This window comes from Ylistrum balloti, unplaced genomic scaffold, assembly GCF_031769215.1.
Source record: "Ylistrum balloti isolate Yb309-2 unplaced genomic scaffold, AGI_CSIRO_Ybal_v1 Utg370198, whole genome shotgun sequence".
Classification (NCBI taxonomy): Eukaryota; Metazoa; Mollusca; class Bivalvia; order Pectinida; family Pectinidae; genus Ylistrum; species Ylistrum balloti.
The window spans coordinates 67,360-139,448 of record NW_026782174.1 but is presented as its reverse complement, the minus strand read 5'-3'; the positions used below and the strand labels follow the sequence as shown (position 1 = coordinate 139,448).

Sequence of the window (72,089 nt, the reverse complement as noted above, 5' to 3'; positions counted from 1 at the left end):
CAGTAGTTAAAACAACTAAATATAACAATAAATGGTGTGAAAGTATGAATATAAAGTATGATGCAGTCGCTGTATTTATACAGAGTGCAGTTGGCTTGGAGTGTTCAGTGTGATAAGTAATAATGTTTTTTTTCTATTGTTAAATAATATAATTTTCAAATAATTCTTTTGTTTTTATTGAACAATATAAATTTCAAATAATTCTTTTGTTTTTATTGAACAATATAAATTTCAAATAATTCTTTTTTTTATTGAACAATATAAATTTCAAATAATTCTTTTTTCTCCTCAAATTTAAATAATATACCATTCAAAAAAATCTTTTTTCCTAACATTTCAATTTAATTCTCAATTCAAAATCTGAAAATATCCCCATTTATGGCTAAATATTATTAAGTCACAGGTAACTACTCCATAGTAGCTGTTCCCCAGAGCCCCCATGAGGTGCCCCAATTTTGTTGACTTAAATGGTAAAAACAACACCAACTGCCATATGTGTTTTTAAGAAAGTTGGCGTAAAGGGAACACATATACTTATATATATATATATATAATATATATATATATATATATATGATGTTGTTTGACTGAACAAGGAATCCTGATGTCAACAATTATAGTACTGTCCAAGCACTGATAATGTGTTAATAACAATATAAATGTACAATTACAATGAGTGAAAATTACATAAAGATATAACTCAACAAAGTTTACATGTAGTTACATACTTCATAAACTAGCACACTAAGAAATTGAGTACATTGTTATTTCGTAGATAAGTACATTGTAAATACATAGGTATGTATGGGTAAACCTAGTAAAGGTTAGTGCGTTGTAACTATGTAGGTATGAACAGGTAAATCTAGTACAGGTAAGAACTTTGTATCTAAATAAGTATGGACGGGTACATTGTAACTACATAGGTATGAACAAGTCAACCTAGTTAAGTACTGTGCACTATATAAATTTATCCTTCAACTGTGTTTTCAAATACACCTGCCAATATAGTGAAAAATAACCGTATTTCAGCACGTGCGGTAATTCGACAGAATTATTATCTGAATTTACTTAAATATTACGTTTAGAAATATGAAAAGTTGTTGAAATAAGCGATTTTACACGTTGTAATGAAAAGTTTATTTATGAAAATTCATAAAATCGCTGTTATATCCGATGAAGGTTGGAATTATGTTTCCACGCGGAGCAATTACTTCGGCGTCCGTCATCAGGCAAAATTCAGCGTAACGTCAATGTCAGGTAAACACAGATTGAACAACAAGTCTGTTTAAGTTTCAGTAGTCTGATTTTCAATCAGCATTGCAGGATTAACAAAAACAAAACAAAAAAACCAGAAAGACAAAATAAAGCTTATATTTCAAGATACTGACCATGTATTCTTTATATAAAGGATTAAGTACCTTATTGTAATAACACAGGCCTAGTGACATAGTATAAGTATGTACACTGTAATCATATGAATATGTGGCTTAGTAAAGTTGAGAACGTTGTATCATCATACAAGTATGAACAGGTATGTATAGCAAAAGGTAAGTCATTGTAATTACATCAGTATCAACAGCTCTCCTAAGTAAAGTTATGTAGCCATGAACGGGTATTACAAGTTCATTGTGACTACGTAGGTGTATATACACAAGTACTCCTAGTGGCGTGAAGTTCATTACTTTGAAATACTACACAAAAATAAATAAAAATTTACTGTTCAATATAAATCCTTGGTTTATTATTACGCTAAGAAATACGGGTATCATGTTTCAGGATGAAAGCAGAAGCTTTGGCGTGCGAGGAGAAAACCAAGAGATGTTCCGAACAAATGTCGTCCTACCTGTGCCTATTTCAGTCATTGATGCACCACGTGTGTGGCAAAGGTACTGATTTTATTGTGTTGATAAAGTGACATTTAAAATGTGAAAGTATTTATCATTGATGAATATTTAGATTTGGTGACATGCGCATATTGTATGAACGGTTAAACTAGACTCCCTTACAGAGTTGTCGTTCTTCACTTATCGCATTGAACTCTGGGAGACATTCTCCCGTTCAGTTGTTCGCAGACGCGTATACGTATCATATAAGAAAAGAAAGATACCCAAGAACCTTGACGGTAACCTGAGTTACAACGCTTCTAACAACATGTCATAAAAAGTGTTAAAAAAGGTATATACCTTTCACTATATCGTACACACAATACAAGTGTAAATTGTGTATACATTAACTGCTGTCCCATGCTAAGGCTTCTAATAATCTTTCATCCAGGAACAGTAGAACATCTTTGAAATATCGGTAAATTTGTCCCACTTTTGTCCATGCCCAAAAGCCCATGGGAGTCAGTCAAGGTCAATATGTGCATCTCATCAAACTGTCGGGTTTTAGAATTAAAAAAAGTTCTAAACAAGTTCGAATTATTTCTTAAAGATAAACGAACTAGGCTCAAAAATGTAATATTCCGAAGTATACTATAGCAAAACTGTACCCCTCCTCAGTGGGAAATGTGAGATCCTGGGGTCATGGAATTTACAATTTTGGTAAAGCATCTGAAAGCTTTGCCATCCATGAAGAGTACTTGATTCTTAAAAACCTGGGATTTGAGAAAAAAAATTAATTCAATTTTACCCATTTGTGGCACCACCCAACAGCCCCTGGGGTCAGTCAAGGTCAATAAGTGCATCTCATGAAACTGTCATCATAAATTAATAATTTTAACAAGGTTTGAACTATTTCCAATAGAAAATAAACAAATAATGTTCAAAAATGTGATTTTCCTTTATAAACTACATTAAACTTTACCCCCTCCCCAGGGGGATATGTGAGACCCCAGGGTCATGAAATTATAATTTTGATGCACCTTTAACCATGGAATATTTTTGTAAAATGTCATCGAAATCAGTTCCGGAGTTTTCCAGAAGAAGTTTAAAATGTTAAAATTTTACGACGCACGCCATAGAACAAAAGGGGATTGCAATAGGTCGGTTGCCTCAAGGTGACCTAAAAATATTAGATATTCCCTTATAACTTTTTTCTGAAGAACCAAAAAACCAAGTTTCCTTTGATAAAATGTGTGTATGATGACTAACATGTTGAAACGATAAAAAGAGAAACTACCTAGACCCATATCCATTACAATAGCTATAAGGGACGGTTCATTGGCAAGTTCACATATAAGAACAAGAACAAGCAGGTACCTATAACGGAACCATCAAATCTAGGGATTGTTAGTATTAGTCGTTGACATTTTGCATGACAATCATGACGTTGCTGTCCAGAAATAGAAACTTCACTACAGAGAAATTGATATCATCATGTTTGATGCAGCTTGGTGGAAATTAAAAATGTCCATGAGATTCCTGATAGGAATATGTTGAGGTATATGTACCATGTACATGTTCAAGTAGTCTGTTGGAAGATCAAATCACCTTACAGTGAACCAGAAACCAGAAATCGGATTATTTTTTATGATTTTGTCCACCATTTATAGTTTTTTTTTAATTTGGACATATTTTCACAAAATGTGTCCCAGTGTTGTTTACACACAGATCAAACACAATCTGGGTCCAAAAGAGTATATGCGAATTTCCAACCTACAGTATTTTTTCCTTAAGATTTTGTGTGTTGATCTGGCACTGATATGATGGGTCAAATATCCTAGCGGTAACTTTATTATCATGAAAATTGTTCATAATTTTGTACACATTCATGAAATCTCCCCTGAGTCTCCTAGTATTGGAATGTTACCTACATCAGAAGTCCTGTATGTCCAATAAGCACATACATAATTTACCTCTTCTGTGATCAACACTTCATATTGGACATAGAATGCCAGAATGGTGTTATTTGGCCTTGTACCCATGACAACAGTCTAATAATTGATCTGTTTGTATGGTTTTTAGTTATGTTAGAGATGTCTATAAGCTTAATTGATATTGTTAATGAAATCTTTTCTAGCAAATGAAGGAAGTTTTGGGAGTGGTGAAATCCGCAACAGTGAAGAGGATTTTGGCAGCTTTGACTTAGATGATGTTGATTGGACAGCGAACAGTGATAGTGGACGCAGATCAGGTGAAAGAGGCAGCAGATCACATGAAAGTGGACGCAGATCAGGTGAAAGAGGCAGCAGATCACATGAAAGTGGACGCAGATCAGGTGAAAGAGGCAGCAGATCACATGAAAGTGGACGCAGATCAGATGAAAGTGGAAGCAAATCAGATGAAAGTGGAAGCAGATCAGATGAAACTGGAAGCAAATCAGATGAAAGTGGAAGCAGATCAGATGAAAGTGGAAGCAGATCAGTTGAAACTGGAAGCAAATCAGATGAAAGTGGAAGCAGATCAGATGAAACTGGAAGCAAATCAGATGAAAGTGGAAGCAGATCAGATGAAAGTGGAAGCAAATCACATGGAAGTGGAAGCAGATCAGATGAAAGTGGAAGCAGATCACATGAAAGTGGAAGCAAATCAGATGAAAGTGGAAGCAAATCACATGGAAGTGGAAGCAGATCACATGAAACTGGAAGCAGATCAGATGATAAAGGAAGCAGATCAGATGAAAGTGGAAGCAAATCACATGGAAGTGGAAGCAGATCAGATGAAAGTGGAAGCAGATCAGATGAAACTGGAAGCAGATCAGATGAAAGTGGAAGCAAATCACATGGAAGTGGAAGCAGATCAGATGAAAGTGGAAGCAGATCAGATGCAAGTGGAAGCAAATCACATGGAAGTGGAAGCAAATCAGATGAAAGCGGAAGCAGATCAGATGAAAGTGGAAGCAAATCACATGGAAGTGGAAGCAGATCAGATGAAAGTGGAGGCAGATCAGATGAAACTGGAAGCAGATCAGATGAAAGTGGAAGCAAATCAGATGAAAGTGGAAGCAAATCACATGGAAGTGGAAGCAGATCAGATGCAAGTGGAAGCAGATCAGATGAAAGTGGAAGCAGATCAGATGATAGTGACAGGAGATCCTCGGAAATGGACAGCAGTTCCAATGAAGAAGAAGAGGATGGCAGTTGTTCTCCAACATGTGACCTCCAGGCCTCAGCAGTATGCTTCCTACAGTTCATGGATGTTTTGTCTCAACAATCCATTACTAGAATCTGTAGGTAAGTTAAAAACACATTGTAATATTTATCTTGTGAATTATCAAAATCAAAAGTATAATAAAAAAAAAAAAGCTCATTTCCCTTAAGTCAAAATATTCCTTTGACAAGATTAACAAAATGTTTTGCCATTTTCTTTTTTTTCATGAGTAAACAGTGGTTTTCACTTTTGATAAGTCAGTAAGAGGTTTATTTTTAGACTGATTTTGCACTTAGAAATAAGGACACATGTATGTATATTCTGTAATTGTGTCTTCTTTGACCTGTAACATTTAACCCTTAGTGCTGAAAGGCTATGGTACTGGTCTTTCAAAACTTTATATCAATTTTATTGTTTCTGTGGAGTCTTATTTCACCATTTTTTTTAATTTCTATATTTTAAGGCATTTTGGTACAGTAGTACAAAATATCATTTTAAAATGGAGCTGTACTGAGCATCTAAAGACAGTCTCTTTACAGACAGTTGCTGTTGTCAGCCTTACACATACATCCTTATGCAAGGTCAGCCTTGGAGATTTTACAATAATTGTATCTGCTATTCTTTCTCTTAACAGACAGTCAGTGTGGTCAGCAAAGTGTATGTCCTCAGCTGTGGTAGGATGCCGAGCTGCTCAAAAGCACGCTGTCATGGCGCTGGTGAACAAGATCCTCTTAACTCGTGATGAATATTGTGGGTCAAGGTCATGTGAACTGGAAAAAGCTGCAGCTTGTCTTGAGGAGGCGGGTACAACAATAAGAATACTACTTAAAGAGCTGACTCTGGCACCATTGCTGTGTGGGTAAGGACATTGATCGGTAGATTTTAGCTCACCTGAGCTGAAGGCTCAAGTAAGTTTTTGCTATGGGGCTCCTTCCTTCATCCATTGTGCGATGTATATAAACTTTTCTTGGCAGGTTTAAATGAAATGTCACGTGAATGATCAGTACAAGGTGCTGGTCAATTTCTATCAAGTTTTAAGTGAAAGTGATTTTCAAGATGGCCACCATTTTTCCCACATTTAGAATCTGTTTTGAACTAATGATTCAAATACTATTTGAATGATATTGATGAAATTAAGTAGGAATAGTCAGCAGATAATTTTGTATAAATTGTTGATTTCATATTCATAGAAGTGCAAATATGGCCACCAGAGCAATTTTCTTTTAATAAGCCATGGAATAATGATGCATATGCACTGTAGACTGACCTATCTTTTTTGGAGGGATTTCTTGGCAGTTCATTGTAAGTACACATTATGGAGGTGATGAGGTGGATAAAATGAGTGGTGGAATTTTAATTCATTTGTATTTTTTGTCTCTCTAAGCTACAACCAGGATATGATGTTAGTTGCCATTCCAAGTGGACTTCTGTTAATAACATCTGTGTCATTGAAACTGTTCTTATCAGACTAACTGTTAGAACTTGTTGTGAGGGAAAATTGATAACTGTTTATAACTTTATATATATTAAAATAACTTCAAAATACATGTCAAATTAAGCATTATCACTTTCATTTCTGAGTCTTCATGATACTTAAAAAATTGGTGTGTCATTTGTTGTTGTTTTAAGAAATTTCAATCTTTACATATAAATATAAATATATATATATGTACATCTGTTCTGTGACTTTTAGGTCAGAAACTGACAAGCCAGTGTTGTGTATTGTCAGAATTGGAAGAATCATAACTTGATTTGAAATTGTTTATTGATCAGTATGTGTAGTACCAAATATTGATCGAAACTGGTGACTTATTTGACATGTGACCTTTGGTGACTTATGTATTAACCTTTTACTTGACTTAGTATTGTACTTTCGCAATATTGATTGACATTGATATTTGACCTGTGACATTTAGTGACCTATGTTTTAACCTTTAACCTTGTACTTAACTTTATATTATACTTTTGCAACACTGATATTGATAATTGACCTGACATTTGGTGACCTGTGTATTAACCTTTAACCTTTTACTTGACTTAATGTTGTACTTTTGCAATATTGATTGATATTGATAATTGACCTGTTACATTTGGTGACTATAACTTGACCTTTGACATAGGTTTACATTGTAATCAGACATGCAAATGAAAACTTATACAGTATTGATTGATAGTGATGACTTTATCCTTTGGTGAACTCTTATGTTGACCTTTTGATATTGGTGTATGACTTTCAATAACTGAAATTTTAATTGGTAATGGGAATGTATGGTCAGGGTGACTTTGGGCCAATTGACTATTGTCATTAAATTGAAAAATATTCCATATTGATTACTATAAATGACCAAAAAGACAGATGGATGGACAGACAGACAGATGGACTGACAGTGACCACTTGCTGATTCGAGTTGACTGCAGTCATTTTTGTTTTCTTCTGACATGATTGTATTCATTTATAACCTTCCCCCTCCTCATTGTCATATCCTCATATTCATCTGCCCATCATCATTTATATCTGATTAATCATCTTCAATTTGACTTACCATTTTAATCTTTTGTGATAATATAACCATTTATTTTTTTGTAGCATTTGTCTTTTATGGTTTTGTTTATTTGATGTTAATTCGTTTTGGATCACTGCAAGTTTCACCAGTTGATGACCCTAATGACCTTTTATGTGTTGACAGGTCATTAAGATTGCATAATAATTTTTTCCCCATTTGACAAACCTTTCCTGAAGGCCATGACTTGTCATAACTTTGTTATAAGATATGGAAATGAAAAAGCATTTTAATATTGATAAGAATTTATGGCCATGGGTCATTGATTAACATACATCTGTAGTATAATCATATGTAGAGGGGTGGTATAACTTTGCAAGTTTAACACCCTTGCAATAGCCACAGCCAAGACCAAAATACCAAGGTGATAGGGGTTGAGTTTTAATGAGATATTAACAGAAATAAAGAGTAGTCAAGAAAGAAAGATATAATTTACCAGAAGTATCTGTATTACCAGGTACTATGAAAATGTATTGAAATAGCATATTAAGTTGATTAAAGGAAATTTTAAATATTTACCAGTATGTGTAAAGTGTTTCACTTTAGGTGTAGGGTGGATTAACTGGTCCTTTGGTCAGGTGTGTGTTTAGACCCCTAGGCCTATTGTTATAATTTATTACAACATTTAAATCATTTTGTATCCATTGAAATTCCCAGAGTGACGGCAACATTGTCCAATCCTCTCCATTTCAGGTTTTTATTCGCAGAGTAGGTTGTTTACATGTTTTGAATCCAAGCAATCCGTCATCAGAACAACAATAACATATTATAGTGTGCCACCCTCTTTGCTTTGATATGTATCCGTTGTGTCAAAGTACTTCACAAATATCAAATAGAAATAATCATGATCCATCTGTGCAAAGTAACTCTTATAAAGACTACATCTAAAAAAAATCCCTTGATAGCATTTTGTAAAAAAGAGGGAAGGATGGAACTTTTTGAGGAGTAATCAAATCTCATGATTTTAATCATTTACCCCAGTCTTTTTAATCTGTTATCTTTACAGGAATTTAAAGGGAGCTTTAGCTTGTGTTTACAATCACGCTTCCAATTGTGAGACAAGAGACTTTTCTTTAATGGAAGATAACGATGATGAGCACATGGAAATGGATGACAACATAGGACGAGAGAACAACTCCTCCACAGAAGTTACTTCAGCAGAATCAAGAGGAGATAACTCTAGCACCACACAGGCACAGGTCAATGTCACCAACGAGTCTGGGGACGATGGAATGGATGAGATATCCTCGCAAGGAAATAATAGCATTAATGCTGAAATGTTGATGGCTCATCTTCATCTGATAGGTGTAACAGCCTATGGTATATGTAGGGAGCAGACTCTTGAAAAGGATATGATGAAAGGGGCATGGTTGGGAGGAGATCTGGCCTTTAGTATTCTACTGGGCTTACCCTACACAAGATCAAGGGATGTATGTGGGTAGGTATAAAGGGTAAAGCACATACAGGAAAAAAGGTCAAATGGCACAAACTTAATGTTGAAGTACCAGGTAATAAGGTAATGGATTAATATATAAACATACACAGGAAACACAGTAAGGTTTGTTTTAGTGTTATTACACAGTGTAGTTTTTATATTTAATAACTGTTCATCTAAAAAGCTCTTAGAACCATTGCATAATTGAATTATATATTAAGACACTGCTACTTATTTACCGGGTAAGACTATTTCTGGTCAACTAAGCATGGAACCAGGAGGAAGACAATTTTTAATACAAAATGTGACTTCTAATCTTTACATTTGACAAGAGGAAAAAATGGGGATAAAGATTGTTCATTAGAACGATGAGAAGTGCTTATGATCAGTATAAAACTCTTATATTAAATGTAGACACTGAATTTACTATATAAGTCTCAGAAATTCCACAAACTCTAATTTCTAATTTAACGAGTTGAACTGATTTCCCTTTTTCAGTCAAGTTTCGATACATGAGGAATCACAAGTCATCATGACAGGAGGGAATTTTGCAAAGTGTAGAAATAGAAACTATGGTCTCTTTGAAGATACTGGTAGAAGGGACTATGATCTCTTTGAAGAAACTGGTAGAAGGGACTATGTTCTCTTTGAAGAAACTGGTAGAAGGGACTATGTTCTCTTTGGAGAAACTGGTAGCAGGGAACAATCTAGTAGCGCAGAAAGTATGGGTAGCAGTGAAAATTCTGCTAATAGCCGAACAAGTGGAAGCTCATTTAGAATGTCAGAAAGTATGGAAAGTAGTCAAGCTTCTGGAAGTAGGGAAAGTCATCAAGATTCTGGAAGTAGGGAAAGTCATCAAGATTCTGGAAGTAGGGAAAGTGGAGAGTCACGAGAGAAAGTTTATTGGGTGAATTATGGATACAGAGAAGACTACTTCAATAAAGTGTCAGATGATTTCCTTCAGGGTCTACATAGAGATCACAAATCCTCTCAACAGATATTTCATCATATCATTAGTGACACATGTGTAAACCCAAGGGCGGTAGATGATTGTCCCTCTGAATCTGACGAAGTGATAGGTGCCATGGATAATGCCACCACAACTGCCACTCCGACCACTGCAAAGTGCGATTTTGAAGCAGGAAAGACGTGTGTTGTAGTTTCGAATGTCCATGGGATGGCACTGGAAGTTTACTTGTCCAACTGGAAGAATGAGGAAGCAGTTCGAGAAATGTGCTTGTGAGTAAATTGATTTGATATATCAAAAGTGACCATTTTGTATATGGTTTCTCAAATAGAGTTGACTGTGGGAAATATGTTGCAGATTTCTGTACCTTGTTTGAAGTTTTAAAGTGAATCACAATTCGATGTCATAAAAGAATATCTTGAAATCTCAGCTAGAAAAGTTATCTTGCCTAAAATTTGTTTCCTGCTGGTCACGCAGCTGTAAATTTTGTAGAATTAGAAGATATTGAATTGAATTAAAATGTTTATGCTGAAGATGTATTCAGTTACTGCAAATAGTAATCTCCTTGATTCTCGCATTAAAGAGTACATGCATGCAGTCTCCGTGTAGGTCATCCTTCACTCTATATGTTGTTATGCACCTATAATAAGTATTTCCTTGTTACAATGTGTTATAAATGATTTTTTACATTTGTTTGGATAGTGAGGTCCATAGAACTCTGACATGTGCTTATAACAATATCATCGGCTGTGACCGTAACCAAAAGAACCTGGTCAATAATGCAATTCACAAACTACTGTACATGGTGGGAAACCAGTGTGATGATCAGTTACCTTCAACCACGATGCCACTGGCTCCGACCTTACCCGCTCCCACTCAAACCCCAAATAGGTGTCCAGAGCCGAAACCTAAGTGTAGGATTGGGGACATTCAAGAAGAATGTTTCACACAGTCAGAAGTGTCTTGTGAGTAAGTATCAGATTGGATGACTGTGTTTAAAATCATGAATGGTAAGTTTCAGGTACAAATACTTGTGTTTATTGTATGATGCAGGTTTTAATGCATAATGATTGTATTATTATTATTATTACAAGATTTTATTGACAAATGGAGGAGTTGATATGAGTGTATAACACTGATGACAAGTCTTCCTATTTTTTTCTGACAGTATCTCGCCATGGCTACGGTAGAAAATGCAGCTGTAATTTCTGTGTATGTATATTTGTATTTTCTTCTTTACTTTGGTAAGTTTATTGTTTTTTCTGATTGTACATGTTTTTATTTATTTTGTTTCAGTTCCTTCAATTCAACATTTCATTGTGTTGGTGATCTTGTAAGACCCTGTCAAGAGATGCAGACCTCAGTGGCTACATTCATGTTAGATAACCTGAACCGGCCTCAAGGCTGTCCAGAAAATGACCCAACTGTCCATTTTGACTTTCCCTCTGGTGACTCTTCCATACTTGCTAAATGTTCGCTTCAGGCTGCCAAGGAGTTCCGTTTGGCCATAGGATCATTCAGTGAACCAACTCAGAGGCTGTGTATGACTTTCTGGAGTTTTACTGAATGTCATGCAGATCTGAAACTTCCATTGGCCTCTAAATACTTGCTAGGTCGTTCACAGGCTCTATTTAATGACTTCATTTCCAAACATTGTATGGCTATAAATGATGAAGATGGGATGGATATGGCAGAAGGTAAATTCCATGTATCTGATAAGATACATCTTATTTTACCTAAATATTTGGATCTGTTTTCCAGTCTATTGAGGACAGTTATCAATGTTAGCTCTCAAAAGTGTTTCTGGTTACATGAAGCTTATCTGCTTGAAGAGCTTGAGGTCAGCATGCACTGTACGTCTCTGTTGTCCAATTGGCATAATTTTTCCCATAAAATCACATCTTTTAAATAACCAATATACCTATGGTCATGACTTAGAACAAGCAACATTCTGAGATAAAGGCATTGTAAGTTATACTTATTCTGAATAAAGAAAATGTCCAGGGTTATGATATTGGTGGAAGCATTGGGACAGAGCTATAAAAAGCTGTCAACTTCATTTGAAAATTACTTTGTCCCACTTTCAAGATCCCTTGTGAAGATTTTGTGAAACAATTATTTCTGGTACCTGTCCTCATTTCTTTTTATATCTAATCTATTATATCTATTACTTAATGCTTATTTCTATTACCTAACATTAAATTTTGTCTGGTCCATTACTTAATGCTTATTTCTATTACCTAACATTAAATTTTGTCTGGTCCATTACCTAATGCTAGTTTCTGTTACCTAACATTAAATTTTGTCTGGTCCATTACTTAATGCTAATTTCTATTACCTAACATTAAATTTTGTCTGGTCCATTACTTAATGCTAATTTCTGTGACCTAACATAAAATTTTGTCTGGTCCATTACTTAATGCTAATTTCTGTTACCTAACATTAAATTTTGTCTGGTTTATTTAAAGTCTATTACTTAATGCTAATTTCTGTTACTTCTCAAGGCATAACCAACTCCCTGCTTGAAAGATACCTAGATGACTTTGTCATATTTTGCTTTATTATTCTGAAGGAATTCAAATCAAATAAAAAACTGAAAAAGACAGCAGTTAAAGTAAACAACTTTCTGTTCATGTATAAACAGCGGTCCCATCTTACATTCACACTCTTACTTGACTGTAGAAGGTTCAAAATGATGATAGAGGAGAAGTTTAGATAGAGTGAAGTAAGTGTAAATACAACTAACTACGTTGAACTTTGAACCTTTTTTTAATCCCTATTTGATCTAACTTGACCATAGTGCTGACCATACTGCTAATTAACTTCGGTCAATTAGAGTAAACACCATGTTTAAGTAGGGTCAGTAATGGTGAACTATGGTCAACTACATTCAAACTGCAGTCACCGAAGCACCTTTGTAGAATTGTAGAGATGTTTTGAAGAAGATGAAAACTTTTACTAACCAAGGCAAATTAAAAAGTTTTTTGAAGCTCTATCACATTTATGACTATGTAGAACTATGATTTAACTATATCTGACCATATTTAACACCTTTAACAAAAGTCAAGTACAATAATCCTATAGTATAGTTCTCTACATTCTTGACCATGAGATGTGATCACTGCTTAAAGAGTAATGAAAAATATTCAGCACTTACTGCAACTCAAACTATATACCTGTTACTTGTTTGATGAACAGAGGCTGCTCCAGTATGCGAGCAACCATTAATGATTGGACCCTGCAAGGCTGCTTTTCAACAGTTTTTCTATAATTCCACTTCTCAAATGTGTGAACTGTTCATATATGGTGGATGTGATGGAAATGATAACAGATTTGATAACATCACAGAATGCCAAGAGAAGTGTGTTAAAGGTGAGTTAATGCAAACATCATCATTGTTGTGCCTTTTTAATTTTGGGACTGATTAGGGAAAAAAATTGTCCGATAAGTGACCATCTTGGATTTTGACAATAAAAGTTTGTCATTACTATTTTCTAAGATGTACAAGATGGACCTTTTTCAAAGCTAATATGTAGATTCTTGACCATAAGAGAAATTTTCAAATTTCATAAAAACAAGAACAAAAATTGAGAAAAAAGGCCTTGTGTGAGATAGTTTTAAAGAGCGAATTAAGATCAAACAATGGTGGGCACCAAGATCTCTTTAAGATCTCTTGTCTAGTTTTCAGAATCTAGCATATTTTTTTACCTGTGGTTTTGTTTACCATAATGATTGAATATACATGTATAATTTTTTTTTCAGTTATACAAGTCTCGGGGTAAACAACTTTGCAAATAGAGAAATAATTGTTATTCTAGAGGATAAATGTTACTTCTACTTTAAACAGTTACATCATTTGATACATACCTTGAAGTTTCAATATGGGAAAGTCTAAAATAAGAATGTTATTTTACAGATGAAATGTCGGATGGTGAATGTAATTTGTCAAAAGCATCTATTTGTCTATCCACACACCTACTTAAGCTGTTTACCAAGTTGTTCATGCCTTTCTCCCATCAGTCTGTTATATGTAGGTAAGTTGTCTTTTGTATTTTGTTTCCATTGTCTGCATAAAGTTTATAACTATGATATTTGGACCAACAAATTGCCATATTATTTATACTGTGAAGAAAAACTAAACATATGCAGATAGTAAAAAGCTCATTTTCAGCTTTTTCACTGTCTATGGAGCCCTTAACCTATCTTCAACAAGAGGAAATTTGATGCAGATTTTGAAGATGTAAGTATTTGACACTTTATATTATTCCTGACTGAACTAACCAAATGTTTTTCTCTTCGCAGTGGGTATGATGAAGTGAAAGAGTGTGTTAGGGAGTCAATGATGGGCTGCTCTTCTTCTGCCAAGCTACATCATGTTCGTGCCCTAGAATTGTATGAATCTGTGTACCAGTGGGCATGCCCCTTGATTCGTCCAGAGATTCCCAATATACACAGTTGCCTCCCTCATATAGCCAAGTCCAGTCTGCAGTACTTCAGTGTAATTTTAGCAAACACTGGGAGCTACAATATCAATGAAACCTGCAAGTAAGAGCAAAATACAGATCATCATCATCAGACTGTTTGTCACACACAATGTCACCAAACAAGATGTCAGGGTCACAATGTCAAGTTTATGATACATGTATCAAGGTCACAATATCAGGTTTATGATATGAAGGTCACAATGTCAAGGTCATGGTACATGTATCAAGGACACATTGTCAAATTTATGATACATGTATCAAGGCCACAGGTTTATTATATCAAAGTCATTATACCTGTATTAAGGTCACAATATCAGGTTTATGACATCAAGGTCATAATGTCAAGGTCATGATACTTGTATCAAGGTCACAATATCAGGTTTATGATATGAAGGTCACAATGTCAAGGTCATGATACCATAGTCACAATGTTGCCATCACTGCTTCTCAACTAATACTAAAAAGAGTTAGATAGATGGGATAATTATCAATTGTCATCGATATATGGAAAATGCATTTTGGTTTTAGGTGTGATAAAGTAATCATCATTATTCAATATGGAAATCTGCTTCAAGCTTTGTCATTTTTGGTTAGATTTGCCAGCAAATGATAAGCAATATAAGTTTTGATATTTCTTTGTAATTATTGCAGATACATTGTCATATACAATATACATAATTACCTCTCCAAACCTACAAAGGAAACACAATCTTGCTATACTGGTAATTGATGAACCAACACACAATATCTTTCCATCATGCCTAAAAAGACATTTTGCTGTTTTCTTGGTTTACAGCTTAATCGGCCTATACTAAGCATGTTATGAGATCGATTATGAAATAGGTAAATCCATCTCCATGACAGTATGAAACTATTAGAAAGTAAAAACCAATAGAAAGCATGGCCGATGAGATTTGGTAAATTAATGATTTTTATGCTCCCCAAAAGGAGCGCATATAGTCGCTGCATTGTCTGTCTGTCCATCCATTCATCTGTCATAATTTTGTCCAGAGCATAATACAAAAACATTAAGAGGTATCAACATAAAACTTCATGTTGGTTGATCACAGTGAAGAGAAGTGCAGTGCACAAAAACCATCACTTTCTTTTGCATAAATTAGGAGTTATTGCCCTTTGTTATTTTTCATACAATTTTGTTCCAATCAGGGAGCATAACCCGTCTCTGATGGCCCTTGTAAACTGACTGCTAGCATAGTACTTTTTGTATTAAATTTTTCTTGCTGATTTTCATCAGGTTCTTGGGTTAGAAATGTTTCTTGCATTTACACTGATACTGAAATCTTTTGGGAGCTAAATTCTCCAATTTTTCTATTTTTCAGGGAGCTAAGTTATGCACTTTCTGTCGTACATGCCACAACATTAAACTGCTCAGAATCCCAGAAGGATGAGATTGGTGATTTTCTGAGTGACTTAAGGCCGCTCATCGGTGACATGTGCCCTGCCATTACAAACGTTGTCCATTGTAATGGTAACTCCTCGTACCTGGTGGAGGATCCAGGGGAGAAAAACCTGTCATGTTCTACACTACCAGTTTCCTGTGATACCCATGATTGGGTACAGTGTCTTCCCAGCACATGGAATGAGACCACAATTTGTGGGTGAGCAGAAACTGACTTTACCCTAAAATGTAAAAATATAGTTTATCTGAAAGTAAACACCTTGTGAAAAGTCAAACTCCAGACATTATGATACGTTGTAATTCTAAATCAATGAAAGAGGCTTTATTGAAATAGAAAATGTTGTAAATTGATCGGTGATTTGAAATGTATTTAAGAATTTTGCAATAATTTTCAAAATCTTGTAGAGATCAGTTTTATCTAATTAATCCAATTCATCAATTAAATAGTAAGATTATTCCACAAAATTGAAGAAAACAGTCTTTTTTTCAAATAATAGATTGGTATATTTTCAAATATTGTGGAGGGGAAAAAACAGGACCATTAAGGAGGGTCAAAATCATACATAATGATGTATTATATCTTTTAACAGGTTACATTGATTTTTTTTATTTATCTGACTGCAATTCACAATGATGTACATTCATCTTATCTGGTAACAAACCCACAGGGCCAACACATTACAGGACATGTCCAGAAAGTTAACACATTTTGTCTAACTCAAAGTCTAGGATTGGGGTTATTACAGGACTAGTCCAGAAGGTTGACATATTACTTCTAACTCAAAGTCAGGGGGTGGGGATTATTACAGGACTAGTCCAGAAGGTTGACATATTACTTCTAACTCAAAGTCAGGGGGTGGGGATTATTACAGGACTAGTCCAGAAGGTTAACACATTACTTCTAACTCAAAGTCTGGGGGTGGGGATTATTACAGGACTAGTCCAGAAGGTTAACACATTACTTCTAACTCAAAGTCTGGGGGTGGGGATTATTACAGGACTAGTCCAGAACGTTAACACATTACTTCTAACTCAAAGTCAGGGGGTGGGGATTATTACAGGACTAGTCCAGAAGGTTAACACATTACTTCTAACTCAAAGTCAGAGGGTGGGGATTACTACAGGACTAGTCCAGAAGGCCAATATATCACTTCTAACTCAAAGTCAGGGGGTGGGGATTATTTCAAGACAAGTTCAGAAGGTTAACATATTACTTCTAACTCAAAGTCTAGGATTGGGCTTATTACAGGACAAATTCAGAAGGTTAACACATTACTTCTAACTCAAAGTCAGGGGGTGGGGATTATTACAGGACTAGTCCAGAAGGCCAATATATTACTTCTAACTCAAAGTCAGGGGGTGGGGATTATTACAGGACAAGTTCAGAAGGTTAACACATTACTTCTAACTCAAAGTCAGGGGGTGGGGATTATTTCAAGACAAGTTCAGAAGGTTAACATATTACTTCTAACTCAAAGTCAGGGGGTGGGGATTATTACAGGACAAGTTCAGAAGGTTAACACATTACTTCTAACTCAAAGTCAGGGGGTGGGGATTATTTCAAGACAAGTTCAGAAGGTTAACATATTACTTCTAACTCAAAGTCAGGGGGTGGGGATTATTACAGGACAAGTTCAGAAGGTTAACACATTACTTCTAACTCAAAGTCAGGGGGTGGGGATTATTTCAAGACAAGTTCAGAAGGTTAACATATTACTTCTAACTCAAAGTCAGGGGGTGGGGATTATTACAGGACAAGTTCAGAAGGTTAACACATTACTTCTAACTCAAAGTCAGGGGGTGGGGATTATTACAGGACTAGTCCAGAAGGTTAACACATTACTTCTAACTCAAAATCAGGGGGTGGGGATTATTTAAAGACAAGTTCAGAAGGTTAACACATTACTTCTAACTCAAAGTCAGGGGGTGGGGATTATTACAGGACAAGTTCAGAAGGTTAGTTACTAACTCAAAGTCTAGATTGGGTTAACACATTATTACATTACAGGACAAGTCCAGAAGGTTAACATATTACTTCTAACTCAAAGTCTAGGATTGGGCTTATTACACATTAACACATTACTTCTAACTCAAAGTCTGGGATTGGGCAAATTCAGAAGGTTAACACATTACTTCTACTCAAAGTCTAGGATTGGGCTTATTACAACACATTAACATATTACTTCTAACTCAAAGTCTAGGATTGGGCTTATTACAGGACAAGTCAAGAAGGTTAACACATTACTTCTAACTCAAAGTCTAGGATTGGGCTTATTACAGGACAAGTCCAGAAGGTTAACATATTACTTCTAACTCAAAGTCTAGGATTGGGCTTATTACAGGACAAGTCAAGAAGGTTAACACATTACTTCTAACTCAAAGTCAGGGGGTGGGGATTATTACAGGACAAATTCAGAAGGTTAACACATTACTTCTAACTCAAAGTCTAGGATTGGGCTTATTACAGGACAAGTCCAGAAGGTTAACATATTACTTCTAACTCAAAGTCTAGGATTGGGCTTATTACAGGACAAGTCAAGAAGGTTAACACATTACTTCTAACTCAAAGTCTAGGATTGGGCTTATTACAGGACAAGTCAAGAAGGTTAACACATTACTTCTAACTCAAAGTGAAGGATTTAACTTTTATTCAGAGCAATAAGCCCTAATGGCCAACACATTCACTTTTTTTTTCGCTTATTCATGGATTGAACTATGTACATAAGAAAAGCTCAAACGACCAACACATTCCATTTTATTCAAAGTTTGTCTTATTACAGGACAATAATATATATAGCTTTGGTTTGAATTTTTAAGTAATGGCATACATGTAAGTGGGCTTATCACTGGGGAAAGTTTTTTCTTGTGAGATTACTATGATAATAATGTACAAATGTTATGCTAAGAAATTCAAAAACACATTTTTATTAGGTGTTGCATTTTGGTTTAGAGTCAACCAATAATGTTTTATACAAAAACACTCAAGCATGACTGAAGTTTACGATTTATTGATGATTGTAAACATGTTGTTATATGTACATGGAAAACATTATTTTTTTGGCGCAAACAGGGGCAACTCACTCATAAGCACCTAATAAAATAAGATAACAAGCTTGACTCTGTGACATCAGAGAAGTACAGTGAAGAAGGCAATCGGCTAGACTCCATATAAGAGAAGTACTTGACTCTGAAGAGACTCGGCTCAAAGAGAAGTGACTTGACTCTGACTTACTAGGTATATGGAGTAGCTGCCTTCAAACACGGGACAAACTTGACTTCTAGGGTAACCAATGAGGAGACCCTTGGAGAAGCTTGACTTAACTTCTAAAGCATAACTAAGAATATGTAGTGATCACCTAATAAAACTGAACTAACGAGCTTGACTCTGTGACATCAGAGAAGCACAATGAAGAAGGCAATCGGCTAGACTCCATATAGGAGAAGTGCTTGACTCTGAAGAGACTCTGCTCAAAGAGAAGTGACTTGACTCTGACTTACTAAGTATACGGAGTAGCTGCCTTCAAAAACTAAGTTAACGAGCTTGACCCTGTGACATCAGAGAAGCACAGTGAAGAAGGCAATCGGCTAGACTCCATATAAGAGAAGTACTTGACTCTGAAGAGACTCAGCTCAAAGAGAATTGACTTGACTCTGTGACTGCGTATACGGAGTAGCTGCCATCAAACACGAGACAAACTTGACTGCTAAGGTAACCAATGAAAAGACCCTTGACTCTGTAATGATTCAGAGAAGTGACTTGACTCACATAAGGTCCTTGGAGAAGCTTGACTAAACTTCTAAAGATATTAAGTATATGAAGTGATTGAGGGAAAAAATTCCCCAAGAATTTATAAGCCAAAAATGAGCGAGTAATTCAGTGTTATGAGCGAGTGCCCCCACCAATAATGTATAGATTTTGGGAGATAAAAGACTTTCCTGTAAATCAATATACAACAATGTGAGTAATCTTACATAGAACTGATGTTTAATTGTCGCTCTAATTTGTCTGTCTTCAGAGCAACACAGATGGCCACATGTATATCAAATTTTATCCGCGGATGTCACGACTCGGATATCGCAGTTGTGTATGAGGAATTCACAGCCTTTCTCAGTCAAACCTTTACATTAGGTATTGTCAAACCATGTGATGTTGGTGTCATCTGGCCATCAACATTTGACCCAGAGAGGGGAGCTGGAAACTGCACACAACAGTTTAAGGAAGATCTGGAGGAGAAGTATTTGTTATCACTAAATCTAGACCGCAGTATTCTATGTTCTTTGTTTACTGACTTGATGGAGTGTATGGATGAAGTGTCCTCTACTCAACCTCTTGTCTCACAACGACTTGCACAAGTCCTTGGAAGCAAACTGAACTCCCAACTATCAGAATTGTGTCAAGCTGGTAAGATCTCTAAACAGTCAATCATGACAGTCACCATGAGACTGGCAGGGGCACTCATGTGACTCTTAACACATCTTGTATTTTATAGGCCAAAAAATGGCCGAAACATAGGTCATCAAGTCATCAATATTGTCATGCCATCATAATTTGTTTGGTGATTAAAACTCTTAAACATGTCAAGATTTGTTCAAGCATGGTGGAGTAGTTGCATTATGTTGCTGACAAGAATGCCCTCAAGAACAATCTAGATGGACCTTTTTGGTGTTACTGACTTTTAGAGAAGTGGACTATTGACAACATAGAGGGCCAGGGAGATGAGACTCTGATAATCAACTAAAACGTTGCTTGGAAATGCTTCATCCTTCATACTTCTGAGTGGAATTCTTGCAAAATTGATTTTAAAATATCATTTAGGAGAGAGCAATTATTTCTTGAAAAATGGGACCAGAAGTTTGGGTCATTAGACTTGTAAAACTTTTTACTGATATTTAAGCCTGCTTTTTGTCTTGTTTTATATTATAGCTGAGGTCAGTCCATGTGAAGTGGGAGACCCTCTAAAGGATGAGAATGGGGATGAATACTTCTGTGGACGAGGTTCCTCTGGATTCTGTCCAGAAGGATCTCATTGTGTTATCTCTCCAACTGACAGTTATGCTGTTTGTTGTGCTAAAGGTGAGGACTTGTACAGATTATAATGGAGATGGTCTTCAAATTTTTCCTAGCTGTACTATGACTTGATAATAATTCGTAGATATGCCATAAAATTTTATTGATGATAAATAATGTGTCTGTATACAGATATTGACACACTCTATCTGGTATATATTCTCACATTCAGGTCAAGGTCACTGTACTTGATGTCTTAGATGAAAAAATTGAAAAACTGATAAGATTAAAAATATAGCTTATGTTTTATAATAGGAAAATACCTATTTATAATGAGAAACACATCTTCATCCTAAGTTACTTCTTTGATGGGTATATAATATGGCTGAATAAATTAATACAATGTTTTATAATTTGCTCAATTGTGTGGAAAGAATTTTCAAGTAAAAGTGTAATTAATGATATTAAAATATTGATGTGTTGAGTTAGACGTAAATAAAATTTTACATTCATGAAAAGCAGGTTTAGATATAACTTGTTTATTTTTCACTTCTCATTTCAGGGAAAAACTCCACAGAGAAAGGTAAGGCACTGTTGTAAACATTTATTGATAACTTATTAGAAACATTGATTAAGTTGATCATCATTACACATTAATGATTTACTGTCTCATCACTATCAAAGCTCTTAAAGATCTTGTTGAACATGTTATGCCTAATTTAACAGATTATATATAGACTTAATGCTTTACAACAAAAATAGTACAAATCAATTTCAATTTGTCTTCTGTCATGTCCCCCAAAAGAGAGCCAGGGCATGTTAGGGGACATAGGGATGTTACTTTAAAATCCTTAACCAGAAATTTATTTAAAGATATATTGTAATCATATTTTGAATGTGGATTTACTGGGGCTGGGCACTTAGTTTGGAGCTAAGGCTGGAGGGTTTCCTGGGCACTTAGTTTGGAGCGAGGGCTGTAGAGTTTCCTTGGCACTTAGTTTGGAGCTAAGGCTGGAGGGTTTCCTGGGCACTTAGTTTGGAGCGAGGGCTGTAGAGTTTCCTTGGCACTTAGTTTGGAGCTAAGGCTGGAGGGTTTCCTGGGCACTTAGTTTGGAGCGAGGGCTGTAGAGTTTCCTTGGCACTTAGTTTGGAGCTAAGGCTGGAGGGTTTCCTGGGCACTTAGTTTGGAGCTAGGGCTGTAGAGTTTCCTTGGCACTTAGTTTGGAGCTAAGGCTGGAGGGTTTCCTGGGCACTTAGTGTGGAGCTAGGGCTGGAGGGTTTCATGAAGCCCAAACTGCTTGAAGAGTTTACCTTCTTGTTAAAAAATTTCACATTTCCTGAATTAACACAGTGTGAACCATCTTTGTTCAGAGTTATCTAAGGTTGAATAAAATTATTATGTTAAATTTAGGGACATTTTGACTTTGAAATGGTACAATTTCTTAAGGATTGCATAAATCGAGGTGTACTTGTTCAGATATATCACTTAAAGTGTAAAATTATTTAAGATAATGTTGATTTAAAGGGAAGGGACCAGGGAGAGAAATTCTGGATATTGGTGGATGTTCCGTGATGTTGATTTAAAGGGAAGGGACCAGGGAGAGAAATTCTGGATATTGGTGGATGTTCTGTTGTCAGAGGAACTGCAAATACTTGTTTCATGATCATATATCATATAGTTGATTTATATGTAACCTCTCTGGTTTGAGAGGTGGGGCTAAATATTAGAAAATGATACATCTTCTGCTTTAAAATCCTATTTCTATTATGTTGGGTCAACAAAATATTTAAAATCATATTTTTCAGCCAAGTTACAAGTCTCGGTAGTCTTGAACTTTCATTGTTACATGGAATCTATGTCCAGTTTTATCTACAGAGCACTTCTGAGTACATAATTATATATTTCTAGTTCATATTCTTCAATGGCAAATGACCTCATAATCCCTTTTCTGACCATGTAATCAATTCATGGGCTTGTGATTAATTTATGACCTCATAGTCACTTTCCTCACCTTGACCTTGTAAATGCTTTATGACCTCATCTGACTCTTCTCATATACCAATAACAAATTGTACTCCATTAAACCTATCATCGGTGAATGGTCGCCATGCTATAGAGACAACCACCGAGAGGAAGTTGGCCTTGCCCATCTTCAGATGGGTCATACATACCTTTCACATTCATATATGATGAAAGACGAAGATAATCCTCAGTGCATAGGATGTGATGAGCCATTCACCATTAAACATTTGTTGTTGGACTGCAGTGACCTTCTGTCTACTCAAGAATGTTTTATCATAACATTACATGTCTCAAATCCCTTTTTGAAACTGTTGAGATTTGTAAAATTCTACATTACCTGAAAGATGTTGATCTGTATAATAGACTATGACATATCATTTATATCTTTTATGTTAACATATCCATTTAAGATTTTTAGCACTTGTCTTTTACCTTTTGGTTTGTTTAATGTTATTTCTTTTTGGATCGCTGTGTGTTTTACCGTTTGATGGCCCTAATGACCTTTTATGTGTTAATGAGCCGTCCAGAATGTAATAATGATAATAATAATTCTGACCTTGTAATCATTTTATGACCTTGTAATCATTTTATGACCTTGTAATCATTTTATGACTATGACTTGTAATCCATTTATGACCTTGTAATCACCTCCATGACCTTGTAATCACTTTTGTTTTAGTGACATTTGCTGTAACATTTTTCTTTTGCAGACTGTGGTTCAGCCCCAGCAGATCTTGTGTTCCTTGTTGACGAGTCCAGTAGTATAGGCAGTAGCAATTTCCAGATCCAGAAACAGTTTGTCATAGATCTTCTTCACAATTCTGTCATAGCAACAAATATTGAAACGGGCATAATGCGGGTTGCCTTGGTAACATTTTCTAGAAATCCTACCAAACGATTTGGATTGAATACATATAACACTACAGCTGATATGTCTGCCCTCATCAATAGCATTCCCTATGACAAATCTGGGACCGAGATAGAAAAGGGTCTGAGATATGTGCGAGAAGTCACCCTTTCTGCTGCAGAAGGAGCTCGCTCGGAGGCTCCCAAAATTGTCATACTACTAACAGATGGCTCTTCCTCTGATAATTCGGAAACTGAAGCCAATCTTCTGCGTGATATGGATGTTACCTTGCTTGTCATTGGCATTGGAAATGTTGACATGGATCAGTTGAAAGCTATTGCAGCCAACGATAAGTTCTTGTTTACAGTTGCCGATTTCTCAGAACTAAGTGGAATTGCTGAACAATTTGTGGCGTCCATTCCTTGTCCAGAAGGTTGGTAAAAGCTCAGCATTACTAGGAGTTGAAAGTACAGGTCACCTTTCCACCCTTGGCTAGTGGGAAGTTCACTTTACTCTAAAAGTAGAGTGTCAGGCTGGAGACTGAAGGGTTGCTAGATCAAGTCCTAGCAGTGACACTTTCATTTCCAGAATTTTAATGCGATCATTGCTAATGACCTAACCCAAACTACAATTCAATGCTATTACTTCTTCCTATCTATATGTAGATTGCTGTTTCCTGTCACAACTTCTTTTACAAGTTTAGTTTAACATATTTTTGACCTATTCGACCGTAGAAATGTGATTTTCAGATTTCTTTAAGTAAATCTCTCAGACCCACAATGAAGGATAGAGTAATTACAGTTATTAGAAATTCTTAATGAATGTATTGTATCTGATGAAAATTGATGGTTTACCTGGGACATGTCTAATTACTATTTCTGGGACCTCACTAAATTGCTTCAGGTCACATTTTGAATCATTTTTCAAATCATTATTAATTACTTTACACAATGTAATTCTAAGGTTAAAGGTTGAAATTATTTTTTTATAAATTCAGGGATATAATTATTACGTTCTTTAAACAGAATATCTTGTGACATTGATCTTGTGGAAATGTGTAATTTGGCATCTGACATCAGCTACCAAAAGGTCAAATGCGGAGGTCGAAGTTTAAAAAACACTACATTTGACCTTTATTTTGGATGTTTCGTTGAAGGATGGTATCTTTGAATATTCTACATAAGTGAATATATTGGTATATATTTCTTACTGAAATTTATCAAGGTATGTCTAGCTCCTTGTAGTCATGGTTACCATGATAGAAACCAGAGTTAGGTCAATAACTGTTCTTCCATTTTAGGACTTAATATATATGATAAAATCTTGATTAGAAACTGCCGTTTTTGTTGTAATTTCCATATTAAACTACTCATATTTCATTTGACAATATAGTATTTGTCAGGGACTTACTTAATGTCTTTCATTACAGAGCCACTCACCTGTCATCTGTCTGAAGCTGTACATTGTTACAATGGCCAGGCCAGGTCCCTTCTGTCAGGACTCTACCCTGTCAGGGCAAGGTCTACAGTCTGCAGGTAACAGCGTTTTTTTCTGTTTTGCAGTGCTGAGTTATCAAAATGATATGAAATCATAATGAATCCTTAGAACTGGACGGGGTTGATCATCAGCGACCAGTTAGCTCAGTAGGTAGAACATCTTTTTAGAGATTGGAAGGTCCCAGGTTCGAACCTTGGTCTGGCCACACATTTTTTGCTCCTGTTACATGACTATGAATTTTGAGAAAGTTATTATTTTCATTTAGTAACTTGATAATAATGGGTCTAAGTGTTTCAGTAACATGACACTGGTAGAAAAATTCAGCTTTTGTAAGTGGTCATGTAGTCATTGATAATCGTTGTTTTTGGTTTCTCTTTAATATAAATACTTAATGTAATATATATCATTGATGTGATATCATCAAAATTACTTTGTTTCCAACAGCACCACACAACGGTATGCTGACTGTGTGACTAATATGACAGTCACCTGCTCATCTGAGAAGCACCAGAAGTTCCTACAGGTGTCTGACTGGACACAGAAACTAGTCAGTGCTCAGGGCATTTGTAAGCAACCAGAAGATATCACTCCAAAGTATTGTCACCCAGAGGAAGCAGCTCCTTGTCTAGCTACCATGTCTAAAGTGATCGCCCGCTACCAACACACACCTACACGCACAGCTATCTGCTCGTAAGTTAGTTTTTACACACATTCAAGAACAGCCATCTACATGTACCTAAAATTTTCACTCTCCTTCTCAAACAGCTATCTGCTTGTAAGATTCACTATAGTTTTTCACACACCTACTCAACAGCCATCTGCTTGTAAGTTTCACTATAGTTTTTCACACACCTAACTCAACAGCTATCTGCTTGTAAGTTTCACTATAGTTTTTCACACACCTACTCAACAGCCATCTGCTTGTAAGATTCACTATAGTTTTTCACACACCTACTCAACAGCCATCTGCTTGTAAGATTCACTATAGTTTTTCACACACCTACTCAACAGCTATCTGCTTGTAAGTTTCACTATAGTTTTTCACACACCTACTCAACAGCCATCTGCTTGTAAGATTTACTATAGTTTTTCACACACCTAACTCAACAGCTATCTGCTTGTAAGTTTCACTATAGTTTTTCACACACCTACTCAACAGCCATCTGCTTGTAAGTTTCACTATAGTTTTTCACACACCTACTCAACAGCCATCTGCTTGTAAGTTTCACTATAGTTTTTCACACACCTACTCAACAGCCATCTGCTTGTAAGATTCACTATAGTTTTTCACACACCTACTCAACAGCCATCTGCTTGAAAGTTTCACTATAGTTTTTCACACACCTACTCAACAGCCATCTGCTTGTAAGATTCACTATAGTTTTTCACACACCTACTCAACAGCCATCTGCTTGTAAGATTCACTATAGTTTTTTCACACACCTACTCAACAGCCATCTGCTTGTAAGATTCACTATAGTTTTTCACACACCTACTCAACAGCCATCTGCTTGTAAGTTTCACTATAGTTTTTCACACACCTACTCAACAGCCATCTGCTTGTAAGATTCACTATAGTTTTTCACACACCTACTCAACAGCCATCTGCTTGTAAGATTCACTATAGTTTTTCACACACCTACTCAACAGCCATCTGCTTGTAAGTTTCACTATAGTTTTTCACACACCTACTCAACAGCCATCTGCTTGTAAGTTTCACTATAGTTTTTCACACACCTACTCAACAGCCATCTGCTTGTAAGATTCACTATAGTTTTTCACACACCTACTCAACAGCCATCTGCTTGTAAGATTCACTATAGTTTTTCACACACCTACTCAACAGCCATCTGCTTGTAAGATTCACTATAGTTTTTCACACACCTACTCAACAGCCATCTGCTTGTAAGATTCACTATAGTTTTTCACACACCTACTCAACAGCCATCTGCTTGTAAGATTCACTATAGTTTTTCACACACCTACTCAACAGCCATCTGCTTGTAAGATTCACTATAGTTTTTCACACACCTACTCAACAGCCATCTGCTTGTAAGTTTCACTATAGTTTTTCACACACCTACTCAACAGCCATCTGCTTGTAAGTTTCACTATAGTTTTTCACACACCTACTCAACAGCCATCTGCTTGTAAGATTCACTATAGTTTTTCACACACCTACTCAACAGCCATCTGCTTGTAAGATTCACTATAGTTTTTCACACACCTACTCAACAGCCATCTGCTTGTAAGATTCACTATAGTTTTTCACACACCTACTCAACAGCCATCTGCTTGTAAGATTCACTATAGTTTTTCACACACCTACTCAACAGCCATCTGCTTGTAAGATTCACTATAGTTTTTCACACACCTACTCAACAGCCATCTGCTTGTAAGATTCACTATAGTTTTTCACACACCTACTCAACAGCCATCTGCTTGTAAGATTCACTATAGTTTTTCACACACCTACTCAACAGCCATCTGCTTGTAAGATTCACTATAGTTTTTCACACACCTACTCAACAGCCATCTGCTTGTAAGATTCACTATAGTTTTTCACACACCTACTCAACAGCCATCTGCTTGTAAGATTCACTATAGTTTTTCACACACCTACTCAACAGCCATCTGCTTGTAAGATTCACTATAGTTTTTCACACACCTACTCAACAGCCATCTGCTTGTAAGTTAATTATGTATTGATAACATATAACCTGCTTATTGAAAAATATACGGTTTTCTGTAGGTTAATGGGAATTTAATTTAAGAGGTCACATACATTTAAATGACTGATATTCAAAGCAAAATATACTGGACTACTTTCCTGTAGGCATGTTTGAATATGCCCTCCTAAAATTCATGGATCATATACCTATATTTACGTCCTTATGTCCATTTATTTGTCCATTGTAGCTTAGTTGAAGGTCAAGGTCATGTATTTAAGGTCTGAAACCTGAGGTTAAACTTCACTCAGTTATATTGAAGGCATCCCTTCACAGAGTCCATCTGAGACCTTATACACATACTTTTAGCATACTGGTTCAGATTCAGATTAAATTCACTCCATCTGTCCTTTACAAATAAACTTTGGCAATTCAATTAGTGTTTGTGTTTTGTTGGTTGTTTTGTTCACAAGTTTTCCACTTTGTGAACTTCACTTTTGTTTTGTTACAAGTAAATTTTGCAGATAGGTGGTTGATATGTAAACCGTTTTATTTCATTTATAATCTTACGGTAAACCTTCAGTCAGTTCAAACAAATGTAAATAAATATTGTTGAACTTGTTCAAAAATAAATTCGAGTTTGAAATCTCTAAGTCGACATTGCCCAAAGTCACGACAAAGTGTTTAAAAGGGTCCTAGCAAGGCAGGAAACTATCATTTATTAATGGCATTTGGTCTTGTGATATATTTGAACAAATCAAATTGTTAGAGAGACAAGACTGGAAAGTGTTCTACTAGACAGAATAATTATTAAATTTTCAAGATTGTTATTTGGTATGTTTGTTCTCATACTGTGTTTTTTTTTAACAAAACTGTTAACATAGAAATATTTGCTGTTTTGATTGTCTTATGGAAAGATGATGCTTATGACTCACTAGTATCTGCAAGTAAAATCATACCCTTTGTTGTAGACAAATTCTGACAACAGAAATGTGTGTATTGAAGAGTATAAAGGACTGTGATGAGGGAAAGCGTAGCAGTGTTTTACAGGCCTATCAGGACATGACCACACTTGCCCATCTTGCTTGTATGGCTCCACAGATCCCCAAACCAATGCCACCAGACTGCAAACAGGAAGGACATATGTGTAATGACATTGAAGCACTCAACTGTCTTGTGTCAGCACATACCAGCCTCGTAGCTGCCAAAAGAAACAGAGAAACTGCCTGCAAGTAAGATCAACCATGGTATTTAGGAAGCACTGAAATAAAATGGATGGGAGACATCATGTTTAACCAGTAAAATGCAGGGATGAATTAAGGGCAACCAAGTTTTATAATTTGCATAAATGCACTTAAACTTAACTTCATTGTTACTGAAGTCAGATGTGTTGGTTTCAATAAGCAAGTGAACTTTACTCACGATAGTTTGCCAGTTGCTAGCTGGGATGGAGAACTTTCCAGTTTAGATAATTGAACCACTCAAGGTTAAAATGTGTGGAAAATTTTTTGTAGATTTGCCTGAATTTGGCATGCGACATGTTAGTATGATTTGTATGATACCTTAAACCATATATATTGGAAGTAGATAAGATAAAATTACATAGTAGAAAACCTGTACAGGATTTCTTACCAACTGCTTGGCAGCAACACAGATGAAAAAAGAAGTGAAGTATTCAAATTAATAAAGTGTTAAAATGTTTAAACGGTGACAAAGATGAAAGTTAGTTACAACATATTATTACAGGTAGGGTTAACTTAAACTTTAAACACATGAAAAAGAATCGTACTTATTTCTTCCCCCGTCCAAATATGATTCCGAAAATATAGCAATATTTCACATTTACACTATATGTGCACCTATTTGTGTATGTGAATTACCTTTATGTAATTTTGTGCCAGTCATGACTGACTTTATAACATAAGTATCTAATATCTTGATTAACTCCAGACTATTACAAAACAACAAATCCAATTGTACATAAAAAGACTGAGAAAATCATAAGTGATGTCGATCAGTTTCCTTGACAATGAGGACTTTCACGGCATCACAGATGTGGGATACTATATACACTTTTACCATCTAATACAAGTGTCCAGGAGATGTTATTCATATTAGGATGGACTTTGACATCTAATGCTGATTTCATTGAAATTTTATGAATTACAAAAAGAACGTGGCCACACTGTTTCAAATACATTGAGACTAACTTGAGTCACACATTGTAACTGAATCATTCGGACATTCACTAGGATTATAATGTTGTTAATTTCACTTGATGGTGACACTCTATAATTTGTTCAAAATTGACTTGTTTCAGAGATAATTGATAACTGTGACATACTTGTAAAGCCCAACCTGTACATGCAGACAATTTTGTTTGCTGTAAATCAACTTTTTGTTGCATATTATTTCCTTTCGTGAATTCACCATTCGAACAAAGTTTGTTAAAGGTAGTTAATTTGCATATAAAAAGTGTTTGTAAGGAACTAGTATTTTTACTGTGTAATTTGAATACAACCAAACCACTGAAGTTGTAGATTGATAAAATGTTTTTTCATTGAAAACCATTCATGAATTGGTAATCATGTTATATAAAGTGTTAAATATGTACATGAGTGACAATCTATTGGTCATTGCAGTTCTCTTGTGGTTGCCAAGAATTGTGTAAAACGTCAGATTGCGGGCTGTGAAGCAGGTGAGAAGGCAACCATCCACAGGATGTACGAAAAACTGGTGGGTCGTCGCGGCCACATGTGTCCAGAGATATATTGCGAACGATGTGCAGCTCTTCAATGCGTTGAGGATTTAACTGCTATGCTAAGGAAAGGAGGGAAAGAAATGTGCAAGTATGTTGTTATTTAAAGGGATGGTGTTTAGACTGACTGATACTATTTATAGAAAATCATCGTCCAGTCATGTGTCATTGCTATGTTTACAAACTCAGGTGGGATTATTGGAAAAAAAACTCAATGTATTGTATAAGAATACCTCAGTTTAATTTTTGTTTCTTAGTTATAGATATCACACCTGCTTACAGAAATTTGTCAAACAACAATGTTAATTTGCATATGAGCAATGGTATTGATGATTGACAGACATGTACTAACTATGCATTCTGTGATGTTGAAATTGTTTTGTTATTGTAGTATATCTAGAAATCAGTCAGCCTTATTTATTATAGCATGATTGACAGTACTAAACGATGTGTGAAGAAGAGAGCCAAGCATTGCTCTCACGATGAGCGGAAGAAAATTTATGCCAAGCTGGATTATGTTGTAATGATGACAACATCACAGTGTGAGAAGGTAGCCATGCATTGTATCACAGCTTTTAAATCAGCTTCACTGCAAATACTCCAGCATAATCAACCAACCAAATCAACAGATAGCAGCAGTATGGGCAGCCAATCAAATAGTGCAAGTCAAAGTAACCAATCAAATGTCAGTAATGAAAGCCAATCAGATGCTGGTGAGGAAAGCCAATCAAATTCCAGCAGTGATGGTGGTACAAGTACAGAAACCTCAGCTGGTAGCTCTGGAATGGACTCAGAATCTGGCTCACAAGCTGACTCAGGGTCTGCTTCAAGAAGTAACTCAGGTTCCAGTTCCAAGTGGGATGTTTCTGCAGGCAGTCAACAGGAGACAGCAGAAGAGGACGAGATACTCTGTGATGATCAGCTTGGCAGTGATTTTGTGTTGGATGAAGCCTGGTCAATAGATTTAGACATGTGTTATATAGGAGGTACTTCATCAGGTGAAAGTGGTAGCAAGTCTGAGTATAGCTGTGAGGAACCAGACAAAAGTTCTGCTCGAAGTTCTTCAAGTCATGAATCTTTAAGTGCACAAGCTTCAGAAAGTACATCCACAAGTGGGGAATCCCAATCTGCCAGTGGACAATCTTCAAGAAGTGCATCCACAAATGGGGAATCCCAATCTGCCAGTGGACAATCTTCAGGAAGTGCATCCACAAGTGGGGAATCCCAATCTGCCAGTGGACAATCTTCAGGAAGTGCATCCACAAGTGGGGAATCTTCAGGAAATGCATCCACAAGTGGGGAATCCCAATCTGCCAGTGGACAATCTTCAGGAAGTGCATCCACAAGTGGGGAATCCCAATCTGCCAGTGGACAATCTTCAGGAAGTGCATCCACAAGTGGGGAATCCCAATCTGCCAGTGGACAATCTTCAGGAAGTGCGTCTACAAGTGAGGAATCTTCAGGAAGTGCATCCACAAGTTGGGAATCCCAATCTACAAGTGGACAATCTTCAGGAAGTGGTGAAACCAAGGTCTGTATGAGTCGCTTAGCTTGGATGTGTAAAAAGGCCAGTATGAGCTGGGAGTGCGCCCAGAAAGCCATGCTTATCCTTCCAGAAGACAGGCAGAGAGTGCTCAGACAAGCTTTGACTGGAGTATATGCATCTATCCAGTACAAATGTGCAGGTAAGTGTGAAGTAATATGCATGTTTAAGTATACATGTTGGCGTAAATCAGGCTAAAACAGACAATGATCATTTAACTTGTATTGTCACCTCATATTTCACCAACCCTTGTTCAAGAAATATACACTTTGCTTTACAGTTACATGCTTTCCGGAATATGTTGAAGTTAATCAATTTTCAGATTTTTTACATTTATTTACATGTAAAAGTATATTGTGATTAACTTGTTAGATTTATTTGTAATAGAAAAGGTTTTTATTTTCTTTTTCAGCATCAAAACTACAGTGTTTTAGTTGTAACAAAGAAGATTCCAATGATGCATGCAACACTAGATCTGTAGAAACATGTGCTGCCAATAAACAGGTACCAATGTCAGGTGTCGAGATTTCTTTAAGGATATAATCCTAGGTACTGATGTCAGATTTCTTTTAGAAGATCATCCTAGGCACGAGTGTCAGGTGTTGAAATTTCTTTTAGGACATAATCCTAGGTATTGATTTCAAGTGTCAAGATTTCATTTAGAATATCTCAGGTGAAGGGATTTATAGGTACAGATGTCAGGTGTAGGGATTTATAGGTACAGATGTCAGGTATAGGGATTTGTAGGTACAGATGTCAGGTGTAGGGATTAATAGGTACAGATGTCAGGTGAAGGGATTTATAGGTACAGATGTCAGATGTAGGGATTTATAGGTACAGATGTCAGATGTAGGGATTTATAGGTTCAGATGTAGGGATTTATAGGTACAGATGTCAGATGTAGGGATTTATAGGTACAGATGTCAGGTGTAGGGATATATAGGTACAGATGTCAGGTATAGGGATTTATAGGTACAGATGTGCAGGGATTTATAGGTACAGATGTCAGGTGTAGGGATTTATAGGTACAGATGTCAGGTGAGGGGATTTCTTGAGGAGATAGTTCGAGAAACTTCTGTGATATGTGGGGATGTGTATGGAAATATTATATATATATTTTAAGCTTATTCTTATATGCATTTGTTTGTTCCATTTCTGTAAGAAATGCTGCTTCACCAGAATTCATTAATTTTATTCCTTTATAAGCAATATCAAGGTACAGTTAGTAGGAAAAATGCTGGTGATCTGTTTTTCATTGGAATATGTTGATAAATTTCAATTAAAGAGAATTTCAATTAATTAAAGGTGTAGAATCCATTTGCAATGCTAATTACAATCTGTTTGGTGGCATGCTTAACTGCATGGCCATAATATAAGGAAACTTTCCCAAAGATTTATAACCTACTGTAACCTTTCATCTGTTAAAATGAAATGCTGTTTCATTTTCATCATTATTTGTTATATCAGGCTTGTGAAACAGTCGTCGACTTTGGTGCCAAAGTCATCACTAAGGGATGTGTCAACCCCAGCTCTTGTCGGACACAGTGTACTGGAAACAGCAAGAAGTGTTCCTATTGTTGTCATGACAATCTGTGTAATCAACCATGGGACAGTGTCATCACCGGTAAGCTAGGGCTGACTGACTTTTGTAGACCAGAGTAATATTTCTGAGGAGCAAAACATATGTCTCTGAAAATAACATTTTGTTCCTCTCTGGGACTTGACATCTGAATGGCTACAGATGTTTTAGGGGCACAAATTTTTACACATAAATGTAATTCGTAGGTATTGTGACATGCACTGTAACAGCTTAGGAACCATGTCAACCTATTATTGTCCCAACTCCCGACCTCCATTCTGATTGACTTCCTCATATTTTTTTGAAAATTTTGTTTCTGTTATTAAGAGAAGTATGTTTTGCTGCACCTCATGACCTCTATTTAAAAGGTCAAAGACAAGTATTTCTGATAGGCTGAATGATATCTACGAGGAACTGTTGACCAGTTATAGTGGGTAGCTAGATCAGGGTTTGTGCATAATATAGGGCAAAACAAAGAGATATGAAATACTGTGGTCTTTTGTTGAGGGCAGATTTCTTCAATTATTCCCCGTTTGGCCCCTAAATTTACACCTTGATAAGCACATAAAATTTTCTGCTTAAAAATTGAGAAACATCCAAGAAATGCAGGATTGGCTTTTTGATGTAACAGCCTATATAATTTAGTCAATTCAGATCTTCTTACAAGTGATCATCTTGGTATAAAATGAATCTGTCATACCTTGAGGAGACTTAGGCAAGATAAGTTATATTGAAATGGGAAATGTTATGATAGGACATGGTTAGATAGGATAGACCAAGTTTTGGAAGAGTGAGAATCACCACGCGGATGGAATGGTTGGTTGTTATAGGCTATGTGTTATGAAGGAATAATGTTTTAATGCTAACAGGTTGTATGTCGAGAAGGAATGGAGAGAAATTTATTCTATCAAACATACTAAGACAATCTGTTTTATCCTGAGATTTGAGTAGAAGTAATGTTTGTGATCAGGTGAGAGATGAGGTTGGATCTTGGTCTTGTATGGTGTATGTGTGGCTGGTTCTAAAGAAGTTACTTGAATATCTGACAACTCTATTGACCTTAGATAACTGTGGTGGGTCCAAATAAAACTTTTAAACCCTACCTCAGGTCAGAATGCAGATGCCATTACAGTGTACTCTGTTTGGTTTGGTCACTAGGGAATGGCATCTATGCCACTGACTAGATAAGGCACCATTAGGTGAAGGAGTTGTCTTCTAAAACTGCTCAATTTGTCCTGCATGCTGACAGATGGCTCCACCCCATGAGGGGGATGCAGGTAACCCCCACATGTTATTGGAACACTGACGTTCGTCCGTAAGAAAATGCTTAGAGATAGACATAGTCAAAAAGATTGGAAACTAACTAACCAACCAATATCTTGAGAACCTCAACGAGACATTTTTATGGATTGGGACTAGATGAATTCAGGATATTTTCAAACTTTAAAGTTGTTTTATGTATTTATGAAAAAGTGAATATTCTTGAAACACATTTTTAATTCATGTATACAAGATATTAAAATAGGTACCACCAGATTGAAGTTATATCTCATATTGTTGTATGGTAGCATGAGACATCTGATGGTCAAAAGTACAGAAAGGGATCAGAAGGTATGATATAATTTTATCTCTCCAGAATCTCGAAAATGTGTTGGTGTATCCGCTGTGAAGTGTGCTTTCTCCTTAGTGAAAGCTGTGGCACATACAGAAGAACTGTCATGCAGGTAAATAAATTTTATTTGAGAAGATACCAAATAAAGCATCACAATATTTTTTCTGCTTTATCCTTCGTGCATATCAGAAATTATTTTTGATAACTAATTTTTTCTGAAAGGAATTTTAACCCCATTGAAGTGAAAATGTGCATCTTTTAAGTCAACACTTTGCCATTCTGTCCTTTTATTTATTCACCATTTCCAGTATCTGTCTTTCTTTTGCTTATGGTCATTCAGTTTATATGCTCTCTTGATATTTTCTCCATATTTTCTCTACAGTGAGGTTGAAACCAGTCTGGAGTGTATGAAGAAGAACACGATAAAATGTATTTCTAGTCAGTACATGTCAATCAAAGAACAAGTGCCTCACCTTGAGTCCAGTGCCCTGCTGACCAAATGTCGCATGCGTCAGCTTCACTGTCACTGTGGCCTGTGTGGAAGTCTGGCTCTTGGCATCTCCATACAAAACAACTTCCACACAGATGAAACTGTCTGTTTGTAAGCTAACATAAGTACCATTTACCCTCAGATCTATTGAAAATTATAAAAAGCCCTTCTTACTGATAGAGAGGAGGGAAACATTTGTGAATGCAAATTCAAGTGGTAATTGATTTTTTTCTTCTGAAGAATGGTGGTAGAAAAAATTGCATCTAGTTGCCAATTTGTGGTTGTGTTTATTCATTTTGTCCAGGATATATCATCTATAACATCTTTCTTTCTTGTAAAGCTTCACAGCTGTATATGATTGGGACATACTACAGAAAATTTAAATACATGGTATTAACATTAATTAAGGCTAAGGTAACTTTTATTATTTACATCTATTTTATAGTTGTTCAACAAAGGAGAATTTCATGAATTAATGAATTTTCAATTTTTCCAGACACCTGATGGATACTATACAGGGTACATCCTTGGCCACTATGGAACAGTCCTGCTCTTTCACGGACTTCCAAGCCTCTTTCCTGTCTCTAAATCTAGCTTGGTCTGTCATTGGAGACACCTGTCATTTAATCCCAAAAATGAATGACACCTCAACTAGAGATAATGTAACAAGTGCTGAATCTGGACCTTCCAGTGTGGAATCTCCTACTTCAGGGGAAATTACAGCTAATGCCAGTTCTGAAGCTGGAACTTCCAGTGAAGAATCTTCCAGCTCAAGGGAAATAATCTGTGATCCTAAAGCAGCTATTGAGTGTTTTGATAATGACATGGCACGAAAAGAAGTCATAATGGCATTGATGTATGGATTTGATCGAGTCTGTAGGTATGTACATTATGAAATATCACAACCTCAGTTGATTGATATGTCTATACACTTTCTTTACATTATTACAGTATACCGCACTGTCAATTTATCTGTGATCAGTCCCCAAACAGCTGAACGCCATCATGCAGGAGGCCTCTCATTCAACATACTGACACATTTAGCTATATTATAATAAAGTAATATTCTGGTAAACCTAATATAAATTGACAGACAAACCAATAAAACTACTTACATAAACAACAAAGCTGGGTAAACAAACAAGACAAACATACAAACAGGACAGACAAATGGACAGTGACCAGACAAGAGATAATAAACAGAGAGCCAAGACATAAGACAAACAATGTAACAAAGTACAATGCTGTAAGAAACATGATACTTATCAATTTTATTGGTTGTTCTTTACAGAAGGGACATAAATATTTCTGTTATTATTATTAAGTAAGCAGCTTTTGAAAAAAAAAAAGAAAAAAAAAGAAAGACTCTAATAAAGCTGACTATTCTCTCCAAAGGGTTTCAAATTTCTCAGCTTCTTGTTGATTTTCTGATATGCACTTTTGTACTTTATATGTTTCCCTAATTTCATTAATAAGTGCTAATATAAATAGGCTGTTTTTAAGACATTTTGTTTTATATATATAATATTTAATGCTTAAACTTATCACATTATCGACTGTAGCCTTTGCTTTATCATTGCTTAAAAATCCAAAGATGAAAGATTTCTTATCTAATACAAAGTTAGTATGAAAAATCTGAGACAATCTCTCAAGTTATGTAGCAATCTTCTCACTTCTTGACAATCCCACAAGATGTGTTCAATTGTTTCTCTGTCTGTTTTACATAATGAACAGAATTATCAGTTAATCTTATTTTAGATAACATTGAATTGGTAATCAAAATGTGGTGATTAATTTTATATTGAAGCCATTGAAATTTAGTATTTTTAGTAACTTTGTAAGGAAGGATATAAATTTGTTTCCATGTGTCATCATTGATATTGTATTTAATCCATTTCATTTTATAATATTGCGTCGTTTCTTGTTGTTGTCGATGAAAATTTGTAGTTTTTAATGTTTTCAGGCACTGAAAATCCAAAGCGTTGTAGGGTGTTGATGTTGTTTTATTAATGTAGTGTAGGGTGTATACTGTTGAGTAGACAACCCCAAGTATCGACTGAGAATCACCAAGCTCAAAGTCGAATTTATATATCGGCCCTATATCATTCAATATCTGAACATATAAAGACAATTGACCAGAAGAATTACTTAACGGTATTAAACTCTACATGACTGGTATTAAACTCTACGTGACCGGTATTAAACTCTACTCTACCTGACCGACATGTATTTCTATCATGTATTTCATATAGACACAGGTGTTGACGTTTGAGATATAAGGGTATATTGACCACAGGGTTTATGTAACAATATGATGCAATATTTAAAGGTCCATGCAATACTCAAAGGTCAGCTCAACTCTATAATAGCTCATTTAAAGGTCAGTCCAAGATTAATTCTTATAATGGTTCAAATTTACCAGTTGGTATGACATTATTTTTACATAATACATTATATATGTCTCTAGCTCCCTTCTTGCTTTTTAGAATAACTTCTAAACTTAATGGAATATATGGGTATTTTATTGATACATGTTTATTATTTTGTTGATGTTTGTGTAGTGCTTTTGTTATTAATGATGCTATGCCATGATATTTTAGAAAGTTGCACCTAATGTCATATTTATGCTTGAATTCTTCATAGGAAAGACACTTACCATTATCACCAATTATATCATTAATAATCCTCACCCCTTTTTGATACCAATCGTTTGTAGAAAATAGTTTTACATGCTATTTCTATGTCATTATTGAACCATAATGGTGACTTCAAAAAATATTCATAGTTGTTAATAATGCTAGACTGAATTACTTTCAATCATGATTTTAGTACGTCTTTCCGTAATAAATTGTTAGTTCTCTTCATATTGTCATCAATGAAACCACTTCCACAATTATCAAGTATATTACCATTTAATTTAGCATAAAGAATATTTCTCCACTTGCCTTTTCCGAGATGTAATCTACGAATCCTCATATTTATGTGAGTTTATAAAGGAAATAATATTTATCATTGTTAACCCTCCATCTAAATATTCCTTTATAATGATGTCTCATTTAACCTTATCAACTTTACTATTCCATAGGAAATGGTATAATTCTGTATTAAGAGTCTTGATGAAGGTTTCATCAGGATTTGGAAGTGAGATAAAAAGATAATTTAGTTATGAGATGACCAAAGTCTTAATTACTGTTAGTCTTCCAATAGGAGTAAGTAGTCTTCTACTCCACATTTTAAGTACACTTTTAATTTTCACAAAATCTATTCCTAAAACTGAGAATTTGGTATTTCCCCATTGTAGTTTTCATTCAGGAAAGAAAGTTTCATTACTATATTTTTTGTTTCCTATCCATATAACTTGAGTTTTTGATAAGTTTATTCTTAATCCTGATAGCTTTGCAAAAAAAACCTAACTCATTCATTGTTTCTTTTACTGATATTTCTGTACCATCAAAAATTACTGTGGTATCATTTGCATACTGAAGATAATAAAATTGGTTCTCTATCTATTGATATCCCTTTTATTTTTCTATTATTTCTAAGTCTGTGCCAAAATTTCAATGCATAATATGAGTAAATAAGCAGAGATAGGGTCACCTTGTCGACAGCCTTGTTTCAAGTTGAAAAAAGGAGATAAATTACCGCCTTGATTAATTGCAGATTTAGAATTGTTGCATAAAGTCATTATCCATTTTCTTCTGCTAGGTCCGAAATAAAAAAAAAAGTAGAACTTCATCAATAAATTTCCATGAAACAGAATCAAAGGCTTTCTCGAAATCTACAATAAGTAACAGGGCTTGACAAATAATGATTAAATTCAAAAATTTGATTTGACCGCCCTAAGGACATGCAGGTGGAGCCCCAAAAGGGGAAATTAGAAAATATATTGCTTCAAAAGTCTACTTCTTAATGCCTGGGTAGATTTTAACCAAATTCACAGTGAAATATTATTACAGGTGCTCTTCCTTAAGACTGTATACTAAAAGGATAAAGAAACGCAGGGTGAACTTTAAACCAGAAATTAAGTATGATATCGGGCTTCATTTAAAACGAAATTTTGTATACTTACAGATAAATTAAAACTTAAAAATTTCCAAAGTCTGTATTTTGCATCTGACAATTGGTATAGAGGTACTAATGATTAAATTGAATGGACCCATAGGATTTTGAAATTGAAATTGAACTGAGTCATCAATATCTTGTGTGTCCGCCGTTTGCTATGGTCACGGCCCTTATTCTTCTGGTCATAGAGTTCATGAGAACGTTAATCCGTCTTATGGGGATGTTGTCCCACTCTTCAATCAGAGCTCTGGTCAACTGCTCTCAAGTAGCAGGGGATGGCTGGCGCTTTCGAACATGTCTATCCAACTGGTCCCAAAGATGCTCGATTGGGGACAAATCAGGGCTATATGGCGGCCAATCCAGTGGTTGAATGTTGTTGATGGCCAGAAAGACTAGGCAAATCCTTGCTATGTGGGGCCTAGCATTATTCTGCTGGAGGGTTAGATTATGCTGCTGTAAGAAAGGGATAACATGGGGTCGGAGGATCTCATCTCTATACTTAGCTGCTGTTAAATTGCCATCAATAACAACCAATTGTGATTTTAACCCGTGTGAGATTCCTCCCCACACCATTACTGAACCGCCCCCAAACCTATCCCTCTCTACAACACAAGCGTCAGTAAAACGTTCACGACGACGTCGGTAGACACGTTGACGGCAGATCGATAAAGACAGAATCGAGACTTGTCCGTGAAGAAAACTTGTCTCCACTGCCTCAGTGGAAACTGTCGTGGAGCATGTGCAGCGACCCAGGCCATACGACGCTGACGTCGAGCAGGAGTAAGGTGTGGACCTACGTAGGGGCGACGTGCTCTTACACCAACTTCTCGTAATCGATTCCTTATAGTTTTTGAACTTAAAGGACGCCCATGATTTCCACGAACATTAAGTGCACTCTCAACGGCAGTAAGGCGCCGATTACGCACATGAGAGACGACGATATAGCGATCCTGACGTCGTGACGTTACGCGCGGACGTCCTGACCTAGGTTGATCGGCCAATCGCCCAGTTTCCCGAAGACGTCTTACAAGACGTTCTATGGTGGAAACATTAACACTAAAGTGCCTAGCAACCTGATTTTGCAGCTGTCCTTGCATCAGCATCTGGATGGCCTGACCCCTCTGAACTTCTGTGAGTCGTGCCATTCTGAAAACGCATCAAATTCTCAATTAATTTTAGGGAAGCAGTTGGTCTGTATAAAGACTAACGAAGAGTGACTTGACCAACGCTGCATGAGACCAGAACAACACGGTGCACGAGATTCTTGTTTTTTCCTTCCTCCATTTACCAGAGCTGCGCACTGTACCATGACAAAATTTTCGATACATGACAAGGTGTAATATGACCTAATCACTCAATCCACAAAGTTTCACTTTATTTGGAGAACGCGTTTTCAAAATATCGGAATAAATATTACCCTTCGTTTCTTTATCTTTTCAGTATATTTTTAATGTGTAAAAGAAATCAAATAGTTTAAATTTGAGTTTCCTTCCTGTAGGTTAAAAGACATGTGGATGAATTGTGTTAAGGAAAATGTGGAGACCTGCTCTGCAGACAAATATACTGATATCTGGGATCAAGTGATGTATAAAACTTCCTGGGTCAGAGGTCATTGTCAACGCATCACCATGGATACCCCTGACAAATGTGATATTGATCAAGCAATGCAGTGCCTGACAACTTTAGGGAAAATGTCTTCAGCAACTGTTATGTGCGCGTAAGTACACAAAACTGTTTACATATACCAGTAGATAAAGGGGTAAATTCTCATTGCCTTCAATCTTTTCATATTCTATTCTTATAACTATGCTTATTTGAGTCGTTATATATCACTATTTCCACTTCTGTGAAATTTAGGTATAAAGTTTATTCTGACACTGTTAGATAATATCACTTTTCTAGTGTTGATATGATGAATTATCTTTCTTTGTCTTTGACAATAATTTCAGTCTCTTCACTTTGTTATAAGGATGTTTCCCTTTCCCATGTCTTCTTTCCTAATAATGGTTTCCTTGCTTACCCATAGAAGGTAAATCTTCTTGGTACTATGACCTTTCCCAATCACAGTTTCCTTGCTTACCCATAGAAGGTCAATCTTCTTGGTACCCTGGCCTTTCCCAATCCTTGTTTTCCTTGCTTACCCATAGAAGGTCAATCTTCTTGGTACTATGACCTTTCCCAATCACAGTTTCCTTGCTTACCCATAGAAGGTCAATCTTCTTGGTACCCTGGCCTTTCCCAATCCATGTTTCCTTGCTTACCCATAGAAGGTCAATCTTCTTGGTACCCTGGCCTTTCCCAATCCTTGTTTTCCTTGCTAACCCATAGAATGTCAATCTTCTTGGTACCCTGGCCTTTCCCAATCACAGTTTCCTTGCTAACCCAAAGATGGTCAATCTTCTTGGTACCCTGGCCTTTCCCAATCACAGTTTCCTTGCTTACCCATAGAAGGTCAATCTTCATGGTACCCTGGCCTTTCCCAATCCTTGTTTTCCTTGCTTACCCATAGAAGGTCAATCTTATTGGTACCCTGGCCTTTCCCAATCACAGTTTCCTTACTAACCTGTAGAATGTCAATCTGTCTTGGTACCGTTGCCTGAATTTCCCAATCATTTTTCTTCATCCTTTACCCCAGTGTAAGATCATCCTTTCTTCAGCCTGCCAATTCTTACTCACCTATTTACTATTTTGTTTTTAATAGGAACAAGAACTTAACATTTGATTGTGTTGCGAAACACACTGCCTCCTGTTTGTCAGTACAAAGAGCACCTCTTGACTTTGTGATGGGGGAACTAAAGTTTTCCATGGAGAGCGTATGTGATATCAGTATGGACGTTGATGACAATGACATATACCACGACCTTGCTGACTGTGTGGTTGGATTTGGTCACAGGGTGCATCGGTCAATGAAAGTGATTGGTTCTAATTCTACCACGTTGATCTGTGAGGCAGCTATCCTCCTTCAGTCTTGTCTGTACGATGAAAAACTGCCTCCCCTTGCAAAGATCTACACAAAGCACATGGCTGAAATTGCAACCTCTTTTATAAAACACATTTGCTCTTCAGGTTTGTTTCCATCATGATACTTGTTATGGTTCTCATCACTGAGATAAAATCTTCTTTAATTTTTAATGTATTTACATTGCTGATGGGACAATCATCCAAAAAAATGGAAAATTAATTGATTATGGAAATAAGATTAGACCATGCTGTATTAATAAATAGAACTAATTGTTCAAGTTCAGGATTGACTCGGAGATTTCAGAAATGCAATGATCAATTGTAATTCTTCCTGTCAAGTTTTCCATTTGTTGGTAAGAAATAACTTGAAAAGACATTGAAAGACATTTATTAGTCATATTCAATAAGTTGAAAATGTAAATATATATTGTTACCAAACTTATTTTAATGGTAATCTTACTTAACTGCTTTTTGTGTTGTCAGTTTTACACTCAAATATTATTGTGCTAATTGCAGTTTCTTTATACTGATATATAGTAATTATTTTGGATGTGCAAATTTAAAGTTGTGCTTATTTTACTAAAAAGTGAAAATGTGATTATTTTTTCTCCTCATTCTCTTCATTACTTTACTGAAGCTAGTTAATGCCTGTGTTTTTATCAAAGCTTTTTCTTATTTAAGGTATACCTAAATGCTTCGTGGCAAGATGGGGAAAAAAATCCTACTTGAAATTGGGGAATGAAAAGGGAAGTTTGTGATGCTTGGATTTCCAATCAGTTTCGCAATAAAAATGACTACTTAAACCCAATAAAATATTATGTGTTTCTATGTTATATGTATGTGTGTCAAAGCTATGATGTTATTATTGGTCACAGATGATATGGAGAAGCCACTCTATTGTCACAGCTGTCGTGGAAGAGAAGACAGGGATTGTCAATCTAGTACTGACCTCACTATCTGTGACCCTCTATCAGAGGTTGGTTAATGAGTTTAAGGTTCAACATGTATTTGTGTGAAAATGTCTTTGATGTGATTCCTGATTTTCAGTTTATGTTATTTCTTGAACTTCCTCTAAATTAAAATTTGATGAAAGATTCAGTTGGGAAAAAAAACAAACAATTTGATATAGAAAGTATTTTTATGCTTTAACATTTCTGTAATTGATGCATTACACTTAATGAAAACCAAGGTGATTTAGGGAATTTTTTGAATTATTTACTATACATTATTTACCTCTACTTCATGGAGTGTTAGCAGTTATCACCCATGTTATAAACCATGTATTCAAACAACATATACACTAGTACTGTGTATTTACAGAGATGTAGCTCCATGTTACATACAAGGGAGGATGGTACACAGCTGTATATTAAAGGCTGTATGGCTAAAGATCAGTGTGAAACAGTCTGCCCAACATCTACCAACTGTTCTTATTGCTGTCAGACTGACTTTTGTAATGCTGCTGTTCTCCCTGATGTTACCGTGACTACTCCGCCTCCAAATATTGTCACAGAGCAAGCAGGTACAAGCATGTTGTCAAAGACATATCACAGTCAAATCTAAGGCTTGCAAGGCAGCTAGTGGATATTTGGGACTTTTTTAATTTTCTTTTTTTTCACTCCACTAAATTGGGATGGGGTATGTGTAGTAATACTCCTGTTCCATCTGTTCCATTGTATATCATAACATCCCATTTTGAAACAGTGTCATATATCTTGAGAACCTCTCAACATTAGTTTATATTGCCCACTAGTATCATAACCTCTAGTTTTGCAGCTTATGTTAAGGTGGTCATCAGTTAAGGTTAAAGGGTCTGGAGGTGTCCGGAGTTTGATTCCAGGAATGGACATGAAATGGTATGGGGTCCACCTGTCCAACCATGTAGGTTTTTCCGAGTATTCCAGTTTCCACCCGCAGAAAGACTCCTGGCATGCTTTCATCCAGGCCAATAAAAGTGATAAATATAAGCTTATGGCTTGTTTTGCAGTTGTTGTAAAATTTTGACAGGTTTTACGTCCACTATTATGGCGTTTCAGTCGATAGTAAGACACAGTTTCTAGTTATTTTTTTAATTTGATTTCAGCATGTGGATATAGTGTGGCAGACATTGTGATACTGTTAGATGAATCCAGCAGTATAACCAAGCAAAACTTCTTCATCATGGCCAATTTTGTCAATAACATAATCACACAGCTGAATATAGGAGAGGATTCCATACGTCTAGGTCTTGCAACATTTTCAAGTCAAGGACATCTTGGCTTTTCTTTGGATTCTTATTATGACCGGGATCCCATGATTGGCTTTGTAACACAGCTTGCCGAACAGTACGGTGATAAATCCGGTACAAATGTAGCCGCTGGATTAGACCTTGTGCATTCACAAATATTTGGAGGCAATGGTAACAGGCCAGATGTTCAAGATGTTATCCTACTGGTAGGTGTTCAGACAATATTGCTCGGTCAGAATCTTCAGTTTAAGATTACAGAAACTGAAGTGGAACACAGGTCATTATGTATTTAAATTCTTCTGCTAAGGATAGGAACCCAGTGTCTGTGCCTTTGAAGTTAGTCTTACTCTGTTATTTGTATGTTTTTCTTTAATGTTCATAAAGTTACAAGAGTAGAAAACATTGTTGATGATGACAATACCTCGTGTGAATGTGTGTTTCAGAATCCTTGCTTATAATGAGATATCACATCTAATGATGTCATTTCAGAGGGTTTTGAATCAAATCTTACATAAAGAATGACTTTGTGGCTCAGAATTCAAGCGTCAAGGTCACCATCCCTATTTATAGAAAATTATAAACCCAAGAAATAACATCGCTCTAGTTATTTTGTTTTCGAAGAGGGATTTTGATTGGAAATTACACAAAGGTCAATGATATACATGTAATGTTTCATACAAGTTTTCTTCAGGATCCCAAGGTCAAGTTCACCATCATTATTTCTAGAAAATCCTCTTCCATCTGGTTTCCATGGTTATGTCCACCATTACTATTTATAGATAATCCTCATATATATATATCATAAATAAAGATCAAACAGTGTTGGGTGCCAGACATACTCTATCGTGCAGTTGGAATAAAAATTTTGATAGCAGTGCTTAATTGTTGATATGTCTTTATATAGAACACAAAGATAGATATATAACTACCGTAATATGTTTGTGCTTGTTAAAAGCTGTCATTTTCTATTTCATTTTACAGTTGACAGATGGAGAATTTCAGTCTGGCTACGAGAGTGCAGTTAATGCTGTACAACAAGCCAATATCAGTGTGTTGGTGGTAGGAATAGGGGATGGAGTGTTGCAAGCACAGCTTAGAGATGTAGCCTCCGATCCCAGATATGTCTTCACTGTGGAGGATTTCAGCGTCCTTGATACCATTGTGGGGGATTTTGTGCAAACCATTCCCTGTCCCCCTGGTAAGTAAGAAACTAGATGAGTTTTAGTCATAGAACTATTTTACCTTAAAGTTGTAATAGGCTGTACAATATTATTGTACCTTGACCAAATGTAAGACGAACATATTGCTCAACATATTATCAAAGATAAATAAAGCAAATTATTACTATTATTGTTATCATTGTTATAAATGAATGTAACAGAGATACAAGAAGATCCACCAATGGTTAGATTTCAGTACAAGCATGCACAAAGATGCGAAACCTGTTTAAGTAAAGGTTGATTTAATCAGCCATAACTGCCTTAAATGTCATCTGTATAGGACAAAAATACCTGTCCATATTAATCACTGGTACAAATGAAAAAATATTATAATTGAACCTCTATATAAAGGTCACCTGCCAGTAAAGGTATATTTTTATCTTCTTCTTTGGGTGGTCTTTATAGACAGGTTTGACTGTATATCCAATGTTTATGAACAGTCAAACTTATTTTATTGGTATATGGTGCTATTAAGGAGTTTGACTTGAGGAGTCTCAAACTTTGGTTGACCATACTAACTTAAAACATGTTGTGTTGTGTGTATTAGAATCTGGTATATTTCAAGCCAAGAATTTGGATGACAAATTTACCGATGTAAAAGTGGAAATTGTTGTTTCGAGTTCACAAACAATATTTGCTGAAATTGACAGATTCTCATTTTATATAATAGACAAAAACATTTCTGATTCAGGAAAGTGAAAATGACAGTTTTGGATCTGAATGTTCATGTATTTTTAAATGGTATTTGAATGATAATTTGGGGTTTATCATGATCCATATTCAGCTGTATGTATGCAAGATTAAATGTAAAAAAACATATCCAGGAACAGCATAATTACCTTCATTTTAGAGCCTCCAAGTTGTACACTCCACCAGGCTGCCACTTGTGTAAGCGGCCCACTCGTCCGTCTTCTTGTCACACCATTTACACCTTTACAATACCGTCACACCTTGTGCAGGTAAGTCCTAATTACCACATCAGTAACAGTTTGAAAGTCACTTCTACGTTTTTTATAGACACTGTACATACATTCATTTAATATAGCATTGTTACTTTATTACAACTAGCCTCAGTAAATTATTGTGATACATCACCTTTTCCTCAAGTTCAATGATAATAATTTCAAGTTTCTTGTGATCTAAGACTTATCATGTATTGAAGTTGAAAAAAATAAGTATAGCTGTGATTTACACCCTAAAAAATGCTTATACATTCAGAAACCTTGTTTTGTGAAAAGGAGGGAGTTTCATTTTAAGTAAAAAGTTATAATAACTGATGCTTACATCATATCAAATATTGTCCATTGGATCTACCCTATCCTCACCCTTGCCCTTTGATATCACTTGTTAGCCTCCTGGTCCTAGAACAGATACAGATATGCAATGAATAACTAACAAGATGAGTTATCCAGACTTAATTGACCATAAAATCTGATTGGCTGGACATATTGTTTTTTGTTAATTAGTGACTTGGAGATTGTCCAGGGATGTTTGTCCACATCTCTAATGAATTGTCCTATCTCCAATACCAACAATATGTACAAAATGACCACATGGATGAAGAATACATTAAGCCCTATGTGTATAGAACAGATACCACCTGTCAGAGATGTGTGTAATATTACAACAGCGGAAATGTGTCTACAGCCACTGATGCACCTATTGTCGAACAAAGTACTTGCATCAGATGTATGTCAGTAAGTACATCATTGACTTGTGCCCCATATGTAAGTTCAACCCTTTGTATCATCTGTCACAAAATATGACTTGTGTCTTTAATACCTTGGTGAGTCTTGTGACCTTCTTCTGTGTTATGCCTCTGTGTCTCAGTCATATAACTTGTTGAGTTTTGTGACCTTGACTGTAATTGTGTCTCATAACTTGTTGACTTCTGTATCATGCCTCTGTGTCTCAATCATATTACTTGTTGAGTCTTGTGACCTTGACTGTAATTGTGTCTCATAACTTGTTGACCTCTGTGTCATGCCTCTGTGTCTCAGTCATATAACTTGTTGAGTTTTGTGACCTTGACTGTAATTGTGTCTCATAACTCGTTGACTTCTGTGTCATGCCTCTGTGTCTCAGTCATAAAACTTGTTGAGTCTTGTGACCTTGACTGTAATTGTCTCATGACTTGTTGACCTCAGTGTCATGCCTCTGTGTCTCAATTATATAACTTGGTGATTAATGTGTCACTGACTAATTGTGCCTCAAATGACTTTTTGACTCCTGTTAGCTCTGAATTTTTTTTTCAGAACACTGGATGCAAGCTTGACTTGCCTTACCGAAGTCACAAAAGGAAATTGTTTCAGAGATGTTGTTGTCTCAGTGAGTCAGACACTTCAGATTGTCAGAGGTATCATAGGAGACACTTGCTCAACAGAGCTGAGTGAGAACTTATGTGTAATGGCCAATCCAGTCATTCTTAGACAAAGCTGCGATCAAAATGAAGTTGATAATTGTGTAGAGATGTTCAAAGACTTTGTTGATGGATACTCACTTTTCAATACTGAAGAAGAAGCATGCAAGTAAGTTGGTATTTTATAGCAGTGTCATATTACCCCAAACCAAAACTTCTCTCACAACCAACACCTCTTGAAACGAAATGATAATGTATAGAATGGTTTCTTTTACAGACTGTAGTTATAAAAAACTTCCTTTTACTGTTTCCTCTAAATTCCTAAAATCAAATTAATTTAATTAATTGTGTTTTAAAAGAAGCAAACTCAAAATATCTTCGCAAAATCAACCTTACTTGATCAATCACAATACCTGTTCCATGCGTTGGGCTGACTTTATTACTAGAACAGATCCCATGGTCACAGACCTAGTTAAAAGGTGGCTTTAAACGCTAGATACAAAAGTCACAGACCAAGCCAAAATTTACTTTAAACACTAGATCTCAAGGTCACAGACCTAGTTAGAAGGTGGTGTTGAACACTAGATCCTAAAGTCACAGACCAAGTTAGAAGGTGACTTTAAACACTAGATCCCAAGGTCACAGACCAAGTTAGAAAATGGCTTTTATTTTTCGATGTGATAAGCTACACAACAAAGCAAGAATGATGTATCTTGCAGATATCAGAGGTTGACTAATGTTTTTTCTTATCCACAGAGAGTATACCATTGTACAAACATGTTTGGAAGACAAAAGTGCTCTCTGTGATCCAAGTGTTAGACTGACAGCTAATACAACAGTCATGGATAAATTTGCAGAATTGTCTTTAAGTGGAGAATGTGCTGCATCTACCAGAGTCTGTCCTCTACCTGGACAGTGCTCCATTAAAAACGCCTTTGAACTTGCTGTAAACGCATTGAGAACATCACCTTCTTGTCGGTTAGTATTAGCAGATAAGAATTTTGCTATGACTGCATGAACAATATGTTTTATTAGACAACATAAACAGGTACCTTGTAAAAGTCATCTATTTGTTCAACCATGAATTTTCAATTGAACTCATTAAGTATTTCTTATTGTTTCAAATTACTTTTCAGATGCAAAGAAGATCACTGTTGTTTTACTTCTTCAATGCCTTTTTATCAGATAACCTTGAAACACATTTCATGTCAAAAATCATAATCTAAACTGCATAATTGTGGTAGAAAATCAGTCAGTTATCTATTATCATATATAATTAAGAGCCAACTGCTTGAATTGTATCAGAATTAATGGATTGTCATGTCTAAAGTATTGTTGACTGTTATTTCAACATTGTGGCAATTACCATTCTCAGTGGACATTTGGTTTACAGCTTTGGAAGTAACTGTGAACAAATGTGATAAGGTTTCTAATCAATTGATATGATATTGCAGCTCTGGCAATACCCTAATGCAGTCGATATCCAATGAGATCTATGATTGCAACTCCATCCAGAGGTACTCTTCTGAAACAGATTTTAAGTCCCTGCTGTCTGAGTGTCCTCCAATATCACTACTGATTCCAGCAGCAAATGATATCTTTGTTCCACTCACAGAGTGTGTGAGAGATTTTAACACAGCCATCACCAAGGCCCTGGACAACTACTTTGCGGGTATTAGGGATTTCTGTCCTGCTGTGCGAGGAATATCTGCATGCTTCCAAAGTTTCTATGACACATTAGAAGAGATTCCAGCTGGATTTTTATCATCAGGTCTCCTAAATGTCAATCATCAAGTTTTTAAAGAATTCCTCGATAAATCTTGTAATGGTAAGTGATATTGCTTAATGCATAACATGCTAAGAGGTTATCTTGTTCTTATTTGAGAATGTGACATTACTTACTTGGACATGACAGGTGTTGTTGATGAAGTAGAAAATGCTTACTCTTCTGGAACACCTGGTCTTATTCTCCTTGTACTTTTTTTCAGGAGTCTCCATGTAAATCTTTCTTTTGTCCATATCTTGTCCTAGTTTTATGGAATTTGAGTTTGAATTATGAATATGTTGCTATGTTGGTATTTTCTTTATGTTTTTTTTCTTGGCACTCTTTCTTTAAAGTTTACTTTTGACTTTTGTTTTATTTTTAAACAAATAATACAAACAGGTCCATAAATGACAGAATAACTGAGATTTGAGTGAAGGAAAGATTTATATGGAGACTTTAAGAATTAACACTATCAGGTGTTCAGGTATCATCGGGTACATCCACCATGTAAATCTAGATCAATCAAAGTAATGAAAATTTGTCAACTCAGACTTAATGGCAGTTTTGCAGTTCCATACAATCACATGTTACACATGTTATGTGTTCCATGTAAGAATACTCTTTCAATCCATTTGGTACCCTGGATACTCCAGGGGCTAAAATCACTTTCACTTTCTGCACCTGTTGAACATGTCATGGCAAATTTGAACGCATGAACAATGTAATTTGATTGGTTCCAGAAGAAAAAATGACCAATCATAGCCTGATAAGCTCCTTTTGAAGATAATAAAGGAGTGACACAGAACTTCAAAGCCATTACAATATACCGTTATGTGATCTCCAAATTCCTTTGATGTACATCGAAGGATCAAGCTAGCCTTTTCACCTTGTCCAGAAGATGTCGCACATGGAACCTACAATTTTGCCATGGCATGTTCTGAGGGTGCAGTGATCAAAAGGAATTGTAACCCCTGGAGTATCGAGGATACAGAGAGCAAAAGTAATTGTAACCCCTGAAGGATCACTTATACAGAGAGCAAAAGTGAATGTAACACTGGAGTATCGAGGATACAGAGAGCGAAAGTGATCGTAACCCCTGGATTATTAAGGATACAGAGAGCGAAAGTGAGTGTAACCCCAGGAGTATCAAGGATACAGAGAGCAAAAGTGAGTGTAACCCCTGGAGTATCGAGGATACAGAGAGCGAGAGTGAATGTAACCCCTGAAGTATCACTGATACAGAGAGCAAAAGTGAGTGTAACCCCTGGAGTATTGAGGATACAGAGAGCGAAAGTGAATGTAACCCCTGAAGTATCACTGATACAGAGAGCAAAAGTGAATGTAACACTGGAGTATCGAGGATTCAGAGAGCGAAAGTGATTGTAACCCCTGGAGTATCAAGGATACAGAGAGCAAAAGTGAGTGTAACCCCTGGAGTATCGAGGATACAGAGAGCGAAAGTGAATGTAACCCCTGAAGTATCACTTATACAGAGAGCAAAAGTGAGTGTAACCTGAGGAGTATCGAGGATACAGAGAGCAAAAGTGAGTGTAACCCCTGGAGTATCAATGATACAGAGAGCAAAAGTGAATGTAACACTGGAGTATCGAGGATACAGAGAGTGAAAGTGAGTGTAACCCCTGGAGTATCGAGGAGAGGGAAAGTTACCCTGGAGAGAGCAGAAAGCGAAAGTGAATGTAACCCCTGAAGTATCACTGATACAGAGAGCAAAAGTGAATGTAACACTGGAGTATCGAGGATACAGAGAGTGAAAGTGAGTGTAACCCCTGGAGTATCGTGTATACAGAGAGGGAAAGTTATTGTAACCCTGGAGTATCGAGGATTCAGAGAGCAAAAGTGATTGTAACCCCTGGAGTATCGAGGATACAGAGAGCAAAAGTGAGTGTAACCCCTGGAGTATCGAGGATACAGAGAGCGAAAGTGAATGTAACCCCTGAAGTATCACTGATACAGAGAGCAAAAGTGAATGTAACACTGGAGTATCGAGGATACAGAGAGCAAAAGTGAGTGTAACCCCTGGAGTATCGAGGATACAGAGAGCGAAAGTGAATGTAACCCCTGGATTATTAAGGATACAGAGAGCGAAAGTGAGTGTAACCCCTGGAGTATCAAGGCTACAGAGAGCGAAAGTGAATGTAACCCCTGAAGTATCACTTATACAGAGAGCAAAAATGATTGTAACCCCAGGAGTATTGCGGATACAGAGAGCGAAAGTGATTGTAACCCCTGGAGTATCGATGATACAGAGAGTGAAAGTGATCGTAACCCCTGGATTATTAAGGATACAGAGAGCGAAAGTGAGTGTAACCCCTGGAGTATCGAGGATACAGAGAGTGAACATGATTGTAACCCCTGGAGTATCGAGGATACAAAGAGAAAAAGTGATTGTAACCCCTGGAGTATCGAGGATACAGAAAGAGAGTGATTGTAACCCCTGGAGTATCGATGATATAGAGAGAAAAAGTAATTGTATCCCCTGCAATATCGAGGATACAGAGAGTGAAAGTGATTGTAACCCCAGGAGTATCGTGTATACAGAGAGGGAAAGTTATTGTAACCCCAGGAGTATTGCGAATGTCCATATGGACACTGAGTATAAATCATTCATTAATTTCATAACATGTATATTAACTAAGTAATACTTGGAGATATATGTTACATCTTAAAGTTAATAAAATGTTTGCTTTTCTTTTTTCCCCAGAAGAGACATAAGAAAATATATATATTTTCTCTAAAGCTTACTTGAACAGATGTTTTTAGTTACTAGTAGATAACCAGCATTGTGTAAAAAAATTCACAGGGATAGCTTTTAGTATAACATTAGTCTGTTATTTAGAAACTAGATTAAATGCATATCAACTATGTATCCTAAAAGTAAAGGTCATGGAGAGGTCAAATGCTACTGAATGTGTAATACGTCTGGTTGGTATCCTAAAAGTAAAGGTCATGGAGAGGTCAAATGCTACTGAATGTGTAATACGTCAGGTTGGTATCCTAAAAGTAAAGGTCATGGAGAGGTCAAATGCTACTGAATGTGTAATATATCTGGTTGGTATCCTAAAAGTAAAGGTCATGGAGAGGCCAAATGCTACTGAATGTGTAATATATCTGGTTGGTATCCTAAAAGTAAAGGTCATAGAGAGGTCAAATGCTACTGAATGTGTAATACGCCTGGTTGGTATCCTAAAAGTAAAGGTCATGGAGAGGTCAAATGCTACTGAATGTGTAATTTATTTGGTTGGTATGTTATTTCCTATTGATATCTTTGGTTAATGTTATCATGATTGGATGGGATGGAAAGTACACAATGTACAACACAGGTCAAAACTTTTACCCTTTAAAAGTCACATTTCCATGTTTGCAGGTCTACATAATCTGCTGAATAAATTTGTCATCTTCATCTACACCAGCCAAAACTTTTGCCTCATGCAATCACATTTCAATTTTTGGTCTACATCAGTCTAAGTAAATTTGTCATCCACTTTTAGATTTAAAGATGAGAAATCTTCTACATGTAGGATATTTTTTGTGCGACAGGTTCAGAGATTGTCATCTGTGAGGATTTCACTAAAACCATTGAATGTCCTGAGGGAGAGGTTATTGATATCCAGGAAGCATTTTATGGAAGAGAAGACAGAATCACATGTTCCCTCCCTAACAAGCCCTTAACAGATACAGCTTGCTCCTCCCCAGTAGCTCTCGACAGATATAAGGAAATTTGCTCCAATAAAACCACCTGTAATGTGACAGCCAGTAACTCAGTGACCGGAGACCCATGTGTAAACACTTACAAATATGCACGAATCACATACAGTTGTGTCGCAGCAAGTCCTGGTAAGTGGTGATGTATGATATTCATAGATTTTCGTGTACCAGCCATTTTATGGTCGGGCATATGCTAGTGGTAACCTTAGCTGTCGTTCTGTCATAACTTAGTTACTCTATAACGGATGCAAATATGAAACAGTAATTTGATATATAGTTGTACAATATTGTCTGCAAAATATCTGTTCCTGTTCTTCAGAGGACCTTACACCATTGCCAGACTGACATGGATAATTGTAGTTAAATATAGTGTACCTTATCTAGGTACCAGTCCATCCTTAGAACTGTTCTTGATGGGCAGCCAGGCTAACACTGAACTGTTGAGTGTGGGATAAAGGTCATTCCTCTCGAACTTGTACATGGATCTCGTCTCTTAAATAATAGACAAGAAACCAGTCAATCATTTTTATTAATTGCTACATTAAGAAATTGACATTTCCATACTAATGAGAACGATTAAGGAAAAACATATTTCTTCATGAATCAAGTCTGGATTCCTGACATGATTATCAAGCTTATGTTCTGGTCATCATAATTTTGTGACAGAGACAGTATTTAACACTATGTACAAGTCATATTGATCCCTTCATTTTACATGAACACATGTATGCCTCTACTGTGATTTGACAGTGAATTTAATTTGGATATGACATGGATACTGCTGTTTTCAATTGTAGAAAAAAAAATGAATTATTTCGATCTTTGTCATGCGTGCTTTTAACTTCCAACTTATTCTAGAGGGATTAAAGAGAAGGAGAATTTCATGAAATTCATTTTATTAAATACATTGACGAGAGTCTGCACACCTGGAGTATCTTGCTGTTACTGATGTAAAAATGAAAGAAATTTTCAATTTACACTCAAGATTTCAGCTGTTCTTATACATTCAGATATTAAATAATCAGTGAATGTAAAGTATTTTAAACTTCCACTAACATATCAGATTTTAGGCTAAACGTAACAGTTAAATTTTTGACCTATTGCTACCAATCCTAGCATTCTGATTGGTGGAAATATTCCAGTCATGTAGCGGTGACCCCTAGCCACAGTCTTTTGCTATAAGCAGTGTCATACATGCAAACTTTCACTCAAATATTATACTGAAAACTTACCAAGAATTGACAGACTAGATGTTAATTCAGGAAAATATTCAGATTAAAATTTTTTGCGTCAATCATAAACTAGCATTGCTGAGCTGGTTACACATGCAGCAATACTGACCATTCCTTGTCACTGCTAAGTAAAGTCTGTTTTGTTTACTATAGATGTAACCACAGAAACAGATGATTGTCTTCAGAAGGATGTAGTGAGGTGCATGGGTTCTTACCTGTCAAATGCCATGTTTATTGGACTGTTTCGCAATCATGACCGAGAAGAGCTCTGCAGGTATACACACTGACATGAAGTTTTTATCAATCCATGAAATAGTTAGGGCAAATCCTTTGAATATTAACATTGTTTTTATCATGTTTTTTTTTTTCATTAAAATTCTTAATTTCATTTCTTTTATTAACCTAGCTATACAGAACTGTAATAAACAAGCATGTATTTATTGTTAGCTTTATTTCAGGATACAAAATAAGGAATCTGCAATGCTTGTTCTGTTTCCTCTACATGTGTCGGAAAGTAAAGACAACTGATTACTTTCTTAATCAATTGACCATTGACAAAATGAATAGCTCTATATGGTCCAGGGGCTTGATAATGGGTACACCTGGCAAGCAGTTCTTAACTTGACATAGGGTAGTATAAATTGGAGTTTCCTGTTATAAATTACCTTGACCTGCTTTTGATGATCACAAGAATCAAATATTTTGAAAGCGCCAAACATTTCGTAAAGAATTATAAGTTTAAGAGAATCAACATATCAGTTCTGTCCCTTTATATTTCTGATTTCATCATGAAATACAGAACAAAGCTTTTATGTGATGTAGTCCGTGTTCAAATCGCAAAATTAACAATAGTGTCTGCAGCTTGAAATGCCCCTAATTGAAAATGTTGGTCACATCTGAATTGTTGTTGTTTTGTCTCAGCCTTCTTCATCCATCCATTTTCTAGTTTGAACACTTCCTTCTTTAATCATGTGACCTAATTAATTTACTTTACAGGAGTTCTTTATCCTTGGACACTTGTATTTATGATGGCATGAGGAACTGTTCCACAAGGCTTCAAAACCAGTACAAGCATTTATATGATATAGGTAGCTCAGTCATCTCATATAGTGGTGTTTGTGAGGAGGCGGATGGAGAAAACGAGGAAGAAGATCGGATATCCTGTTCTCCCCATCAGGCTTGGGAGTGTATAGCCAGACTTGGCATGGATCTGTCTTACTATGAAACAAGTAGAGACAGAGGTGATATCTGCAGGTTAGCTATACAGTAAATTGTTTCTGTAACTACATCTATAATCAAGTGTTGCCAACTCACCTGATTTCATCACTGATATTGGCAATAAAATTATCAACTTAAATTTTGAAAAATGCTAAAATTACATAATATTTCTCTACTTTTGGTTAAAAGTTTCAAATTGAACTTTTAAGTCACCATGGGGCCAAAAGTATGAAATTTACTCAAATTTCAAAAAATCTTTTTTTCAACACCCAGGTATGGTAGAATCAAATGCTCTTCATTGATGCTTCAACAAAATAAATCTTGCATTTCTTCCAGGGGAGGAGGTTAACTTCACTGTGATTTTTATAGAAAAATTGCATTTTTGAGCTTAACGTTGTTTATTTCCCACTGGAAAAGAATTACAAGTATAGGATGACAGTTTTGATGGTATGCATGTATTGACACTAGCTTTCTATCATCAAGGTCACAATTTTTTTCAGGACACTTGAAAGCTACTTTGTAACACTTTAACCTTTATATTCAATATTACTTATCTCAGGTAACTGTCAAGGTCGCTAGGCCTCTTTTTTTTGTCTAATGTAGTCAAAATAAACAAACATACCATAGAACATTATCTTAACACATTGATATGTGATAGCTATTCAGTAAAATTACCTGATAACCCTTTAAATTATCTTGTCAACCTTGATTTTAGAAGGTATGGCTAGATATTATTATACAGAAGGTTGGCGACACTGTATATTATGATTAGGTAGCTCCATACAGTGCTTCCCTACTGAAATGGTTTGTTTGCACTTTCTAACAACAGATAGTCACCTGTTTATAAATGCATAGTTTCACAGTCTGTGTATTATATATCATCATATAGCTTATCCAGTTTTCAGAGAAATTATATAATTTTTTAACAGATCTATATCCACCTGTAGCAAAATTGTCCCAATGAAGCCTTTGCAATAGAGGTAAAACTACCTGACCAAATAAACCAACAGCATCTTCCTCATACTGGTAACACTTGAGTGTTAATCTACTCTCTTTATAAATATTAAACAGATGCCAACACCATGAAAGGTAGATTAGACCCTGAACTAATTGTGATGATTCAACAGTAGCCAAATGGTCATGGCTTCAGGCCATCTCTTTCACTACCCCTCCCACTTCTTGGTCACAGATTCAAGACCTACTTCGGGCAGTCGACAAGTACTGGCTGCAGTCAATGGTTTTTCTGCAGGAGCTCCAGCTTTCCTCCACCAACCAAACCTGGCATGTCCTTAAATGACTGTGGCTGTTAATAGGATGTAACGTGACAATAAAGTGATTGTGACATGTCTATTAATTAGGATTGTTCACTATTCCATACTGTTCTATTTTTCAGACTCGCCAAACATTCTACAGACTGTTACCATCACTACCTCTATGACTGCACTGATCCAATCAACACAGCCATGTCCATAACTATGAACAATGTCATACACTATGCCCTAAGGATGTGTCATGAGAACTACATGGAGCCAAAAGACACTGTCTACCCCTCACCACCTCCCATATGTGTTGACCCATTGGAAATGACCGGATATCGCTGTAACCATGTAAAAGCCCTCCAGAGTTTAAGCAATTTGTTTGAGGAGATCTTCAATCCTTATGGCTCGCAACAAAGGCTGTGTGTGTAAGTATACAGTGTAGTTCAAAGATATACATGGCACAAAGCTCATTTTAAAGATGGCAGATCTTCCAGTAAACACACTAGAGTTGATTTTTTAGTATGTTTATGAGGTTTTTTAAGCAGGAGGCTTGTAATTATACCAACTTTAATTACATTCAGAAAATACTCTATTAGTTCTTGTTAAGTTACCAGCAATAATTTGAGTAATATTGATAAGGTGTTAAGTTATAATGAGTGACATTCCTCTTCTTATACAATGGAATAAACCCAGTAATGAGACCAGCCAAAAGATGGAACAGTGCGGATAAGCATTGTGATGTCACAATACAGCAGGACCTTTCGAGAGGGAGGATGAATTTGAGATGAGGGAGAAAATTTATCACACTTTTGTAATCCTGTTAAATAATTCACAGAGGGTGAAATGAGCACAAGACGAATTTGTGAATAGTGGTTAAAGGAAGAAAATGCACAGGATCTATGTATAAAATAATATAATATAGATCTTGTATAGTGTAGACAGACAGGTGTCTACATAGTTAATGTTGTGTAAGTGTTGTTATATAGAGTTAGTTCCGTGAGGCTTCACTATGAAGGATATATTGAGGACATGAAGCTTTGTTTAGTACACGACTATAAGTAAAGAGACAAATGTGGACAAAACTAAAACAAATTCAAAATAAAATCTATGATCTAAGTTGTGTGTTGATTTGCCATTCTAAGTAATATCACTTTCATGTCAACTGTCAATACACGTGGCTTTTTGGATGTTTCATTATAACTGTATAGTTTTTAGATAGGAAACCTTAACATCCCTAGAATAGAAGTTCTTATTGCACAACCAATGAGATGGTTCAGGATCAAGCAACTTTTTCGGCTGCACAATAATCCTATGTACACTAAGGTCCAAAATAGTTTGACAAGGAGATAAACGGATTATAGACCAAAAATATATACACCATATCGTAACCATATACTGCAGTTAATTTGGCTACGCTTTGTAGTCGAACTTACAATTTGGCTACACTTTGTAGCCAAGTGTACGTAGTGTACCATCGCGGACAATATGTAAGTTAGTGCTAGTATACTCTACACTGGTCATTGGTCCGATGAAGGAGACCGTGTAGTCATCAAAACATCACCCTTAAATCTTCTACCAGTTGTGTTATAAGAATTTCAATTCCATTGACATTACCAACCTGAAGAAAATGTCCTTTAACATCCCTCTTTTCATTGTTTCTAGAGAGTATGCCAATTCCCTGCAGAGTATCTATAGCAACATCAATGCGTGTCCTAGTTACATAAGGAGGAATGTTCTGTCAGGGTTGGAGACTGTAAAGTCATTTAAGGCCACAGATACATGTGATGTGGAAATTAAGTCACCATGCCAACCACCACCTAGCGACTGTAAGATACACCGAGCTGAAGAATGTGTCGACAAGCTTAAGGTCAAATTAAGTGACGAAAGCTCCGAGATGGACAGTGCTATATGCAGGTTTGGACTTGTATACAATTTTATGTATAATTTTTATCACATCTTTTATAAGAGAGTCACTAATGAATATTGGAAACTGAAAAAGACATCGATTCATTGAAATGCTATGTTTCTATAACTTTGGCATTGTTGCAATGTAACAAGAATTCAGAGGTCAAATTTATGGTAACATTTCATGGGAATTATGCTCTCCTGTTATAAGCTATTCTTATTTAGTCCAAATCAGCAGAAGTCTTTCCCTAAAAATCCTTTAAAGTATCATCAATAGGATATTCACACTGAGGTTTGATAAGATGTTCACACTGAGCATCAGTATGATACACACACTGAAGTTAAATATGATATTCACAAAAGTTATATTGACATATTCACACTAAAGCTTGATTAGATATTCACACTTAGGATCAGTATGATATTCACACTGAGGTTTAATATGATATTCACACTGAGGATATGATATTCACACTGAGGTTTAATATGATATTCACACTGAGGTTTAATATGATATTCACACTGAGGTTTAATATGATATTCACACTGAGGATATGATATTCACACTGAGGATATGATATTCACACTGAGGATATGATATTCACACTGAGGTTTAATATGATATTCACACTGAGGTTTAAAATTATATTCATATTGAACTTTAATATGATATTGTAACACAGTAGGCATAAACACGTACCTGTTGGTAATAGCCATGTTTATTGCATGTTGAATGATAATAATTTTACATGTACAAAAGCAACATCTCGTCAACATAAGAGTTCATATACTCATACTAGTACTTCATGTTGTGCCTCATATCAGAACTGTCCATCTGGTGGACTCCCCCAAGGCCGTGTGTTCTAACCTAAAGATCTCCCCCCTTTTATCTAACTCTGGACTAAGCTTGTCCGGCCATCCCCTAATATGGACTTCACTTGCTGCTAGATGATACGAAGTATAGCCACCTGTACTTGAGGTGCAAGGTTGAGTTTCTTCCTGCTAATTTGTTACTTGAAATAGACCCTAATAATTACCCTACTACAAGGTGGTCACTGTCCGAATGGTAAATTACATAAGTTTGATTATCAAGGAAGTGGGAATAGTCTCTAATTAATTAACTGGCCGAAGCTGTACACCCACTGATAAGATTCTCGGGGCCAAGACTACACCAACCTAAGTGTATGTATGCAAGTAATTATCTATACCTCTGTGAACCACCTATATGGGTTACATTGATATACTATTGAACATTAAACAAACTATTGTTTAAGCTTACTTATTTCAACCAATCAGTCAAAGATTATTGACTTATGTATCTGGGTTACACTAATATCGAAACCACATTTTGTAACAATATACCTAAACCCTATTTTGTTACAATATTCACACAGAGATTTAATATGATATTCACACTGAGGATCAATATCATATTCACAACAAGTTTTGATAAGATATTCACACTGAGATTTAGTTGAATTGCTCTCTAATTCAGTCACATGATTAATAAACTCTGATACAAGAACAAATTATATTTTGATCGTCATTATTAAGTATGGATGAGGTAAAGACTTCAGTTTTCTTGTACCATGGCTTACAATCAAGGTCATAAGACCCAAAACAAAAATGTCTGATGTTTTCACTTTAGAGGCTTCATTGTTATAATACTTTTTTTGATTTAATAATGGAAAGGATTCTTAATGAAGAAATACTTCTATCTTTGACATTCAACAATAGTACATGTATGTTGGTCATTTGAGAGCATCTATCTGAAATAGTGATGTGTTGTATAGTAAATTTATTGTGTAAGTATGATGATAATCAGTACAGAAATAAAACTTTGATAACATTGCAGTATGCGTGCAGAAGTGAAACAATGCATAGATGACAACATTGAAGAGTGTTCAGAAACAGATGTCTACCAGGTAACTCAGAAGTATTATGCTGCACTCCAGATCATAGGAACATACTGTGATGAAGGTGATGATGGAGGTGATGATGGAGGGGAGGAAGTTGACCCTGACGTAACAGATATCTATGGTTGTATCAGCAGTTTTGAGACTAAAGTCTCAAAAGTACTGGAGCTAGCCACTAGGTCAGCAGAAAGTGGGTCAGCTGGAAGCACAGTAAGTGACGACAGTAGATCAGGGCAAGGGTCTGCTGGTAGTGCAAGCACAGAATCCACTGCTGAATCAAAATCAGGATCTGCTGATTCTACCTCAGGATCTGCTGCAGGATCAAAATCAGGATCTGCCGATTCTAACCCAGGATCTAATTCAGGATCTAACTCAGGATCTGCTGATTCTACCTCAGGATCTGCTGCAGGATCAAAATCAGGATCTGCCGATTCTAACCCAGGATCTAACTCAGGATCAAATTCAGGATCTGCTGATTCTGCCTCAGGATCTGCTGCAGGATCTAACTCAGGATCAAATTCAGGATCTGCCGATTCTGCCTCAGGATCTGCCGATTCTAACCCAGGATCTAATTCAGGATCTAACTCAGGATCTGCCGATTCTAACCCAGGATCTAACTCAGGATCAAATTCAGGATCTGCTGATTCTGCCTCAGGATCTGCTGCAGGATCAAATTCAGGATCAAAATCAGGATCTGCTGATTCTGCCTCAGGATCTGCTGCAGGATCAAATTCAGGATCTAACTCAGGATCTGCTGATTCTAACCCAGGATCAAATTCAGGATCAAAATCAGGATCTGCTGATTCTGCCTCAGGATCTGCTGCAGGATCAAATTCAGGATCTGCCGATTCTAACCCAGGATCTAATTCAGGATCTAACTCAGGATCTGCTGCAGGATCAAATTCAGGATCAAATTCAGGATCAAAATCAGGATCTGCTGCAGGATCAAATTCAGGATCTGCTGCAGGATCAAATTCAGGATCAAAATCAGGATCAAAATCAGGATCTGCTGCAGGATCTAACTCAGGACCTACTACAGGAAGTGGACAGTCTTCCGGGTCAGCTGCAGGAAGTGGACAGTCTTCCGGATCAGCTGCAGGAAGTGGAGTTAACAAAGAGTTAGCAGGTTTATGTGAAGATGTGAAAGCTGCATGGACATGTATACAGAAAAACTTACTACGTCTCTCTTACCATGAACGTGTCATACTCAACCACACCTTGTATGCTGTGTACCAGGCCACAGACTACATATGTAAACGTGAGTATCCTGCCCTTTTTTACAATGTTTATGATTCAGTTGTCCTTCTGTACCACTTCACCAACTAATACATCATCTGTTAGAAATAACAAATCGCTAACTAAAAAATTACCGGTAGTGATCTTTGAGTTCCGATATGACCAAATGTAATTAGATAATGGTAATGAATTGTGGATGTAAGCTTAGTGGTAAAATGCCACAATTTACTGTAAAAGATGCAGCAGATTTATTTACAATAGTAATGCTGACACTATTGATTTATGAATACAGTAGTTCTTTCAAATATTCAGTGTTTGCAATTAGTTCCTGTGTGAATTTATCATCTGTGCTTTCATAGCATATCACATTTAATTGGGGGGCTGTAGTTTGCTTAATTGTCTTTTTTTTTTATTAATTTGAAATCTGTTGTTTGAATGAATTCCTTATGTATGGAATCCTGCATTGTGTTTTTAGCCCAATTGTGTCATAGCTGTACGGAACTTGAAGATAATGACATGTGCAATAAACAGCACCCTGAGGAGTGCAGAACAGAGGAGGTAATTGAAACCAAATTTTGCTGTAGAATTTAAGGCCTTTAATGGAAAATTACCCTAATGGATGAACAAATCACGAATTACAATGTTTAGCATTTTGGTGTTAATTTGTTCATAAATATTGCTTTACCCACCAAAAACATGTATAGCATTCCTGGATTTGTTTAGTTTTGACTATAACTGAGTTTAGTAAAATATTGCATAATACAAAGAAATATTATGAAACCATGGTGACAAATGTTGTTGCTTTGTCTGTTTGTCCAAGAATGCTTTTACAGCAGTAGGCTACCATTCTGAATAGAAGTTGGTAATAAAAGTTGGATAGCATGGTGATGGTTTCATGCATCTTTTTTTTAATATACATCGACAAGGTCAAGGTCAAATTTAGGTCAAATTCATTAACTGGGTCATATATTCTTATTATAATATTAAGTCCTTGAAATTATACATCTGTCCATTTTGGTTTTTACTATTAATGTCAAGGTTATATAAAGCCTGAAAGTCCAATTTCATGATATAAAAGTTGAGTTTGCATGTGGTCTGTATGTCCAGAATCAACTTCTACCTCAATAATCAGCTGACTTAAAGTCAAGCTATCAAACCTTGATTTAATTTTAGGGGTTAAATGTCTAAAAGTCTTCAGAACAGGTGAGGGATACAATCATATTGCTATTAAACTATTGATATCTGATCTGATCTAAAAATCTGTTTTGTTTTTACATAGGTGTGTTATGCCAGAACAAAGGATAGTAAACTGTACAAGGGATGTCAGTCTCCAACACAGTGTGATCGCTCATGCGGATCTGAGCAAGACTGTGGATACTGTTGTAGAGGCTACCTGTGTAATAAACCGTCACATGTTGAAGGTAATGACACAAGTCTACCTATCAAAGCATCTACTATTTACCTACCACTATTCGTTGCTACTTTCTCTATCTCTCTGAGAACACTAGATCATGTTTACAATTAGTTTTGATTTGTATATGTTTGAATTAGCACTAGAAAGCATCATACATGACACTGTCACTGGTGCTGAAAATGCCAAGGCTAGTGTTAAAGTTTTTTTTCACTGTAATGGCATGAGGCATTTTTGCCTCAATTTGAATCATGAATTTAGAAGGAAATTTTTAGAAGTAAGTTGTATTTTTTAAAATATTTAACTTAGATATGAAATAATTTGGCAAAGCGGCTCATTATCACCCCAAAAAGCCGAGGAAAATCCGAAGTGATCAAAATAAAAAAGTCAGAATCTAGATGGGGAGGTGCAGCAGCCCCATGATTTAATTATTTTTGTTATATTTATATTACTGATAATTTTAGAACAATGTGAGGTACACATGCAAATATGATATGTGGGTTGCTACTACTAGAATGAATTGAAATGTAACATGCAGGTTGCTTCTACTCAAATGAATTGAAATGTGACATGCAGGTTGCTACTTATCAAATGAATTGAGATGTGACATGCAGATTGCTACCGCTAGAATGAATTGAAATGTGACGTGCGGGTTGCTACTACTAGAATTAATTGAAATGTGACATGCGGGTTGCTACTACTAGAATTAATTGAAATGTGACATGCGGGTTGCTAGTACTTGAATGAATTGAAATGTGACATGCAGGTTGCTACTACTAGAATGAATTGAAATGTGACATGCAGGTTGCTTCTACTCAAATGAATTGAAATGTGACATGCTGGTTGCTACTTATCAAATGAATTGAAATGTGACATGCAGATTGCTACTACTAGAATGAATTGAAATGTGACATGCAAGTTGCTTCTACTCAAATGAATTGAAATGTGACATGCTGGTTGCTACTTATCAAATGAATTGAGATGTGACATGCAGGTTGCTACTTATCAAATGAATTGAGATGTGACATGCAGATTGCTACTACTAGAATGAATTGAAATGTGACGCTACTACTAGAATTAATTGAAATGTGACATGCAGGTTGCTACTACTAGAATGAATTGAAATGTGACATGCAGGTTGCTTCTACTCAAATGAATTGAAATGTGACATGCAGGTTGCTACTACTAGAATGAATTGAAATGTGACATGCAGGTTGCTACTACTAGAATGAATTGAAATGTGACATGCAGGTTGCTACTACTAGAATGAATTGAAATGTGACATGCAGGTTGCTACTACTAGAATGAATTGAAATGTGACATGCGGGTTGCTACTACTAGAATGAATTGAAATGTGACATGCGGGTTGCTGCTACTAGAATGAATTGAAATGTGACATGCAGGTTGCTACTACTTGAATGAATTGAGATGTGACATGCAGGTTGCTACTACTAGAATGAATTGAAATGTGACATGCAGATTGCTACTACTAGAATAAATTGAGATGTGACATGCAGGTTGCTACTACTAGAATGAATTGAAATGTGACATGCAGGTTGCTACTACTTGAATGAATTGAAATGTGACATGCAAGTTGCTTCTACTCAAATGAATTGAAATGTGACATGCAGGTTGCTACTTATCAAATGAATGGAAATGTGACATGCAGGTTGCCACTAAGCAAATGAATTGAAATATAACTTGCAGGTTGGGGCAAATCACTGAGATTAAAAGTTCCCCTTATACATACACTATTTTTATTATGAATTATAGATTCATGTCTTGAGTGCTGATATCTAAAACCAGTAATAATTTGATACCCTGTTCAGATTATTAATTCATGTACTGTTCTTGTGTCTTTATTTTGCATTAGACAAGTTAAAATGTTACCTACATATAGTGAAATCATTTGTTCTCAGTAAGCTTGAACCAATCAATTTATTTTCAGATCCACTCATGTGTGACATGAGCAAAGCAGTGACATGTGCCATGGATATTGTTTCTATAGTAACCAACACAGACACAATTACTGAGAGGTATTGACTCAAGATATACACATGATAGCATTAATTTTATAATTTACTTTTGTGTAAGAAATCTAAACAGATGTTTAAAAGATAAAATAATCTCACAATACATTTTTTCAATGAAGAGAGAACAATTTTAAAACTGACTTTGTAAAATGAAAGAGCATGAATTTTTGAAATTTTTTTTTTTTTTTTTCTTTATGATCTGTACCTCTCCCTCTGTGATTTTTTATATCTTAGGTTACTGAAGGCCAGTTTGACATGTATGGAGACTTATTCTCGCGACTGTCCGTCTGACAAACTCACCATCATCTACAAAGTTTCAAAATTAATACGTGAGATGCTGACTGTCAGTGGGTGTGCTGCTGAATCCTCTCTTTATCAACATTGTGGTACTATCGGAGTTCTCTCCCTTGGTAGGATTGCTTCCAGTCCTTTTGCCTCAGATAGGACGAAATGCAGGTAAAGTCTTAATGCTAGTCATGAATTTTATTGGTAAATGTAGATGTGAAATATTTTATTCTTTTGATGTAATCAGCTCATTTTTGGGTAATACATGTCCAGAAAAATGTGTAAACTGTTAATATCACATTATGCTTATTATCACATTTCCCCTTACAAATAGAACATGATATTAAGCAGGTTTTATTGTATAGTAATGGAAAAATCCTTCTATAAAGAAAGATGCTGGCTACATTTAAAGAAATCTTATATTAATTATCCTTTTGACAGGTTTTAAATTTTATTACACTTGTTGTTTCTGAAATTTGGCAATCCAATCTGTATTTCGTTTTTGCTTTCAGCTTGTTGAATGCTACACAGACTTTGCTGGATAAGATAGAAAACTCTGAACAGTGTTTCAGTAATGAACTTGCTCCTATTCTGCAATCCATGGATGATGTGAAGAATACATTCATTGGCGATGTTTGTTCAGATGATGATGTTCAGCCCAAATGTAAAGTTGGTGACATATTCTCCTGCTTCAGTATCGTAGCTGGCAACTTTAGCATGGATAGAATGTCTTTGATGAATACACCACCTTGTGTTAATGAGTAAGTCTGATATGTTACATACCTCCCAGTATTAAGTTCAGGGATACCAGCACACAATTGATTGATACAAACAGGTTTCTACTTCAAAAGCATATGTTCATTAAGAGCATTTCCATTGTTAACTCGCTTTGTCGTTATTTCTTCAGGAAACTTTCTTAAGTGGTAGGGATTGACCATTGTACAGGGACGAAACACCCAGGGCTTGGATGGGTTTTGGGTTTTAGGTCACGTATGGAACTAGATACAGTCAAACCTGACTTTAAAGGCCACACAAGGGAGTAGAGAAAAATGGTCTTTATACACAAGTGTCCTTTATAAAGAGGTTCAATTACTATCAATTGCATTCAGGTAGGAAACCAAAAAGTGGCATTTTATTTCACATTTTATTTCACATTCAAGAATAAGAAAAAATAAGATTTACATATTGTTGTGTAAAAGTTACTTATTTTGCACCTTAATATTGGTCTGTCTTTGCAGCACAATTTGGGAGACGGTCACCTGCCTTGTGGACAAGATGGCTGCCTGTTCTTCTGTGCAGAAGGCAACTGTCTCCGGTGTTATCAATACATATGTGAATCTGGTAGAGAACACCTGCTCAGCAGCATCAAATGTTTCTACACCAGAGAAATTCATAAGGTTTGTAATTTGATTCAAATCTTGAAATTTTTGCAACCTGATTACTAAAATCGAATTTATGATTTGTAAAACTAATGTGTTGATGTTGCTATGATAAGAGATCTGCTGAGGGATTATGGAAAGAAAAAACGAGAATGATAGTAATAATAGAATTGTGCAATGAAACAAGAAGCATGATATATTGTACATACATTTGTACCACCAACAACTCAAGCAACAATTAAAACAAATGAATAATGGATTTTATTTCATATTACACTTTTCTGTTTTGATTATGACAGCCAACTTATGATTGAATTTTGAATGACTGAAAATGGCATGAATTAGCTGTCAATGATGTCACGTCATGTCATGCCAGCTGTTATCCATAGTGATTTGTTATGAAATAATCCTTCATTAGATTATCAGATTTATACATTTATGTGTCATTGTTGTTTTAAAGTATATAATATGCTTTGATAGGAAAAGTTTTTAGTTTCATTTTGATATGAAGGAAAAAAACTTTCTGCAAACTTACGAATGTGCTACATGCATTCATTCAGTTTGCAAATCGGTTTTTTCTTCATACTGTCATGAAACTATAAAATAATCCTATCAAAACTTAATCAAACTGACTCAAAATATTTAGTTATTTTTAAAGCATAAACATGGAAGTCTCCTAAATTTCTTGCATTATTTTCCTGAGCAATAAAAAAGACATGTGAACTATACAGGTCCTTTTATGGCCACTTTTTACAAGTTTGGTTTTGCAGGTAATCGTTTTTCTGTTTTCAATATATATATTTTGTCTTAGTAGCTTCTCCACCAAAATAAATCAAGTATGTTTTGTTATATGCTTCTTTTGAGAATTTTTTTTTCGTGGCAGTATTCCTCGTGTCATTTAGATGTATGAGTATGAGATGTGGAAACGGTCATTTTGTTAGTGACTTACATTTCTAGTCTATGAATTGTAACTGTAATTCCATATTATGTTAAGGTTTTGTAAAGACATCATAATAGCTGTGACAATTCCATATTATGTTAAGGTTTTGTAAAGACATCATAATAGCTGTGACAATTCCATATTATGTTAAGGTTTTGTAAAGACATCATAATAGCTGTGACAATTCCATATTATGTTAAGGTTTTGTAAAGACATCATAATAGCTGTGACAATTCCATATTATGTTAAGGTTTTGTAAAGACATCATAATAGCTGTGACAATTCCATATTATGTTAAGGTTTTGTAAAGACATCATAATAGCTGTGACAATTCCATATTATGTTAAGGTTTTGTAAAGACATCATAATAGCTGTGACAATTCCATATTATGTTAAGGTTTTGTAAAGACATCATAATAGCTGTGACAATTCCATATTATGTTAAGGTTTTGTAAAGACATCATAATAGCTGTGACAATTCCATATTATGTTAAGGTTTTGTAAAGACATCATAATAGCTGTGACAAGGTCCATATTATGTTAAGGTTTTGTAAAGACATCATAATAGCTGTGACAATTCCATATTATGTTAAGGTTTTGTAAAGACATCATAATAGCTGTGACAATTCCATATTATGTTAAGGTTTTGTAAAGACATCATAATAGCTGTGACAATTCCATATTATGTTAAGGTTTTGTAAAGACATCATAATAGCTGTGACAATTCCATATTATGTTAAGGTTTTGTAAAGACATCATAATAGCTGTGACAATTTCATATTATGTTAAGGTTTTGTAAAGACATCATAATAGCTGTGACAATTCCATATTATGTTACGGTTTTGTAAAGACATCATAATAGCTGTGACATATGCATTGTATTTATGGCATTGGTATAAGGCTTTATTTCAAGGTAGAGATCAAGAAAGACTGAGTTAATATGTTAGCTCAATTTATTTGTTTTTCAGCTCGACCTTTGACAGTGACCTTGAACTTTGTATCTCTGATTTCTCTGTTGCTGTAATGCAAGGCCTTTATGGTGACAACACTGATATTTGCGATGCCTTCCTCACTGCAATGTCCTGTGTAGGGGACCTGCAGTTGTCTCCCTTCCAAAAGGCTTTGAGTAGAAGCTTTATAATGCTCGTCAGTGAAAGTTATGATAACACATATAGCTGCAGTAGTCAAACAGGTATATAATGTATATGAATAATTGTTGGAGTCTATCGCAACATAGAAATCATTTCTTCTCTCTACTCTTAATGCATGTATTAAAGATCAGAATCAGTAATTTGATATGATAAAATTAATCTATGTCATAATTGATCTACATATAGAATATATGTAATAGAATGGTGTTTAATTCTCATTATCTATTAAATATATTTAGAAATACAAGAACTGTAGAATGTAACAAGTGTTTTCTATGAAAATGTTTGCATTTATTTTATTGTCCAGTAATTTTGATAAGCTTTTCATAGATTTCTATATGTATTTATTATAGTTATTTGGTAATTGTGAAAGTAGAACTGAATCTTTTACATGTAGAATATGTTTTTTGTATGACAGGTTCAGAGATTGTCATCTGTGAGGATTTCACTAAAACCATTGAATGTCCTGAGGGAGAGGTTATTGATATCCAGGAAGCATTCTATGGAAGAGAAGACAGAATCACATGTTCCCTTCCCAACAAGCCCTTAACAGATACAGCTTGCTCCTCCCCAGTAGCTCTCGACAGATATACGGAAATCTGCTTCAATAAAAACACCTGTAGTGTGACAGCCAGTAACTCGGTGACCGGAGACCCATGTGTAAACACTTACAAATATGCACGAATTGTATATAGCTGTAATGCAATAAATCCTGGTAAGTGCCAACATTTTTATGTCATCTGACCCATAGGGTCAACAAGATGACCTATTGAGATCGTGCATCGTCTGTCGTCTTGTGCTGGCGCCATCCGCGTATGTTATTTGCTGTTCGCCGTAAACTTTTCCTTAAAAACACAACTCTTGCTGAACACCTTTTCGGTTTGCAAACAAATTTGATCTGAAACATCATTTTTTGGGTGGGGGAATCATTTCTTAAATTCAGAAATTTGATTCCATCCCTAAGAACCTTGGGATGGGGCCCCAGAAAGGTAATTACACAATACTTTGCTTCAAAACACTACTTTTCCTTAATGCTGCTATGGAATTCATTCAAATTTGTTTGTAACATCAGTAGGGGTTAGCCAATAATTCTTACATTCAGGAAAAATTTAATTTGACCCCTAGGGACCTTGGAACAGGTGGAGCCCCAAATAGGAAAGTTAGTCAATATTTTGCTTTAAAATTCTACTCTTTCTTAATGCTAAAATAGATTTCAACCAAATTTGGTCTGAAATATCATTGAAAGTGGGAAATCATTTCTCTATTTCAGAAATTTGATTTGACTCCTAGAGACTTGGGCGTGGGCGGGGCCCCAAGAGGGGAAATTAGGTGATATTTTGCTTCAAAATGCTACTCTTTCTTAATGTTTAATTGGATTTCTTTAAAATTTTGTCCATAAAATCAGTAGGAGCTGGCAAATAATTCTTAAATTCTGAAATTTGATTCGACCCATAGGGATTTCGGGATGGGGCCTAGAAAGAAAAAGGGAAATTAGATAATATTTTGCTATAAAATGCTATTCCTTCTTAATGCCTGGGTAATTTTCAACCAGATTTGGTGTGAAACATTACTGCAGCAGTGGGGAGGGAAGGGAGTGGGGGTTAACATTTCATGAAATTCAGAAAGTTGATTCAACTCCCAAGGGAATTGGATCAAAGCCCCAAATGGTAAAGTTTGACATTATTTTGCTTCAAAATGCTCTGTACAATTGCACTGCAGATGTGTACCACATTGTGAGGATCTCTACTGAATACCTTAATATAATATCCATCCAACAATTGTAATGCATTTTGATACGTGCATAAAAGTATTGGTTCTCATACCTTATTCTATTTTCAAAGGAAAACTGTAACATTCATTATATATTTATTTATTTATTTA

The 72,089-nt window shown here is 35.8% G+C and overlaps 2 protein-coding genes across 2 annotated transcripts in view; one reads left to right on the top strand and one right to left on the bottom strand.

The window, feature by feature from the left end:
• LOC132551441 (uncharacterized) overlaps nucleotides 1-3,865 on the bottom strand; it is a 5,401-nt gene extending 1,536 nt beyond the window's left edge. The window contains exon 1 of the mRNA XM_060215579.1: nucleotides 3,797-3,865. Coding sequence (XP_060071562.1) covers nucleotides 3,797-3,865 — 69 coding nt within the window. The remainder of the gene's footprint in view (nucleotides 1-3,796) is intronic.
• A 7,479-nt stretch (nucleotides 3,866-11,344) lies between these two features.
• Nucleotides 11,345-58,381, top strand: LOC132551440 (uncharacterized). The gene is made up of 34 exons (XM_060215578.1): nucleotides 11,345-11,690; nucleotides 13,192-13,365; nucleotides 13,910-14,027; nucleotides 14,296-14,538; nucleotides 15,818-16,096; nucleotides 19,914-20,299; nucleotides 20,822-20,971; nucleotides 21,468-21,488; nucleotides 23,639-24,208; nucleotides 25,205-25,310; nucleotides 25,717-25,962; nucleotides 28,913-29,173; nucleotides 30,584-30,790; nucleotides 31,126-32,384; nucleotides 32,655-32,746; nucleotides 33,710-33,866; nucleotides 35,458-35,545; nucleotides 35,816-36,034; nucleotides 36,420-36,803; nucleotides 41,484-41,702; nucleotides 42,687-43,051; nucleotides 43,822-43,922; nucleotides 44,267-44,468; nucleotides 45,030-45,379; nucleotides 46,155-46,371; nucleotides 47,244-47,352; nucleotides 47,860-48,090; nucleotides 48,649-48,921; nucleotides 49,509-49,730; nucleotides 50,207-50,580; nucleotides 54,076-54,372; nucleotides 55,629-55,749; nucleotides 56,472-56,729; nucleotides 58,087-58,381. The coding sequence occupies exons 1-34, from the start codon at nucleotides 11,345-11,347 to the stop codon at nucleotides 58,379-58,381; spliced, it is 8,940 nt and encodes a 2,979-aa protein (XP_060071561.1).
• Nucleotides 58,382-72,089: the final 13,708 nt, after the last annotated feature.

What these genes read in the sequence shown, in the direction of transcription:
- LOC132551440 (XM_060215578.1), top strand. Translation starts at nt 11,345, where the DNA reads ATGCAGACCTCAGTGGCTACATTCATGTTAGATAACCTGAACCGGCCT. An exon ending in CCAAGAGAAGTGTGTTAAAG is followed by an intron (nt 13,366 to 13,909) that starts GTGAGTTAATGC and finishes GTTATTTTACAG; the next exon opens with ATGAAATGTCGGATGGTGAA. An exon ending in GACAGAGGTGATATCTGCAG is followed by an intron (nt 56,730 to 58,086) that starts GTTAGCTATACA and finishes TCTATTTTTCAG; the next exon opens with ACTCGCCAAACATTCTACAG.